The following is a 72,089-nucleotide window of genomic DNA, read 5'->3' as shown; positions in this document are numbered from 1 at the left end:
TGCCTTAAGAGGCTGCCTTGTACTTCTGCCGCGAGAGCCGCTGTATGTTCCTCCGTTCGGAGAGAACATTCAGTGTTTCCGTTGACCGTGATGACACCCCGAGGGCCTGGCATCTTGAGCTTGAGGTATTCATAGTGCGGCACCGCATTGAACTTTGCAAACGCGGTGCATCCGAGCAGAGCATGGTAGCCACTACGGAATGGAACTATGTCGAAGATTAACTCCTCGCTTCGGAAGTTATCCGGGGATCCGAAGACCACTTCCAGTGTAACTGAGCCTATACAATTGGCTTCTACACCTGGTATGACGCCTTTAAAGATTTTCTTGGTAGGTTTAATCCTTGAGGGGTCGATGCCCATTTTGCGCACTGTATCCTGATAAAGCAGGTTCAGGCTGCTGCCGCCGTCCATCAGGACTCTGGTGAGGTGAAATCCATCGACAACTGGGTCTAAAACCAATGCGACGAATCCGCCGTGACGGATGCTGGTGGGGTGGTCCCTTCGGTCAAAAGTGATCGGGCAGGAGGACCATGGATTGAACTTAGGGGCAACTGGCTCCATCGCGTATACATCCCTGAGTGCACGCTTCCGCTCCCTCTTGGGTATGTGCGTTGCGTATATCATGTTCACTGTCCACACCTGTGGGGGGAAACCCTTCTGTCCTTTATTGTTCGGCGGTCGGGTCTCTTCCTCGTCATCGCTATGCAGCCCCTTGTCGTTGCTCTCGGCAATTAACTTGCCTGCCTGCTTGAATACCCAGCAGTCCCTGTTGGTGTGGTTGGCTGGCTTTTCGGGGGTGCCGTGTATCTGGCACGAGCGGTCGAGTATTCGGTCCAAGTTGGATGGACCCGCAGTGGTTCTTTTGAATGGCTTTTTCCGCTGACCGGGTTTAGAGCCTCTGAATCCGGCATTGACTCCCGTATCCTCACTGTTATCGCCGTTAGTGCGGCGTTTGTTTTTGTTGCGACCTGCCATTACGGTCCTTGATATCCGGACTGCCAGAATTTTTGCTAAGGTTGTTGCTGCGTGCTAGCCAGCTGTCCTCACCCACGCAGAAGCGGGTCATGAGTGATGTGAGGGCTGCCATGGATTTCGGCTTTTCCTGTCCCAGGTGCCGGGTAAGCCACTCGTCGCGGATGTTATGCTTGAAGACCGCAAGGGCCTCGGCATCCGAACAGTCGATGATTTGATTTTTCTTGGTTAAGAACCATGTCCAGAATTGTCTGGCCGATTCATCTGGCTGCTGAATTATGTGGCTTAGGTCATCTGCATCTGGAGGTCGCACATACGTGCCTTGGAAGTTATCGAGGAATGCGGCTTCCAGGTGTTCCCAACTCCCAATTGACTCTGCTGGCATGTTGTTAAGCCAATGCCGAGCTGGTCCTTTAAGCTTGAGGGGGAGATATTTGATGGCGTGAAGATCGTCACCACGGGCCATGTGGATATGAAGGAGATAGTCCTTGATCCAAACCGCAGGTTCTGTTGTGCCATCATAAGATTCAATATTGATGGGTTTAAACCCTTCAGGGATTTGATGATCCATTACTTCGTCTGTGAAGCATAGTGGGTGCGCGGCGCCTCTGTACTGGGCGATATCCCGACGGAGCTCAAGAGAGTTTTGTCTATTTTGTTCGGCCCGGCCGGACTTAATGTGTCCGGCGCGACGGTTGTCGTCATGTGTTGTGGGCCGCCCACGCGATCCGTAGATCGATCTTGATTGTCTTGCGTTATCCTCCAACATGTCCCGCATGTCCAGAGTGTTCCCCTGTGGCCTTGCGCTTTTCGAGCGATGCCGGGGTACGGTTCTGGTGAAGGGCCTACAGGCCTCTCTATCGCGACCACGGGGTGGTCGGTCAGCCGTATTGTCTACTGGTGACGCAGGTTCATATGCCTCCTCCTCTAATCAGGGGAGCAGCTTGCGTTTAGGGTAACTTTTGGAGGGGCGTTCGAGCTCATGCTCTTCGGCCACGAGGACTTCAGTCCATCTGTCGGCTAGCAGGTCTTGATCAGCTCGGAGCTGCTGCTGCTTTTTCTTGAGGCTGTTTGCCGTGGCCATAAGCCTGCGTTTAAAATGCTCTTGTTCGACGGGATCCTCAGGCACGACGAATTCGTCGTCGTCGAGGCTTGCCTCGTCTCCGGAGGGAGGCATGTAGTCCTCTACCTCCTCTTCTGCCGCTCTCTCATGAGGGCTGGCGTATCCGTCCTCCTGTGCTGAATCTTGCTGGAGTGGGTTGTCTTCGACACTATCTGGAGTGTTATTATCTCCGGTGCCGGAATCTTCATTCTTGCTATGGCGGGATTTAGAGCGGCGCCACTGACGCCGGCGCTTGGGTTGTTTCTTAGAGGGGTCATCCTCCGCTATTCCTTCGCCATTCCCATCCTTTGGGATATCCACCATGTATATGTCATATGAAGAGGTGGCTTTCCAGTGCCCGGTGGGTGCTGGTTCTTGGTCGTCTCCGGCATCGTCATCCATACCGTCGATGTCCTCGGAGTCGTAATCTAGCATGTCGGTTAGATCGTCGACAGTGGCTACCAAGTGGGTGGTGGGTGGGCTCTGAATTTCTTCGTCGTCCGCATCCCAACCATCCTGACCGCAGTCCGGCCAGGCCTCTCCTGATAATGAGAGGTACTTTAGCAAACTCAAGATGTCGCCAAAAGGTGAGTGTTGAAAGATGTCCGCCGCGGTGAACTCCATGATCGGCGCCCAATCGGATTCGACTGGAGGGGGCGCAGGAGGTTCGGAGTCCGGCACCTCGGAGTCACGAGCTTTATGAGGGACAAGATCAGTGTTCGACTCTATCACCGTAGAGGTCGCAGGTCCCGAGGCGGTGTCTAGCCATCCGTCCTTGATCTACGCAACCGGCTCCGAATCGAAGATCGGAGTGGGCTTGAGTGCGGCCTCCAGGGTACTATCCGGCTGCAGAGCTAAATCATGCCCATCATGGCAGTGCGGCGCGCTCGGCTGTGGCTCAAATCCGTCGAGGATCAAGTCCCCGCGGATGTTAGCCGTGAAGTTGAGACTTCCAAATCTGACCTGACGGCCAGGGGCATGGCCTTCGATCTGCTCCAGTTGGCCAAGCGAATTGGCCCGTAGTGCGAAGCCGCCGAATACGAAGATCTGTCCGGGGAGAAAAATCTCACCCTGGACTGCATCGTTGTTGATGATCGAAGAAGCCACCGAGCCTATCGGCGACGACACAGAGGAACTCTCAATGAAAGCACCAATGTCGGTGTCAAAACCGGCGGATCTCGGGTAGGGGGTCCCGAACAGTGCGTCTAGGCGGATGGTAACAGGAGACGAGGGACACGATGTTTTTACCCAGGTTCAGGCCCTCTTGATGGAGGTAAAACCCTACGTCCTGCTTGATTAATATTGATGATGTGGGTTTCAAGAGTAGATCTACCACGAGATCAAGGAGGCTAAACCCTAGAAGCTAGCCTATGGTATGATTGTTGTTTGTCCTACGGACTAAAGCCATCCGATTTCTATAGACACCGGAGAGGGCTAGGGTTACACAGAGTCGGTTACAATGGTAGGAGATCTACATATCCGTATCGCCAAGCTTGCCTTCCACGCCAAGGAAAGTCCCATCCGGACACGGGACGAAGTCTTCAATCTTGTATCTTCATAGTCTTGGAGTCCGGCCGATGATGATAGTTCGGCTATCCGGACATCCCCTAGTCCGGGACTCCCTCAGGAGGCCTTGGGTGACGATTACCCTTACCGCCTGCTGAAGCGCCATAAGTATTTCGCCATTGATGAGCAAGCCTTCCCCTTTCCTAGCTCCTGATCCTCCCGTTGCTTTGGCTGATCCTTGCTCTGCAGGGCCCTTCCTGCCAAGCTCACGGAGATGGCTAAGGAGCCATCCCCCCAGGCTCCGCCCTCTCCACCGCCTTCGAGCGCCCCGAGTTCCAGCAGAGCCCTCACGGTGAGGCCGGCCGGAGAGGTGAGCCATCCTGTGGTGCATCACGGCCCTGCGCGCCTCGTGACCCTCCTTCATGAGCCTTCTTGGGGCATAGCCAGCCTGCCTTGGGCCTCGTGTCTGATCATGGATGGCGATTGGCTGAGGTCGGCCCTGCACTCTTCATTTGGGGAGGGGCTGGCTCCTGGCCGGGCTTCTGTTGAGGCGCGCCCGGCCATTACGAGGGCGCCAGCCCCCATCCCCCTGCCCAGAGGGGGAGCGCTGATTCGTGGTCCCCGACGCTTACTTGGGGTGGATGACGATGCAGAAGATGTGCTCGAGCGCGCCCGGAGGCGTTGCGTTCTTCGCCAAGGGTTTTTCCGGAGGGCGGCTGATGCGGTGAGCCGGCTTGGTGAAGAGCTTGATGATGAAGACGCGCGCCTTGAGGCTGAGGGCCTTCGCCTGGCAGAAGAGAGGCGTAAGCTGGAGGCGGCTGTTGCCCTTGCGCGCCACCAGCGTGACCTCAACAATGAGGAGGCTGAGGCATTGCTGGCGGCCTCTCGGGAGGCCCATTCCCGGGCCGTCGAGGAGGCCGAGAGGCTGATCGGCAGCGTGAGGCGGTGGATGAGCGGTCGCGGGAACTCCTTGCCCGGTGCTACTCCCTGGAGCAGCAGGTGGAGCTGCGTGAGACGGCCCTTGCGTCGATGAAGGTGGCTTCGGTCGACCAGGCAGAGCTCTTGAGGCGTGAGGAGGCACTGACGCTGGAAGCTACTGAGCGCGCACGTGATCTTGAATGTCTGGAGACGAGAGAGCGCCTGGTGACACAGGCGGAGGATGATGTTGCTGCGCGCGAGGCCCGAGTCCTGGAAGAGGTTGAACGCGGTGTGACAACGGCCCGCTTGAACCTTGAGCGCGAGTTTGAGGAGAGGCTGGGGTTGATCCGGGTCGAGGCTGAAGGCAGGACCGCGGCCCTGAGGGCCAAGCTGGAGGAAGCGGCGCGGCGGGCCGACGCTTCTCGGGCCGCCCTCGACGTAGCGCAGGAGGAACTGACTACCTCCCGCGCCGAGGTGCTTCTTCTCCGCCAGCGGGTGGACGAGGCTGAGGCCGTTGCGCGACAGAACGAGGATGAGATACGCCAGCGGCAGATTCTAGAGCACGAGCATGACCCCATGCTCGCCAGGCTCCGGGAGAGAGCCAACGTGGCCTTGGGTAACATCTGTGAGGCGGCTGTTGACCAGCCCCACGCAATCAACTATGCTGGCAATCTTCAGTTCTTCACCAACGTGGTGACGCAGCTGGAGGCGCGGTCGGTCGGTGCCAACAGGTTGGTGGAGGAGAGGATCCGCGCCCTGCTCGGACGCGCCTTCTCTCGTGTCTTCAGCCACCTTCAGAACATGTTCCCTAACTTCGACTTTGACGCCGCCACTCCAGTACCCCAGGCCATTCGGGGCGACCTGGCGCGCTGGGTGGAAGACAACGTGGATGCCCTTGTCAGGGCCTTCGCTTCTGATAACGACAACGCGTTCGTGGCTGCTGATGAAGGTGACGTGGTGAACGGCCCTGGCGCCGCTGCCGGCGATGTGGAGGACGATGGCGAGGCCAGCGACGCCAGCGATGATTCAGGAGGCGCCCCCGAGGATGCATTGGGGGATTTATCCGACTGACCACGTGTTTCCCCTGCTTCCTTACCCTGCGCAGATAGAGTTCGGGCCTTGCCCTGAGGGTTGTAAGAGCATTTTGGGAGGGGGAGCCCCTCATGTAAGAACTCGTATTCAGCGTATAAGTAGATGCAATATCACCCGTACGCCTGCGCCAAGCGGCTGATTTTGCGACGAGCTGGTTGGCTTGTTTACCTTTGACCCGCGTGGGCCTCGAGTCAGCCTGCGGAGGGCTATGGTGTCTCGAGCGTCTCCTGAACGAGCCCATAGAACCTGTAATGAAAACCTCCTGAGAGGGCGCGTCAACGGCAGTCTGGGCTGCACGCAAGCTAGGCCTAGCCCAGCTTGCGAGGGGCTCACGAGGGGAGGCAGCTGAGGCAAAGCGGTAACCGGAACGCGAGAGATTGCTCGAACGAGACTAAACACCCCTTCCCCGAACACACGCAAATCCTCAAGCTCAAATCCAACTTAAATTCAACGGAGGAAAACGACAACCAAGGGGGAAAGCAACGAAAGCAGAAAAAAGGCCGCGTCTGGCACCTAGTCTAGTCTTGGACGTCTTCTCACCAGCGCGGAGCTAAGTGCTGCCACTGGGCGTGGGAGGGAGCCCCAGGGCCTGAGGCTGGCACCCCTGTGACTCCGGGGCGTGTACAACCCCACTCATTATTACGTGAGAGTGTCACGGAGCGGCGAGCTTCACAGGCACTGGGCCTTCTTCACAGGTACCGGCCTTGCTTCATATCGCCAGACGAGGGCCCCGCCTTGCGCCGCGCTCTAGTGCCATCAACGACGACCGGAAACCAGGATGCCGCCGATGGGGTAGAGCGGTTGCCAGCGGTTCCCCCGACAACCACAGGTCCTCTGCCAGGGGCAGGCTCTGGGGCACCTCCCCAGCAGAGGGCCTACCTCCTGAGGACGCCTTGCTCCGAACGCCGCGGTGGTGATGTTGGATCTTGGCCCCTCTTCTTCAGCCCCCGACGCCCTCCTCCTGAGGGGTAGGAAGCTGCGGGAGTGGGGCAGCCGCCCGTTGTCGTGACCTGCACCTCCTGCGATCCATGGTTGGCGTATACCCGCTCCTGAGGAATTAGTGGTACCTGATACTCGTTGTTTCCAGCGTAGCCCACGAGGCCTTCTCGGGGATCCTGGAAGAGTTCACCTTCTGGTGTCTCGTCCCCCCAGCTTGGGCCGAGGAGCGAGCCTTGTTCGTCCTCATGTGTGCGCCCTTGGTCCATCATGTGGGGCACGTACTCTTCTGGGGTCGCCATCTCGAAGGCCGCGCGTGTAGCGCTCTGCGTGCCACGCAGTTCTGCTTGATGTGCCCGCCTGGGGATGATAGCGCGGCGGCCCACCGGGGCCGCGGGTTGTGGCGAGTCCTTCTTCAATGGCTAGGAGCGGAGGCAGCACCGCTGCTGGCCCGGGGCTGACGGCCTGGCCGGTGTTGGGGTGGCCTTGAAGTCCGCTTGGGGCCGCACGGGCGTGCACGGAGCCCCCGTGCGGGCCACCCTGGACCTGAGGTGGGAGTTGGGTGCAGAAGGGGGGAGCCCCCGAGGCGGCGAAGCCCAGGAGCTCTGCCACCCGCTCTAGCAGCACGTCATGACCGCCTTCCAGCAGCCTGCACTGCAGCAGCTCTCGGGCCACGGTGAGCGCGACCCTCGAGTTCGCCTGCTCCCATCGGGTGTACGGCGCCGTGGCCGCAGGCCCTCGCCGCCGACCGTGCCTACCGCGTCGTGAGAGCTGTCGTCGCCTGTTCGCGCCGCCCGTGGCCCGCAGCGCCCTGCGGACCGCGAGCTTCCTGGGGCGTGGGGTTGCCCGGGGCGAGCGGTTCCGCGTGGGCAGGCCAGGCCGCCCAAGGATCAGGGTTGCCTGCCTGGTCGCCGGACATGATGATGACGATGCGACAGGACGCGAAGCGGCAGAAGGTGGATTCCGGCACACCCCTACCTGGCGCGCCAAATGTCGGATTTCGGGTTCCGGCAGACCCTCTAGATTCGAACACTAGGGTGCGCGCGGAGATTTCGCCCTCTGCCTACCGGCACCTCACCGCCTCGCTGTGATCTAAGCAATCAAAGGAACAACACAAGAGACACAGAGTTTATACTGGTTCAGGCCACCATTGTGGTGTAATACCCTACTCCAGTGTGTGGTGTGGTGGATTGCCTCTTGGGCCGATGATGAACAATAAAAGGAAGAACTTCCTCGCGAGGGTCTGTTCTTGGCTGGTGCGATGAACTACTTGGGGAGTTCAATCGCTCTCTGGATGGATCTCTAGATGCCACTACCTTGTGGGTGGCTAGTCCTATTTATAGGCAAAGGCCCTGGGCCTCTTCCCAAATATTGAGCGGGAAGGGCGCCAACAATTGGCCATTTTGAAGGGGAACATCTAGTACACTTATCCTGACTAAAGTTGGTCCTCGCCTGCGAAAGGCTGTGGTAGTGACGTCGGCTTGGGCTCCACGATGACCTCCATCCTGCCGTTCTGCTGGTCTTGGTCTTGTTGCACCGAAATGGATGCCTTTGCTTGATGCTCTCGCCTCTGTTTGCTCCCTTTGCACCAAAGAGGAAACAAGGACTCTGCATAGGCCGGCGCCCGCCTGGCGCCCGCCTGGCTCCCTTGGTCATCATGGCTTGCGTCATGGGCACCTCGTGAGGTACCCCGCCTTGATCTCTCCGCGTCCTCGCGAGCCAGCCTGACGAGGCCGCTCCTGAGGAAGCCTCCTTTAGTCCGCCCCGCGAGGCTTGGCCCCTCGCGAGGTTGTTGAGCTCGTGCTGATGATGATGGGCCATGCTGGGCCACCCCTTGAGCCACACCGCAGGCCGCATGCAGGCTAGTCTGGGGACCCCTGTTCCCAGAACGCCGACAGTGTGTAACCCATCGATCTGTTGATGGTGGTGTTTATACTCCACAACACGGAGGGCAACTCCTCGACCCAACAACCGGGCGTCCTTTGCAAAGGAACCATAAGCCGGGGTTTGGTTCCTCTCAAGATTTCTTGATTGGCTCGTTCAGCTTGAAAATTGGACTGGAGGTGAACTACAAATGAGACGTCAAGATGAATATGCTCTTGTTGACAGAACTCTTTCGTAGCACCTTTGGACAGATTAGTACCATTATCAGGTATGATGCTGTGAGGATAACCAAAATGGAAGATTACTTTTTTCATGAACTGAACTGTTGTGGCTGCATCACACTTGCTGACTGTTTCTGCTTCAACCCACTTAGTGAATTTATTAATTGCCACCAGGAGGTGAGTCTTCTTATCCTTAGACCTTTTGAAAGGTCCAACCATGTCAAGGCCCCCGACCGCAACGGCCAAGTAATTGGAATCATCCTCAATTCTTGAGCCGTCACGTGAGTTCGTCGAGAAAACTTCTGACAACCATCACATTTGCTGACCAGATCCTGTGCATTCGCATGAGCCTTTAACCAATAAAACCCATGACGAAAAGCTTTGGCCACAAGGGATTTAGAGCTGGCATGATGGCCACAGTCTCCTTCATGGGTCTCCCTTAGAATTTCATGGCCATCTTCAGGAGAAACACATCGCTGAAACACGCCAGTGACACTACATCAATGTAACTCGCCATTGATAATAGACATGGACTTAGAACGCCCGGTTACTTGCCTGGCCAGATCTTCATCCTCGGGCAACTCTCCCCGGGTCATATAAGGCAAATAAGGAACTGTCCAATCAGGGGTGGCGTGAAGAGCCGCCACTAATTGTGCCTCCGGGTCAGGGATTCTAAGATCCTCTTCTGTTGGTAGCTTAACTGAAGGGTTATGTAAGATGTCAAGGAAAATATTGGGGGGCACCGGCTTACGCTGAGATCCTAGCTGGCTTAAAGCATCGGCTGCCTCGTTTTTTCGGCGATCAATGTGCTCCACCTGATAACCCTTGAAGTGACCAGCAATGGCATCAACCACCCGGCGATAAGCCGCCATGAGCGGGTCTTTAGAGACCCAAGTACCTAAAACTTGCTGGGCCACCAAATCTGAGTCGCCAAAGCACCTGACTCGACTTAAATTCATCTCCTTGGCCACTTGTAGGCCATGAAGCAAGGTCTCATACTTAGCTGCATTATTGGTGCAAGGGAACATTAGTTGTAACACATAACAAAACTTATCACCTCGTGGGGAAGTCAAGATAACTCCAGCCCCCGAGCCCTCAAGCTGCCGAGACCGATCAAAGTGGATTGTCCAATAAGTGTTGTCCGCCTTATCCTCAGGCATCTGCAACTCTATCCAGTCATTGATAAAATCCACAAGATCTTGAGACTTGATGGTTGTCCTTGGCGTATATTTCAACCCATGGGGTCCCAGCTTAATGTCCCACTTGGCCACTCAGCCTGTGGCTTCTCTGTTTTGAATAATATCACCCAAAGGAGTACAATTGACCACAGTAATGGTATGACCAAGAAAATACTGTTTCAATTTGCCACTGGCCATGAACACCCCATATACTAGTTTCTGCCAATGCGGATATCTTTGCTTTGACTCAATCAAAACCTCACTGACATAATAAACCGACCTTTGGACTGGATACTCCTTACCCGACTCTTTCCTTTCCACCACAACTGTGACGCTGACGGCTCTGCTATTTGCTGCCACATATAAGAGTAAAGGTTCCTTCTCATTGGGAGCTGCGAGAACCGGCAGCTCGGCGAGTTGCTTCTTAAGCGCTTCAAACGCCTCATTGGCAGCAACACTCCAAACAAAATGATTTGTTTTCTTCATCATCTGGTATAGAGGAATAGCCTTCTCTCCCATGCGTCTTATAAACTGGCTTAAAGCTGCAATATGACCCGCTAGTCGTTGAGCATCATTAACACACGCCAACTTAGCTAGCAAGGTGATAGCCTTAATTTTCTCCGGGTTAGCCTCGATGCCTCTCTTAGAGACCAAAAAACCCAAGAGCTTGCCTGCAGGCACACCAAAAACGCACTTGGCCGGGTTAAGCATCATCTTATAGACCCAGAGATTATTGATACGTCTCTGTCGTATCTACTTTTCCAAACACTTTTGCCCTTGTTTTGGACTCTAACTTGTATGATTTGAATGGAACTAACCCGGACTGATGTTGTTTTCAGCAGAATTGCCATGGTGTTGCTTTTGTGCAGAAGATAAAAGTTCTCGGAATGACCTGAAATGCCATGGAATGTCTTAGGATAATTAATAAAAAATCCTCGCCAAAGAAGACAACCAGGGGGCCCACACCTTGTCCACAAGGGTGGGGGGCGCCCCCCTAGGCACGCCCCCTAACTCGTGGGCCCCCTGGTGGCCCTCTGACGCCAACTCCAACTCCATATATTGGCTTTCGGGGAGAAAAAAATCAAAGAGAAGAAATCATCGCGTTTTACGATACGGAGCCGCCGCCAAGCCCTAATCTCTCTCGGGAGGGCTGATCTGGAGTCCGTTCGGGGCTCCGGAGAGGGGGATTCGTCATCACCAATTTCATGATGCTCACCGCCGAGCGTGAGTAATTCCATCGTAGGCTTGCTGGACGGTGATGGGTTGGATGAGATTTATCATGTAATCGAGTTAGTTTTGTTAGGGTTTGATCCCTAGTATCCACTATGTTCTGAGATTGATGTTGCTATGACTTTGCTATGCTTAATGCTTGTCACTAGGGCCCGAGTGCCATGATTTCAGATCTGAACCTATTATGTTTTCATGAATATATGTGAGTTCTTGATCCTATCTTGCAAGTCTATAGTCACCTACTATGTGTTATGATCCGGCAACCCCGAAGTGACAATAATCGGAACCACTCCCGGTGATGACCATAGTTTGAGGAGTTCATGTATTCACTATGTGCTAATGCTTTGTTCTGGTTCTCTATTAAAAGGAGGCCTTAATATCCCTTAGTTTCCAATAGGACCCCGCTGCCACGGGAGGGTAGGACAAAAGATGTCATGCAAGTTCTTTTCCATAAGCACGTATGACTATATTTGGAATATATGCCTACATTACATTGATGAACTGGAGCTAGTTCTGTGTCACCCTATGTTATGACTATTACATGATGAACCACATCTGGCATAAGTATCCATCATTGATCCGGTGCCTACGAGTTTTCCATATACTGGTTCTCGCTTATTTACTTTTCCGTTGTTACTGTTACAATCACTACAAAATACGAAAAACATTACTTTTGTTGTCTTTACTTTTGTTACCATTACCACCACTATCATATTACTTTGCTACTAAACACCTTGATGTGGATACTAAGTTTCCAGGTGTGGTTGAATTGACAACTCAGCTGCTAATACTTGAGAATATTCTTTGGCTCCCCTTGTGTCGAATCAACAAATTTGGGTTGAATACTCTACCCTCAAAAACTGTTGCGATCCCCTATACTTGTGGGTTATCAAGACCTTTTTCTAGCGCCGGTGCCGGGGAGCATAGCTCTATTCTTTGAGTCACTTGGGATTTATATCTGCTAGACACTATGAAGAACTTGAAAGACGCTAAGACCAAGATGTTACCCTCAACTACGAGGGGAGGTAAGGAACTGCCATCTAGCTCTGCACTAGATTCTCCTTCTGTTATAAGTAAGCTTGCGACACCTAAACCTGCTACTGCTATGAATTCTGATATGTCACATGTTATTGATGATACCACTTCTGCTATGCATGATACTTGTGATGAAACCACTTCTATGCTTGATACTACTGTGCCCCTTGGTGAATTTCTTGATGAGAAAATTTCTAGGTCTAGAGAAAGAGAAATTATTACACCTGAATACAATGATGAGAGTGATGATGAAAATATGCCTCCTATTCCTGAAGATTATCTTTTTAATGCAGAATCTTCTGCCGCTATTTTTGCTTGCCAAGATAGATATGAACTTAAGAGGTTGCTAGTTAAATGGAGTAAAGAATCTCTTAGAGATAGAATGAGACCCGACCCTGCTTTTGCTACTTCACCTATTTGTGTTCCCGTTAAGGATTATTATGATTTTTCTGTTGATCCAGATATAATTACTTTGGTTGAATCCGATCCTTTCTATGGCTATGAATCTGAAACTGTTGTGGCACATCTTACTAAGTTGAATGATACAGCTGCCCTGTTTACTAATAATGAGAGATCGCGCTATCTTTATTTACTCAAAATATTTCCATTCTCATTAAAAGGTGATGCTAAGATATGGTTTAATTCTCTTGATCCTGGTTGTGTGCAAAGTCCCCAGGATATGATTTATTACTTCTCTGCTAAATATTTCCCTGCTCATAAGAAACAAGCAGCCTTGAGGGAAATATATAACTTTGTGCAAATTGAAGAAGAGAGTCTCCCACAAGCTTGGGGGAGGCTTCTCAAGTTACTTAATGCTTTGCCTGATCATCCTCTTAAGAAACCTGAAATACTTGATATCTTTTATAATGGACTAACCGATGCTTCCAGAGATTACCTGGATAGTTGTGCTAGTTCTCTTTTCAGGGAAAGAACACCTGATGAAGCGGAAATTCTATTGAACAATATGTTGACAAATGAAAATAATTGGGCACCTCCCGAGCCACCTCCTGAGCCAATTTCTAAGCCAATTATTGAGGCTATTCCTAAACCAACTCCGAAAAAGAGAGGTGTTCTATTTCTCAGTCCTGAATATATGCAAGAGGCAAAGAAATCTACGAAAGAGAAAGGTATTAAAACTGAAGATGTTAAGAATTTACCTCCTATTGAAGACGGTCTTAATTTACCGCCCGTTGAAGAAGTATATGATCTCAATTACTTATTTACTGAAGAACCTCCCGATATCCCGACACAGGTAGTAAAGGTAAATTCTCTCTATAGATATGATAAAGCTGAAGTCCCTCCTACTAAAATTGCTAGTTAGTGCTTGGATGAGTTTGATAACCTTATGTTTAAGCAAGATGACTTTAATGCTTATTTTGGTAGACAATTAAAACAAGATGCCTATATGATTAAACTCTTGGTTGATTATATGGCTGATATTAGAGGTGAACTTAAACTTGTTAGCAAACATGCTTCTATGGTTACCACTCAAGTAGAACAAGTACTTAAAGCTCAAAAAGAAGTGCTTGATGAAATGAATAGTAAGAAAAATGATTATGATATTAGAGTGGCTACTAGAACCGGTAGAATGACTCAGGAACCTTTGTATCCTGAAGGCCACCCTAAGAGAATCGAGCAAGATTCTCAGAGAAATGATATTGATGTGCCTAGTTCTTCTAAAAGGAAGAAAAAGAAAACTGATAGGACTTTGCAAACTTCTAGTGAACCTATCGCTGAGCCACCTGAGAATCCAAATGATACTTCTATTTCTGATGCTAAAACACAATCAGGTGATGAACGTGAACCCAGTGATAATGTTAATGATAATGTTCATGTTGATGCTCAACCTAGTAATGATAATGATGTAGAAGCCGAACCTGCTGTTGATCTTGAGAACCCACAATCAAGGAATCAACGCTATGATAAAAGAGACTTCGTTGCTAGGAAACATGGTAAAGAAAGGGAACCATGGGTTCAAAAACCCATGCCTTTTCCCCCGAAACCATCCAAGAAAAAGGATGATGAGGATTTTGAGCGCTTTGCTGAAATGATTAGACCTATCTTTTTGCGTATGCGATTAACTGATGTGCTTAAAACAAATCCTTATTCTAAGTATATGAAGGATATTATTACTAATAAAAGAAAGATACCTGAAGCTGAAATTTCCACCATGCTTGCTAATTATACTTTTAAGGTTGGAATACCAAAGAAACTTGGAGATCCTGGAGTACCTACTATAACATGCTCCATTAAGAGAAATTATGTTTAAACCGCTTTGTGTGATCTTGGAGCCGGTGTTAGTGTTATGCCTCTCTCTTTATATCGTAGACTTGACTTGAATAAGTTGACACCTACTGAAATATCTTTGCAAATGGCTGATAAATCAACTGCTATGCTTGTCGGTATTTGTGAGGATGTGCCTGTTGTGGTTGCAAACGTTACTATTTTAACGGACTTTGTTATTCTTGATATTCCTGAGGATGATAGTATGTCTATTATTCTTGGAAGACCATTCCTTAATATTGTAGGGGCTGTTATTGATTGCAACAAAGGCAATGTCACTTTTCATATTAATGGCAATGAGCACACAGTACACTTTCTGAGGAAACAACCTCAGGTCCACAGTATCAACTTTATTGGAAAAATTCCATCGATTATATTTGGAGGTTTTGAATTTCCTCTCCCTACTGTCAAGAAAAAGTATGATATACTTATTGTTGGGGATTTTCATATCCCCATTCAGGTAACTTAGTGCTATTCGAAATTTCTCCGGTTCCGTGTTAATCGGAATGAGCTCGTTAACAAGACTTGATCAACCTTGTTAGTGGATTCATTTTGATGATCACGAGATGGATGAAACTAGAAGCACAACCTTCTGTACCCTCTTTATATTTTATGTTATTTAGTAGAAATAAAGTAAAATAGTACTTTTCTGTCTATCTCCCGACTTATCCGTGCAATATAAAAATTTCCTGAAAATAAAAGTCCTCAGAATTCCATGCCAATTTAATATGATTTTTTCGGGAATATTTAAGAATTTACTGTGCAAAAATCACCACGGGGGGAGCTGCCACCTGGCCATGAGGGTGGAGAGCGCGCCCTACCCCCTGGGTGCGCCCCCCTGCCTCGTGGGCCCACGGTGGCCCTCCTCCACTTATTCCCGCACCCATCTTCTTCCTCTATCTCACACAAACACGAAAAACCAACTCAAGCACGAGTTCCAGCTCTCGTTGCTGTGATTTTCGATCTCCTTGCTCAAAGCACCTCTCGCAAAACTGCTTGGGGAGATTGTTCCTTGGTATGTGACTCCTCCATTGGTCCAATTAGTTTTTGTTCTAGTGCTTTATTCATTGCAAATTTGTTCTGCATAGGTGACCATGTTCTTGAGCTTGCATGTCAAATTTATATGGTTCCAAGTAGTTCCAATCCTTTATATAGGCTCTAGGCACTTGCAGGAGTTGTTGCTATCAATTTTATTGAAGTTGGTTCACTTCTATTTGGAGTTACTAAAAATTTCAGAAATCTTTTAGAGGAAACAATATGTTTAGGAGGATGTTCCAAGGTGGCTCTTCAAGGAAACAAGGTCCCAGGCTTGCAATATGTGATGCTGACGAGGAACCACCAAGAGATGCTCCGGTTAGGCCCTGTGAATGGCCTTCAGAAAATTTTATGAACCAAGTGGGAATCAAAGAAGAATTTAGCGCATATTTGCGCAACGCTGGTCTTGAGGACTTTGAAGCTGACAAATGCCCCCAGTATCATGATCTCACAAGTTCATTTGTGAGGAGGTTTGAGTTTTCATGTTCGCTTAATTCTCCTTCATTCATGTTTGACCTTTATGACAAATCTTATACCATGGACTTAGAGGATTTCACTTCTGCTTGCAAGCTTCCATCATGGGGTAATGTCAGGGATCCCCCTAAATCTGATTATAGAGACTTTCTTGCTAAAATAACTGTGGGGGAATCTAGAGACATAACACAAGCCACTTTAGGGAGCATTCATTTTCCTGCTATACATTATTTTGTTCTCTTTATAGGTAGATGCATTAATGCTAAGGATGAAGTACGTCACTTGTGTGCTCCTGATATCAGCATTCTCAGAAGTGCTGCGTTAGGAGACCAATCTTATCATATGGGAGCCATCGTAGCTCATAGGTTGCATCAGAATAGACATAACGGGGATTTCTTTGGAGGAATTTATGCAACCCGCTTAGCTAATTTTCTTGAGATAGACATTCGTGAGGGTGAAATGGAGTTACCCCCTTCTTATTTAGATTGATTCTATGGTTTCTCACCGGTTTGTTGAGAGGACAAAGCCACCTCTCCAGTATCGACTAATCTTTAACAAACGTCATGTAGTCCATATTGCTCTTCCTGCTCCTGCCTTCTTTGATTTTCAGTCAAAAGGAAGATATGTTATTACCAGAGAGGAGGCAGATGAATACGAGAGGAGAGCAGAGGCAGCTAGACGCTACACTGCAGCTCAGGAGGCGATAGCCGCTGCATCACAGTATGATCCCAGCTTCACTTACGGGTATCCGCCAGGCCATCCCTGGCAATGGACCAACTTAGGCCAAAAGCCTAAGATTGGGGGAGTACGTATTTCCCACCGACAGTACATTCATGTTCACACACACTCATTGCTAGATGTCGGTGTTCATACTCTTTCACTGTAATATCCATGCTAGTTTATTTTCTTTTTCCTGCTTTCTTCTTGTGTATTTAATAAACCTTAAGAAAAACAAAAAAAATTAGTAGTAGTTTATTTCTTTGCTGTAGAAATTAAAACGGAAAACCCAAAAACATTTCCCATTCTTCTTTTGCTTGTTGGGAGCTTTCCCGTGTAAATAGTTTTCCTTTTCTTTTCTTTGGAGGTCAGTAGGAGAAGACCACGATTAAATTGTTGAAGTGGCTCTTATGTGCATGATTGATTATTTAACTTAGAGCCCATATTACTTGTCTTCTCCTGGTTATTGAATGCTTGCAGATTCCAGCTTAGTCCAATGCACATGCACTCTTATTATTATTCACATCGTTCGGTCGTGCAAGTGAAAGGCAATAATGATGATATATGATGGACTTATTGGGATGAGAAAAGCTGGTATGAACTCGACCTCTCTTGTTTTTGTAAATATGATGATTCATCGTTCCTGGGTTAGCTATTATGAAGTAAGCATATTTGCAATGACATTTAGAGATTATAGTTGCTTGTGCCATGCTTGATTAGCTATGAGTTATAATGGTTTACCTTGCGTGCCAACATGCTATTAGAATGATTATGATGTGGTATGATGGGATGGTATCCTCCTTTAAATGAATTGAGTGACTAGACTTGGGCACATGTTCACGCATGTAGTTGAATCAAATCAACATAGCCTTCATGATATTTATGTTCATGGTGGATTATATCCTACTCATGCTTGTATTCGATGTAAATTAATTTTGATGCATGTTTACGACTGTTGTCGCTCTCCCAGTTGGTCGCTTCCCAAGTCTTTTGCTAGCCTTCACCTGTACTAAGCGGGAATACTGCTTTTGCATCAAAATTCCTTAAACCCCAAAGTTGTTCCATACGAGTCCACTATACCTTCCTATATGCGGTATTTACCTGCCGTTCCAAGTAAATTTGTATGTGCCAAACTCCAAACCTTCAAATGAAATTCTGTTTTGTATGCTCAAGCAGCTCATGTTTCAACTAGGGCTGCCCTTATCTTCCATGTTAGGCGGTTATTCTCAAGAGGAGTGGACTCCGCTCCTCATTCATGAGAAAATGGCTGGTCACCGGGATGCCCAGTCCCATGCTTTATGCAAACTAAATCAAAATAATTGCAAACAAAACTCCCCTTGGGACCCGTTGGATGTTGGAGGCACTCGTTGTTTCGAGCAAGCCATGGATTGATGCTTGTGGAGGAAGGGGAGTATAAACTTTACCATTCTGTTTGGGAACCGCCTATAATTTGTTTAGCATGGAAGATATCGTCATCTCATAGTTGTTGCGTTGACAGCAAAAGTATGCCGCTCAAAATGTTATTCAATCTCTATTTTAAAACTGAGCTCTGGCACCTCTACAAATCCCTGCTTCCCTCTGCGAAGGGCCTATCTATTTACTTTTATGTTGAGTCATCACCCTTCTTATTAAAAAGCACCCGCTGGAGAGCACACCGTCATTTGCATTCATTATTATTAGTTTATTTCGGGTATGACTTGACTGGATCTCTTTTACCATGAATTACAATGTTTAGTCAGTCCTTGATCTTTGAAGGTGCTCTGCATTTATGTTTTGCGGTCTCAGAAAGGGCTAGCGAGATACCATTTTGTTATATCATGTTATGATTATTTGGAGGAAGTGTTGTCATCCGAGTTTTATTATTATAGCTCGCTAGCTGATTATGCTATTGATATGAGTAATTGTGAGACCTTTGTGTTATGTTAGTATGGTTAGTCCATAATATTTGCTGAAACTTGAGTGCTGGCTTTTCATGTTTACAACAACAAGAGAAAACAGAGTTTGTAAAAGTTTTTCTTTTTTCTCTTTTAGTTTGTCAACTGAATTGCTTGAGGACAAGCAAGGGTTTAAGCTTGGGGGAGTTGATACGTCTCCGTCGTATCTACTTTTCCAAACACTTTTCCCTTGTTTTGGACTCTAACTTGTATGATTTGAATGGAACTAACCCGGACTGACGCTGTTTTCAGCAGAATTGCCATGGTGTTGTTTTTGTGCAGAAAATAAAAGTTCTCGGAACGACCTGAAACTCCACGGAATGTCTTAGGATAATTAATAAAAAATCCTCGCCAAATAAGAAGACGAGGGGGCCCACACCCTATCCACGAGGGTGGGGGGCGCCCCCCTGGGCGTGGCCCCCTACCTCGTGGGCCCCCTGGTGGCCCTCCGATGCCAACTCCAACTCCATATATTGGCTTTCGAGGAGAAAAAAAATCAGAGAGAAGAAATCATCGCTTACGATACAGAGCCGCCGCCAAGCCCTAATCTCTCTCGGGAGGGCTGATGTGGAGTCCGTTCGGGGCTCCAGAGAGGGGGATTCATCGCCGTCGTCATCATCAACCATCCTCCATCACCAATTTCATGATGCTCACCACCGAGCATGAGTAATTCCATCGTAGGCTTGCTGGATGGTGAAGGGTTGGATGAGATTTATCATGTAATCGAGTTAGTTTTGTTAGGGTTTGATCCCTAGTATCCACTATGTTCCGAGATTGATGTTGCTATGACTTTGCTATGCTTAATGCTTGTCACTAGGGCCGGAGTGCCATGATTTCAGATCTAAACCTATTATGTTTTCATGAATATATGTGAGTTCTTGATCCTATCTTGCAAGTATATAGTCACCTACTATGTGTTATGATCCGGCAACCCCGAAGTGACAATAATCGGAACCACTCCCGGTGATGACCATAGTTTGAGGAGTTCATGTATTCACTATGTGCTAATGCTTTGTTCTGGTTCTCTATTAAAAGGAGGCCTTAATATCCCTTAGTTTCCAATAGGACCCCGCTGCCATGGGAGGGTAGGACAAAAGATGTCATGCAAGTTCTTTTCCATAAGCACGTATGACTATATTCGGAATACATGCCTACATTACATTGATGAACTGGAGCTAGTTCTGTGTCACCCTATGTTATGACTGTTACATGATGAACCACATCCGGCATAATTATCCATGATTGATCCGGTGCCTACGAGTTTTCCATATACTGGTTCTCGCTTATTTACTTTTCCGTTGTTACTGTTACAATCACTACAAAATACCAAAAACATTACTTTTGCTGTCTTCACTTTTGTTACCATTACCACCACTATCATATTACTTTGCTACTAAACACCTTGCTGCGGATACTAAGTTTTCAGGTGTGGTTGAATTGACAACTCAGCTGCTAATACTTTAGAATATTCTTTGGCTCCCCTTGTGTCGAATCGACAAATTTGGGTTGAATACTCTACCCTCGAAAACTGTTGTGATCCCCTATACTTATGGGTTATCAATTATCAAAGGTCTTTTTCAGATCCTCCAATAGAGTCTCCTTCTTTCTCGATTTCACAACAATATCATCAACATAGGTATGAAAGCAGTTCTGCACACAACGCTGATAAGTCGCCTCGGCACTCTGAGGCCCAAAAGGCATAGACACATAGGAGAAAGCTCCAAAAGGGGTGATGAAAGCTGTCTTCTCTTGATCTTTGACTGCCATCTTGATCTGATGGTATACAAAATAAGCATCCAGAAAACACAAATGCTCACAACCCGCCGTAGCATCTATGATCCGATCAATACGGGGGAGGGCAAAGGGATCAGCTAGGCAAGCCTTATTAAGGTATGTGTAATCCACACACATGCGCCAAGTGCCATTTTTCTTAAGTACCAGCACCGGATTAGCCAACCACTCAGGGTGGAAAACTTCAACGATGAACCCATCTGCTAAGAGGTGGGCCACTTCTTCTCCAATGGCCTTGCATCTCTCTTCATTAAAACAATGAATGAATTGCTTGACCGGTTTAAACTTGGGATCAATATTGAGAGTGTGCTCAGCAAGTTCCCTCGGTACACCTGGCATGTCTGAAGGTTTCCATGCAAAGATGTCCCGGTTCTCACGGATGAACTCGATGAGCGTGCTTTCCTATTTCGGATCCATATTGGCACTAATGGTGAACTGTTTGGATGAATCGCTGTCGGTGTCAAAACTAGCGGATCTCGGGTAGGGGGTCCCGAACTGTGCGTCTAAGGCTAATGGTAACAGGAGGCGGGGGACACGATGTTTACCCAGGTTCGGGCCCTCTCTATGGAGGTAACACCCAACTTCCTGCTTGATTGATCTTGATGATATGAGTATTACAAGAGTTGATCTACCACGAGATCGTAGAGGCTAACCCTAGAAGCTAGCCTATGATTATGATTGTTGTTGTCCTATGGACTATGCCCTCCAGTTTATATAGACACATAGGAGGCTAGGGTTACATAGAGTCGGTTACAGAGAAGGGAATCTACATATCCGAATCGCCAAGCTTGCCTTCCACGCAAAGGAGAGTCCCACCCGGACACGGTATGAAGTCTTCTATCTTGTATCTTCATACACTAGTAGAAAAAGGGGCAAATTTGAGACACATTAGTGCCGGTTTGATTTTGAGCCGGCACTAATGTGTCCATTAGTGCCGGTTCCAACGGCTAGCCGGCCGCTCTCATTAGTACCGGTTCGTGGGGAACCTTTAGCACCGGTTTGTGCCACGAACCAGTACTAAAGAGAGTGGTGGCAGGATGTTGTCAGTCTGGGGCCCGTCCAGCACCTTTAGTACCGGTTCGTGGCACGAACTGGTACTAAAGGTCGACGTACATAAACCCTTCGTCCACCCGAGCCACTCTGTTCTTCCCCTTTCCCCTCACTTCCTCTGTTCTTCCCCTCTCTTCCTCAAGCTCCTCACAAATTTTGCCCAAAATTTGTCAAGATTTAAAGGCCCCCATCCATTCAAATGATCACAAAGGTTAGCAACTTTGTCCTTTCAACTCTCATTGCTAGATTAGCTCTTGCAATGCTTTGTATAGTGATTAATTTGGGAGGAATTATATTTGCTAGTATTTGATTTATATGCAATTTGAGGTCAAAAATAACACTTAGTTTGCATATGTAGGTGTGGTTTACTTAGTGCCTTCTAAATCTCCGTCGTAACCACCGTCGATCGCCCGCACCGTCCCGTCGCCGGCACCACCTTGTGGTGAGGCTCTTGTTCATGAATGTTTTACATTACCAAATTGATGTTTGTGTGATTTGGATATATAGTTACTCGTATAATTGTCTTACCCGTACGTTGTTTGTTATACATAGTGCCATGGTTTTGATATCCGTCCCCGTCGGCCCTCGTCCTTGTTATGATTCGGATGTGGTATATTCTCTTTTAAAACTAGTTGTTGCATTTCGTGTTTATGACAAATTATGCCCATCAAGTTGACATAGATATTTTTATCTAGGAGGTATGTGAACCGGAAATTCCAACCGACCCTATTGTCGAGAGGTTAAATTTAGTTGAAAGAGAAAACGAGTATTTGAAAGAAAAATTGAAAAGAATTGAGGGGGAGAAGATGGAATTGGAGTTGCATGTTGCCGATGTCGTCGATGATCACAAGATCAAGATGGAGAAAATGAGGTTGAAGATTAGAAAGATTAGAAAATATGCCATTGATAGTGTGGCTTGGTATCATTATGCTGTTGGATCAATTGTTACCTTAGTTGCGATCTTGATCGCATTTGTTGTTGCATTTAAATTCTTTAGCTAGAGAGTTATTTGTATGTTGCATTTAATTAAGTGTTGTATATGAACTTTATGTATGAACTTGTATTAATTTGGTCTATTCGGTGTTGTGTATAATGAAGATATGAGCCGACAATGGATGTATGATGACCGATGCTCTCCCGGGTTCATTAATGGCGTGCATACTTTTCTGCTTGCCGCTGAGGCAAACAAGCGGGCGGATGGTTTTATGCCTTGTCCATGTGCTGGCTGTAAGAATGGTCACAATTACTCTACGTCAAGAACCATTCACGTCCACCTATTTGAGTCCGGTTTCATGCCCCACTATAATGTTTGGACCAAGCACGAAGAAAGAGGGGTTATGATGGAAGACAATGAAGAAGAAGAGGACGATGACCTCTATCCCGGCCATTGGTTCCCTGAATACGATGATACAACAATGGAGGAAGAAGCTGAGCCGGCAATGCAGGAACAAGCTGAAGAAGAGGCATCAGATGAGCCCGCTGATGATCTAGGTCGGGCCATTGCCGATGCAAAGAGAAACTGTGCAAGTGATTTGGAGAGGAAGAAGTTGCAGCGCATGTTAGAGGATCACAAGAAATTGTTGTACCCGAATTGCGAAGCTGACAAAAAAAGTTGGGCACCACACTGGAATTGCTGCAATGGAAGGAAGAGAATGGTGTATCTGACAAGGCATTTGGAAAATTGCTGGTAATGATAAGGAATATGATTCCAAAGGACAACAAATTGCCCGAGAGTATGTATGAAGCAAAGAAGGCTGTCTGCCCTCTAGGGTTAGAGGTGCAGAAGATACATGCATGCCCTAATGACTGCATCCTCTACCGCGGTGCGTACGAGGATTTGAACGCTTGCCCGGTATGTGGTGCATTGCGTTATAAGATCAGTCGCGATGACCCTGGTGATGTCGAGGGCGAGCGCCCCAGGAAGAAGATTCCTGCCAAGGTGATGTGGTATGCTCCTATAATACCATGGTTGAAATGTTTGTTCCAAAACAAAGAGCATGCGAAGGCGATGCAGTGGCACAGAGAAGACCGTAAGAAAGACGGAAAGTTGAGAGTACCCGCTGACGGTTCGCAGTGGAGAAAAATCGAGAGAAAGTACAGGGAGGAGTTTGCAGGTGACCCAAGGAACGTATGGTTTGGTCTAAGCGCAGATGGCATTAATCCTTTTGGGGAGCAGAGCAGCAACCATAGCACGTGGCCTGTGACTCTATGTTTGTATAACCTTCCTCCTTGGTTGTGCATGAAGCGGAAGTTCATTATGATGCCAGTGCTCATCCAAGGCCCTAAGCAACCCGGCAACGACATTGATGTGTACCTAAGGCCATTAGTTGAAGAACTATTACAATTGTGGAATGGAACAGGTGTACGTGCGTGGGATGAGCACGGACAGGAAGAATTTGACCTAAAGGCGTTGCTGTTCGTGACCATCAATGATTGGCCTGCTCTCAGTAACCTTTCAGGACAGACAAACAAGGGATACCGCGGATGCACGCACTGTTTGGATGATACTGACAGTATATATTTGGAGAGTTGTAGGAAGAATGTGTACCTGGGACATCGTCGATTTCTTTCGAGCAGGCATCCCGTAAGAAAGAAAGGCAAGCATTTCAAAGATGAGGCGGATCACCGGACGAAGCCTCGCCACCGTACTGGTGCTGATGTACATGATATGGTCAAGGATTTGAAGGTAATCTTTGGAAAGGGTCCTGGCGGACAACCTGTTCCGAAGGACGCTGACGGACGCGCGCCCATGTGGAAGAAGAAATCTATATTTTGGGACCTGCCCTATTGGAAAGACCTAGAGGTCCGCTCCGCAATCGACGTGATGCACGTGACGAAGAATCTTTGCGTGACCCTGCTTGGCTTCTTGGGCGTGTATGGGAAGACAAAAGATACACCAGAGGCACGGGAGGACCAGCAACGTATGCACGGAAAAGACGGCATACATCAGGGTCAGGCCAGCTACACTCTTACCAAAGAAGAGAAGGAAATCTTCTTTGAATGTCTGCTCAGCATGAAGGTACCATCTCGCTTCTCGTCGAATATAAAGGGAATAATAAATATGGCAGAGAAAAAGTTCCAGAACCTAAAGTCTCATGACTGCCACGTGATTATGACGCAACTGCTTCCGGTTGCATTGAGGGGGCTTCTACCGGAAAACATTCAATTAGCCACTGTGAAGCTATGTGCATTCCTCAATGCCATCTCTCAGAAGGTAATCGATCCAGAAATCATACCAAGGTTACAGAATGATTTGGTGCAATGTCTTGTCAGTTTTGAGTTGGTGTTCCCACCATCCTTCTTCAACATCATGACGCACGTCCTAGTTCACCTTTGCGAAGAGATTAATGTTTTGGGTCCTGTATTTCTACACAATATGTTCCCCTTTGAGAGGTTCATGGGAGTCTTAAAGAAATATGTTCATAACCGTGCTAGGCCACAAGGAAGCATCGCGAAGGGCCATGAAAATGAGGAGGTCATTGAGTTTTGTATTGACTTTATTCCTGACCTTAAGCCGATTGGTGTTCCTGAATCGCGGCATAAGGGCAGACTGGATGGAAAAGGCACGCTAGGAGGGGATCAAATAATATGTATGGACGGGCATTCTCTCACTGAAGCACACTACACAGTTCTACAGAATTCCGCCTTGGTGGCTCCGTATATGGAGGAACACAAGAATTTTCTACACTCCAAACACCCGGAGAAGTCTGACGACTGGATTACACGTGAACAAACGAGGACTTTCGCCGGTTGGTTGCAGAAACGTGCCATGCATGATGGCGATATTGAAGATGACCTATACTCGCTGTCCCAGTTACCATCTTCGAATATAATGACTTTCAAAGGGTACCAGATAAATGGGAATACATTTTACACGATCGCCCAAGATAAGAAGAGCACCAACCAAAACAGTGGTGTCCGCTTTGATGCAACAACGAACACGGGAAAGGAAACATATTATGGTTACATAGAGGACATATGGGAACTTAACTATGCAGGTGGTTTGAAGGTCCCTTTGTTTCGGTGCAAATGGGTCAATATGACACGAGGCGGGGTAACGGAAGACCCGCAGTACGGAGTGACAATAGTGGATCTCAACAATCTTGCGTATGGAGAAGAACCATTCGTCCTAGCCAATGATGTGGCGAAGGTTTTTTATGTGAAATACATGTCTACCAGGCCGAGAAAAAGATAAGATAAGGAAGCGAATGGATCATACGACGAGCCAAAGCGCCACATAGTTCTTTCAGGGTAAAGAAACATCGTGGGAGTGGATGACAAGACAGACATGTCAGAAGATTATGAAATTTTTGATGAAATTGCTCCATTTGCAGTGAATATTGACCCGAGCATCCAGTTAAATGATGAAGATTTTCCATGGCTACGGTGCAAAGGGACACACGCAAAGAAAAAGTTTCACACCCAAAGATCAGGGATGTGATCGGCTTCACTATCATCACTTTCTTCTGTGTTTCAATCTCTGTAATAGTTAGGGTAGTTATGTGTTTTGGCATTTGAAACGCGAAGAAATTTTATGTACAAACAAATTCTTTCATGCATTTACTATCTCTTTCGAAGTATCAGGGTTTTGGACGAAAACTCATCTGTTACAAAGGCATTTCATTTTTAAATAACCTAAGCATTACCAAATTGAATATAATGGTAAAACACAATAATATTAAACATAAGAAAAAAGAATCACTGAAAAATCTTTTTTCAAAGTTAAGTTATTCACAAACTAGTGATTCACACAAATTTCAAATAATTCAAAATTTAAACTATTCAAATTTGAAAACTACCGGCACCAACAGAAAGTTTGTAAATTTTTGTACCTAAAGCAAAAATATTCAGAAAGAAACTCTAAATACAGCAAAAAACAACTCAAAAATAAATAAAACAAAAATAAATAAAGCAAAAAAAGCCCGCATACTGGGCCAAAGCGGCCTGCATACGACTAGAAACACAACCTTTTGTTGGGCCAGGATGCAAGCCCGCAAAGGCCCAGTAGGCCCATAGGGCAGCACTGAACAGGTAGGCCCAGTAGGCCTGCTTAGGAGAGGAGCTCGAGAGAGCTACCGCACTGGGGCTTATAAACCAGTGCGGTAGCCCTTCGACTAGCGAGGTGGGACTAAACTTGCCGCACCGCACTGCGCCAACGCACACCTTTAGTACCGGGTCGTGGCATCAACCGGTACTAAAGGGGGGGGGGGTCTTTAGTACCGGTTGGAGCCACCACCTGGTACTAAAGGGGGGCGCTTCCCGCCGCTTGGCCTGGCCAAAACAGACCTTTAGTACCGGTTAGTGCCACCAACCGGTACTAAAGGTCCATCCTATATATACAACAGTTAAAAAATTCACTTTCCCTCTCTGTTTCTTCCCTCCGTCGCGCCGCCCTGCCCAGATCGACGCCGTCCCCGTCGACATCGCCACCCCCGCGCCTCGTCGCCGACCTCGTCTGTCCCCGCCCCTCATCGCTGCCCCCGTCGACATCGCCGCCCCGGCCGTCCCCGTCCCCGTCGTCCCCGTCGCCGCGCCCCGGCCGCCCCGTCTCCGCGTCCCGCCCCTCATCGCCGGCCCGTCCCGTCGTCGCCGCCCCGTCCCGTCGCCCCGTCGTTGCCGCCCCGTCCCGTCGCCCCGTCGTCGCCGCCTCGTCGTCGCCTCGCCGGTGAGCTCACCGGCCCCGGCCGCCATGTTCACACACACATGTACACACTACGCACACACACATTATAGAATTTTAGTTATAGAATTTTTTATTTTTTTTAGTTATAGAAATGTTAGAAATTATTCTGTTTTGTAGTTATAGAAATATTTTTAGAAATGTTAGTTACATAGAAATGTTATAAATTTTTCGTGTTTTTTAGTTATATATAGAAATATTAGAAATGTTATATTTTTTTGTTTTTTAGTTATAGAAATATTTATAAAAATGTTAGCAATTTTTCTGTTTTTTAGTTATAGAAATATTAGAAATGTTAGTTATATAATCAGAAATGTTAGAAATTTTAGAATTAGTTTTAGTTAGATGAATTAGATTAATGTCAAATTGTTAGAATATGCATATAGAATGTTAGATTAATGTTACTTTTTGCAGGCATATAGTATTTGTTCTCGATGATATGCCCGGCCCACATCCTCGCCGTCGACCCGTTCGTGACGATGTCATGCTTCAGAGGACCCATGTCCGGGACTGGGCTCCGCCGGGCTGGCACTGGGAGGTGCTACCTGGAGGGGCGTGCCGCTTGGTGAGGAACCCGGCTTCGGGTCCCATCGTCGACCCTGATCTCCTTTGGTGGCGTTCGCGTGGGCCACATTGGGTACAGAGGCAGTCGGCCCCGCCGGAGGTGGTGCGTCGCCGTGTCAGGGAGGAAGACGAGCACGTCCATCGCTACATGGCTGCTATGGACGACTTCAGGTTCTCCACTACTTGGCAGGTTCTTTGGGCAGATGACCGGAGATATGATCCTGTGATGGTTCCTTCTCTTTGGGTGTCCACCGCCCGCACCCCAGGAACCGCGAGTGGCACCTTAGATTCTTCTGTAGTACTCGATCTTTATTAGGTACCTAGCCAGTGATGTATTCGATATATAATATTCGAGACGATGTATTCGAGATTATATATATTATTCGAGACGATGATGTATATTCGAGATTATATATTAATCGAGACAATGCATATATATTATGTACTATATGATTTAGTTTTTCCTTATTAATTGCATCCATGCATTGTAATTTGAATACTAAATTGTTCTATATTTCTTCTGTATTAGTTAAGTAAAAGCTATGTCGGACAATACCGGCAGAGACAGAGAAGAGGAATTGTTCGACATCATACGCAGCCCTGACAGGCTAGATGATCTGAATGAAGCAGATGACGGCTCCCAATATCTGAACAATACCGGAGAGGGTGATGAAAAGATATTCGATCTCGACGACCAAGCTGATGAAGTCATGAACTATGATTCTGATTATGATGACACAAACAATGTTTATGATGACACAGAGAATTCCGATCTTCAAATAACAAAGACTACCGGTGAGGTATATTTATATAAGCAGGCATCTGGTGATCATCACATGTTTTTTTATTTTAAGATATATGAACGAATTGGTCTTCCTTCTTTCAGCCCTCCGGATCGAGCAAATCTGCTTCTACAGACAACAGGACAAAATGAGGCCCGAGCAGATTGTTGAAGGATGGTGTAAAGTACAACATCGAATCCGTCAAACCTAGTGGCGAACCCTTCACGCCTAAGAACATTGCAAACAAGTGGACTCATCAGTGCAGAGTTCTTGTGAAGGACAAACTCCCGATCTCCATTCAAGAATGGAAAGAGCCAAAGACTAAACGTCCAGGTGTTACTTGAGTCGACGACAGAGCCAAACAAGACCTTTGGGATTCTCTGATGGAACATTTCTCCCTACCAGATTATTTCACTAAAGCAGATGTGGATAAAGTGAAGGGCGCTGCTCTTAAGAAGATGGCAATTGCATTCAACACCCACAAGAAAACTGTATGGGTCAACTACCTCGCTGCAAATAGGAAGACTCCGGAATTCACGGGAACACTGGAGAAGCAAAGAGAACATTGGGACGATTTTGTGAAATTCAAGGATTCAGAAATATCTAAGGAACGGTTGATAAAAAACAAGGCCAATGCCGCAAAAAAGACGCAGTTCCATAGGCTAGGTCCAGGTGGCTATGCGGTGGGAATGCCTAAGTGGGATAAGTCTGAGCAATAGATGGAGGGTGCAGGGGTCACTCCGATTACTAGGAGCTGACCCCCCCAGGTGCAGAACTTGGTTCTATGCGCATGGGGGGCGTTGGACCCGAAGACATGCCTGGTTTTGAAGAAGGCAAGTCTAAAAGGAGCCAAACAAAAGATATTTGACGCAATAGAAGAAGCTTGAGCGGGGGTGTTCACACCCAACAGAGAGAACGACGAGCTTACGCACGCCTTGGGAAATCCTGAACACCCGGGAAGAACACGAGGCATGGGCGTTATTCCCTGGTATGAGGGCTTTTCGGACTGGAACGACGACTACAGGTCCCATGCAAGAAAGAAGATGGAGGAGGAGAAGAAGAGGAAGCTGGAGGAGGAGCAGAGGAAGCAGGACGCAGAATGCCTTCAAGGCCTAGAAGCAAGGCACACGGACTTGGCACTCAAATGCCAGGAGCAGCAGCAGCAAATTGACTCACTTAGCCAGGAAAGTGGGTCTCAGCAGCGGTAGCAGCAAGCGGATGATCGTCCATCATTGGATAGCATCGTCCCATCCGTGCCGAGAAGCAGCGTTGGTTCTGCCCCGGGCGACACACTGCTAGATACATACCACCCTGTGGTTGACATCATAGAGAACACTAACTATGAGCTACACTCAAAAATGAAGAACATATCCATGAAGTGGCGGACGGTGTTGCTTTCACAATTACACCTGAAGAAAACTTCCATTGCATCCTGATTCCAGAGGGCTATGCTCGTGTCATGGTTGATGAAGTGGTGGAGCCATATTCGATGCTAGTTCTTGACATTGCTGGAGGTGACAGCGAGCGCACACTGGGAGAGGCCGTAAATCATCCTATGGAGAAAGGATTGCATCATCTTTCCAAGTCCACCGACACCGCGTCGTCTGCTGACTCCTCCTCAAAGTCCGCCACCGAGTCAGCAGACTCCCGCTCCTCCAAGTCCACAAACGCGCGAGCTGACTCCTCCTCGAAGTCCGCCACCTCCTCCAAGTCCCTGAACGCTTGAGCAGACTCCTCCTCCTTCATGTCCCGCACAGCGACAGGCCACTCCTCCTGCTTCAAGTCCGGTACAGCGTCAGCCACGTCAGCCGTCTCTGTCGTCTCAGCAATTGCAGAAGAGACACGCCGCAGCTATGGTGCGTAGCGGTACGAGTCAAGGTAGTACAAGAAGTACATGCGGAGACAAGCGATATAAATATGGTCCAACCCTCGCTCCTCTTCCTCAGAGGCCTTACGACATGACCGAGGAGCAAAACACAGCCATAGTGCAGGTCCAAGTGGACGCCCATTTTGGACCGAAACCGGCACTGCCGCCAAAGGAGAAAGTGCCTGAGAAAATGATTGACCACTTCATTCGTATGTCTAGAGCACCAGCTCCCAAGCCTGCTGACTCAGACTGTGAGCGTCAAATTAGGAAGCTACATCGAGCACGGCTACAGAAGGAAGCAAGCTCGAGCTCGAGCCAACAAGCAGCTGGCAAAAAATGCGGGAAAACCGTTCCCCAGCTGGGAGAACAGGCGGCGCAAGTGATCCCCCCCGCTTGTTGTGCCAACAACACATGAGAGGAGTACGCGCGCCAAATATTATTGTGGGCAAACCGTTAGCGTTCCCCAGCAGGGCGATGTGGTAATAACGGAGGAGCATATAATGCAGGCTAAAATGCTCAAGATCTCTGTTGGACAACTCCTCGAATCGAGCCCGTGTCTCCTCTTAGAGAATCGGAAATAAAACGGAAATATGTCCGGGGCCAACCTTTGGTCCATCCAGACAAGGTCAAGGACCTCCCAACGAGAATGTATGAATTGCATCAATGGTACATGAACAGTACCAAGATTTCCAATCGAGAGTCCCTCATGGTGAATGTCAAGCATGAGCATTATTACCATGAGAAAGCTCTGGCCGTTGAGTATCCAGAACTATTTCAGTTATACAATCAAGACGCACTCGACAAGTCTATCGTCAGTTGCTATTGTCTGTAAGTGATTTCTTTCTGTAATTTAAGTCTCAAGCTAGTTATGTAATTATCCTCAAGCTAGTTAAGCTAATTTAAGTCTCAAGATAATTTTGATCAATCATTACATGTAATTATCCTCACTATATTCTTTTATGTGGTATTATATGCAGGATGAAGATGTATGAAATGAAAAAATCTGGACGCTATGGCATTGGGTTCATTGACCCAAATACCATTAATGAGGACATATGGAAGCTTCCATTTTATCAAGCAGGTGTAGAGGAAAGCATGCTAGAGTTCTTGAAGCGCCTCAATACCAATGAAGATATACTACTTCCTTACAACTTCCCGTGAGTCACACTGTCTTGTACTACAAATTCTGTTTTTGCTTACTAGCTAGCTAGATGTTAATAATTAAGTGTATACGGTTTACGGTAGTTGATCAATTTTATGCACATGCCCGCTTAATTAAGACATGGAAATGTGTGCGCATGCAGTTGGCACTGGGTCTTGTTAGACATTAAAGTTGAGGAAGGAAAAGTTGAATTACTGGACTCACTAACTAAAGAAGATAAAGACTTCACCATCATGAAGGGGATAGTCAACATGTAATTTCAATCATTATTAACTATATCTTGGCCTATTATTAGTTCGTTATTTCCTGATATGAACTATTTAATAACCCCTTTATTAATTTTCTTTGCCGGGGGGCAGGGCATGGGCAAAGTTCATCAAGGTGACTCCAGGCAACTTGGCAAAAAAGTTGTTTTGGCATCGACCAAAGGTAAGTAATTAAGTAGTACTAGCTAGCTACCATCTCTTTAATTCTTGTGTCAATATCATTAATTAATTATCATGCTTGATGAATCATTATCTGATTCAATTCCATTCTCATAAAGGCCCTGAAGCAGGCGCCGGGGAATAATATGTGTGCATTCTATGTTTGCGAGAACATTCGCATGTTGGCGTCCGAAAGGAGCATATCTGATAGACAGGACTGGGTACGTTTGTCAAAACACTATACCATTATCGATATCTAGTCACACAACTAACACACACGCATATTGATCTCCTTCTTAACAGTTCAGAGAGGTGCGGCATAAGCTCCTACCATCGGACCGCATACTAGCACTTCAAGAGGAAATAGCTGGATTTTTGCTTGACCAGGTCATAGATCCCAAAGGAGAATACTATTACCCGCTACCGCCCCCATGAACCACTTGTCATCGTGCTCCGGAGGCACCAAGGCAATATATGTAGGAGAAATTGTATATGTATATACATGTGTATGTGTGAATAATTAATTGTGTTGGTTGTGAGACATTCGATGATATATATATATATATATATATATATATATATATATATATATATATGGTTCTACGTACGAGAAAATCTATTTATATATATGCATAACGTGTAAAATTTGTAGTATCGTGAAATACCAGCAAACAAAAAAAAATGAATGGAAAATAAAGCCAAAACACCCCCAAACATTTAGTACCGGTTGGTGCTACCAACCGGTACTAATGTCCTACGCGCACACGGGTCTGGCTCGTGCCACGTGGTGTCACTTTAGCGCCGGTTCGTGACGAACCGGTACTAACCGGGGGGGGGGACTTTAGTCCCCACACTTTGGTGCCGGTTGGCAAACCGGCACTAAAGGCCGTGATGAACCGGCACTAAAGGCCGGTTCTGCACTAGTGATAGTCCAACAGTCTGGCTAAAGTATATAGTCCGGCTGTCTGAGGACCCCTTAATCCAGGACTCCCTCAGTAGCCCCTGAACCAGGCTTCAATGACAATGAGTCCGGCGCGCAGATTGTCTTCGGCATTGCAAGGCGGGTTCCTTCTGTGAATACTCCAAAATAGATCTAGAACACAAGAATCGTGTCTGGCTCTGCAAAACAAATTCCACATACCACCGTAGAGAGAAACAATATTCCACAAGTCTAATCTGCTGACAATTTCTTCATAGCGTGACACCATGACACGACCCGGTCATAATTCGAACCGTTTTCCCAACCTGCCACTACACGTTTTGTGAGACGGTTTTATTGGCACGTCTTGTCAAAGCAGAGATTGTGTCCCCTTATCACAAGATTCTCATCAATATGGGTGTGGGTAACCCCACCGTGCCATAAGCACGACGCTTGGGGAATAAGCAAGTTTTAGGGAAAGTGGGGAGGCACATAATTTCTGTTGCCTTTATAAAGGGATAAGTATTCCCCTTCTTCACCCACGCCTTATCCTTCCTCTGCTCATCCATTCTCGAGCTCCAACGCCCAAGCTTTCGCCTTCTCTGCAAAAATATTTCGAACATGTCCGGAGCGGGAGGCAAGTGGATGGCTTCCTCCGCAAAGAAGGAAGACATCAAGAAGCTCCGAGAGGCCGGGTACTTGGCCGAAGACAGAGCGCATCGGCTTCCCGCCAAGGAGCAGATCATTCCTACCCCAGAGCCCCAGGAAAGGGTAGTGTTCCTTGCCCACTTTGTCCGCGGGCTGGGATTCCCCCTCCACCTGTTTGTCTGCGGACTGGTATTTTACTATGGGATAGATTTCCATGATTTAGCCCCCAACTCCACCCTCAACATCTCGGCATTTATTATCGTGTGTGAGGCCTTTCTCCGTATCCCACCTCACTTCGGCCTATGGCTAAAGACCTTCAATGTGAAGCCGAAGGTAGTGAGCGGCCAACAAGTGGAGTCGGAGGCGCCATGGTGGGCAAGATGACCAATGTCATTTCGCCCGAAGGCTCCTTTGTGGAGACCGTGAAGGGGTGGAAATCGGGGTGGTTCTATATCACCGAGCCGCGCGACACCAAATAGGCGGCGACCCCCGAATTCCGATCCAGCGTCCCCATGCGGCTTACCTCCTGGCAAGAGAAGGGCTTGGCCTGGGGCTCAGCGGAAGAGCTAACTGGGCTACAATCATGTATCCAGAACATGATAAGCAAGGACATCAAGCTTGTCAATGTGATCCAGGTTATGCTCTTCCGCCTGATTCTTCCATGCCAGGACCGGGCTTGTAATTTGTGGGAGTTCAATCCGGCTGAGCACCAAACGCTACTGGAGCTCTTCGATACAACACATGAAGACGTCTGGAAGGTGCTCTTTAAGGCCGGCGAGGTACCACCGTCCACGACCGAAAATCGCGGGCTCAGCATAAAACGCCGGACTAATCCGGTAAGTTTTTATGTTTGCAAGACATATCTTTTACTAGCATATCTGCGGGAGGAACCTAAGCCTCCATGCCAATCTTTTAGGCTTGGGTAGCAATAGCGGAGCGGATTAACTATTTGGCTCCACTACCAGAAGACCCAGAGACACCTCTCCTGATGAGGATGTTGTTTCCGGCACCCTATGAGGTGCTGGAGAAGAAAGCCAAGAAGGCAGCCACGGGGACCAGAGGGGGTCTCCGGCGCAAGGGTGGTTCTGATGCGACGTCCGAAGACACCGATACGCCCTCCTCCGCCGAGGACGACAAGGAGGAGGAGCAAATCCATCCCCCCTAAAGGGGGAGGAAGAAGAGGCAGGCCTCCACGCACGGGGCGACCAAGGCGTCCAAGAAGGAAAAAACCTCCCTCCTGGACTACTCTGTCGTAGCCACCAACAACAGCAAGGAGTGGGAGCCCAGGGTCAAGCCCCTGGCCACATCGTAAGTTTCCGGACATGGTAGTATTTCCGGACTTTTCGCTTTTATCGCTTTTTAATGTGCCAGACATGCACCTGCAGTCCGGCCAAGTCCAACGTCGAGATATCCTCCTCATCAGAGGGATTGCTGGACCCATCAACGATGAACAGCGGGTCCCTTCCGACAGCCTCCTCCCCAAAGGCTGCGGATAACACCGAGGTGTTGTCTCGAAGGATACCAGGCCAAGGGGATACCATTCCGGTGGCGCTGGAGGGTGGAACCCCGGTTGCCGAACACATGGGGGAAAGGACCCCCATGGAAACCGATGATGGGGACCACATCCAGTTTGGTCCCCAGCCGAATACGGCTCTGGAGACCCAAGTGGCTCCGGAATCAGGCATGCAGCCTCTCCCGAATGAGGGGGCTGAGCCGCCTCCACCGGTGACCTTTGTCCATCCAGAGGCACCAGACAGATTGCTGGAAGCGCTTCAAAGCGCTTCCATTGTTGAAGAACATCGTACTCTTATGAGTGCAATGATCGAGAAGATCCAGTCTGCCAAGAGCGGACTGACCGAAGCCTGCACTAGCCTTCTAACAGGCTTTGAGGTAAGTAATAAAATTGTGAAAGAATATCACAGTGTAGACAGTAGCCCCTGATGCTCTATTCGGTGTTCGGAAAGAAAAACCAAACAGAGGATCAAATAATTTTCGCAGGAGTCTAACATGAGATGTCTATGTGAATAAGCAGGCGTCACTGCTAGCTGCTACTGCTCATACTGCGGAGGTCTCTAGACTAAAGTAGGACATAGAGCGGTCTGAGGAAGAACTCGGCCTCGTGAAGAGGCAGCTGGAAGAAAGCCAAGGTATGAAAATACCCAGCATGTACATTTATGAAGGATAAATGGTTCATTCTTATTGAAGCATCATGAACTTTGTTAGGGGCCACGACCGAGGTAGTGGCCCTTAAAAAGGCGTTAACCGAGGCCAAAGACAAAGCAGCCGAGGAACGCACCGCGCGCGAGAAGTAGGAGGCCCGTGTTCACAAGGTTCAGCAAGAGCTCCAGGATACCATCAAGAAGTACGAATCCTTGGAGCGGGACTCTAAGACTCAAGAGTCCGAGCTTGCCAAGGCCCTCCAGAGCGCTCAAGACGCCAGAACAGAAGCTTAGAGGGCCCTCCAGGAGGTCCAGGCAGCCAAGAAGATTGTGGCAGGTAAGGCTTTTCCTATGCAAAGCAAGAATGTAAAGGAGACATTCTTTTTACTTACCCGATTTTGGAGTTCTCCAGGAGCGTTTGTGGATCTGCTGCGCAGCATATCAGATGCCGTAGAGTTCTATCGAGCCAAAGAAGGGAGCTCTATGGAGAAGCTGTTCTGGTCCCAATACATTGGGTCAGAACATACAATGCCCTTTAACGACCAGCTGAAACAGCTGGTCGAGCTACACAAGGCGGCCGAACTGGCCATGAAGGACCTAATAGTCCGGCTATGGCCTGCCGAGCCCATGCCCAGTAGCTACTTCGGACTTGTGAAGCGGCTTGTTAGTGCCTGCCCGCAGCTTGAAGCCGTAAAGTGGTCGGTTTGCATTGAAGGTGCGCGGATGGCTTTTGCCCGTGCGAAGACGCATTGGGCGAAGATGGACGCCACAAAGCTGATGACCGAGGGGCAGCCTGAGGGAAAGGAGCACCGCCGACCCGAACTGTACTATAACAGTGTCCTGGAGGGATCCCGCCTTGTGGCGGAGCAATGTTTGAAGGACGTAATCTTTGAATGAATGTATTCGTCCTATCCTATTCTGTTATATAGAACAAGTTCGTTATGCAATATTGTGCTTGATTATTTAAAATTTAACCTCCTGTGCGGCCATTTTGTGAAATCTGAGAGTTGGCCAGTCATCGGCTTCTGCTCTCACGTAACTAGTACGGGGGTGTTCAGGATAAATCTACACACTCTTTATCCAAATCTTTGGTCCTTTAAGGAGGTGTTTAGCGCAGTGAACAAGGCAATCGGACTATACAGCTTTATCACCCTCACTTAGCCATAGGAGTTCGACAATTTTAAATTTTGGCGCAGCCCCTAGTATTTGGAAGGCCGAACTTGGGGTGCTATAAAACGCCTGATCGGACAAAACTGATTCATCGCATAAAGCGGAAAAAATCTTTAAGGATTTGGAACCTCTCGAACAGCGACCAGCGCTCGCCGCATCATGACAATCAGTTTTTAGATTTCTCTATTGAGGTGCTCGTCCGGAAGAACCGGGACACAATCGCAGTAGTTCTCCCTGTGCCGCCTTAGCCGATATAGCGGAATGTAAGGTAGCAAAACATGGGAGCCGGGCAAACCCAACATTTGACCAACGACATGATTCGGAGCTGATGCATATAATGCTATAAGTTCAGGGTGCTGAACTGTACTATAAAGTGTTCGGACTTTCTTGCCATGTTATGGGGTACACTGAAGCCCCTGGCGAATGAAAGTGTACCAGAATGTACGAATGCAATAAATACAAAGACAAGGAAAAAATTAAGTACAGAGCGGACGCTGCAAATTATTTTCCATTGTAATTTGATTAATACGTCAAGGCGTATGTGTACAAGTAGTGCAATAAGCAAATAAGGCTATTTGACATGCCATTACCAAGAGCGGGCTGCGTGCGGGTATGTGAAATAGGAACAACGATCGTTAGCAGAGACCACCTGGAAATTCCCTTATACGTCGAAGCCCCTTGTCTTTCTTGGTGTGTCCTGCCGCGATGGGTCCGATGATCGGACTATCAGAAAAGCCTCAAGAAGAGAGAACCTGAAAGGAGGAGAAAAGGTGAAGGTATGCGGATCTAGGGGCGGCTGAGCCGCGTTGTGGACCACTGTCTGAATGTGCCTCCGTCTGTGCCCACGGTATTTTAAGTGCATAATTATGTACGCGCGACACGAATTGCACCGCTTGAATGGGACTAGAACGGAGGCCGGATTGCTAGGTGAGCTCTAGACGAGCCTGGTGGTCTTTTTGCAGAGTAGTTTGGACTCGCTTGACGGTGTCCCGGGCTTTATAGCCGAATTGAGGGTCTTCCTAGGAAGTCTGCTCTGTACTTCTGCTACGAGGGTTGCGGTGTACTCCTCCGTATGGACGGAACGTTCCGTATTCCCATTGATTGTTATAATGCCACAGGGTCCATGCATCTTGAGCTTGAGGTAAGCATAATGCGGCACCGCATTGAATCGAGTGAATGCAGTTCGTCCAAGCAGTGCATGATAACCACTGCGGAAGGGGACGATGTCGAAGATTAACTCTTCGTTTCGGAAATTATCCGAGGATCCGAAGACCACTTCTAGTGTGATTGAGCCTGTACAGCAGGTCTCTACACATGGTATGACACCTTTAAAGGTGGTTTTGGTGGGCTTGATCCTCGAGGGATCGATACCCATTTTGCGCACTGTATACTGATAGAGCAGGTTCAGGCTACTGCCACCGTCCATGAGGACTCGTGTAAGGTGGAATCCGTCGACGATAGGGTCGAGCACTAGTGCGGCTGAGCCGCCATGACGGATGCTAGTCAGATGGTCCCTTCGATCAAAGGTGATCGAACAAGTGGACCATGTGTTGTATTTTGGGGTGGCTGGCTCCATCGCATAGATGTCCCGTAGAGCGCGCTTCTGCTCCCTTTTGGGGATATGGGTAGCGTATATCATGTTCACCGTTATGACTTGGGGGGGAGGAATTTCTTCTGTCCCCCTATGTTCGGTGGCCGGGGCTCCTCGTCGTCATCGCTATGCGGCCCCTTTTCCTTGTTTTCGGTATTTAACTTGCCGTCTATTTAAAGACCCATCATTCTCTATTGGCATGATTGGCTGGTTTATCAGGGGTGCCATGGATTTGGCATGGACGATCGAGTATGTGGTCCAAGCTGGACAGACCTGGATTGTTTCTCTTAAAGGGCTTCTTCTGCTGACCGGACTTGGAGCCACTGAATCCGGCGTTGACCGCCGTGTCTTCGGCATTGTTGCCATTACTTTGACGCTTGTGTCTATTGCGTTGAGGCTTGCCGTTGCTATCTCTGGCTACAGAAGTGCCAGGTTTGCTTGAGGTGGTATGGCTACAAGCTAGCCAGCTGTCCTCGCCCGCGCAAAAGCGGCTCATGAGCATTGTAAGGGCTAGCATGGATTTCGGATTCTCTTGTCCAAGGTGTCGGGCAAGCCATTCGTCACGGATGTTATGCTTAGTGGGAGATACTTGATGGCATGGATATCGTCACCACGGGCCATATGAATGTGGAGAAGGAAGTCTTCGATCCACACCGCGGATCTGTTACCCCATCATATGATTCAATGTTTACGGGTTTAAACCCTTCTGGGAATTCATGTTCCATTACTTTATTAGTGAAGCATAGGGGGTGTGCGGCGCCTCTATGTCGGGCTACGTCGCAACGCAGTTCAGATTGAGCTGGTCTGCGGTATTCGGCCAGGATGGGTTTATTATACCTTGCATGGTAACCGTCGTGTATCGGGACGCACTCCCATGATCCATAGATCGATCTGGTCTGGCCTGCAATGTTCTCCAAATCGTACCACAGGTCGTGCGTGTATCCCCGAGCTGTTGTGTTTCTATTTGTTTGGCGAGGTAATGCGGGCTGGGCCTTCATTTTGTCCCGGCCACGCGGTGGTCGGGCAGCTGGTAGTGCTGGTTCCAAGGCTTCGGGTAATTTCTGTTTAGGCGTTCGAGTCCATATTCCTCGGCTTTCAGGACCTCAGTCCATCTATCAGTCAGTAGATCTTGATCAGCTGGAAGCTGCTGCTTCTTCGTCTTCATGCTCTTCGAAGTGGCTATAAGCCGACGCTTGAAGCGCTCCTGCTCGGCGGGATCCTTAGGCACGGTAAATTTGTCGTCGCCGAGGCTCACCTCGCCCTCGAAGGGAGGCATGTAATTATCGTCCTCCGAATCTTTATTCATGGCTTGTTCATCAGGGCTGGTTTGCCCGTCCTCCCGTCCGGCCTGCTTGAAGCTTGGTTGGGCAGGGTCGTCTTCTTCTTTGGCATCGCCCAGAGTGCTATTGTCTCCTGTGTCGGTATTGCTGTTTTTACCATGGCGTGGTTTAGAGCGGCGCCGCTGACATCGGCGCTTCGGCTGCTTCTCAGGAGGCTTATCCTCAACTTGGTCCTTTTTGTCATCGCCATTGGCTTCTTTGGGTGTATCCACCATGTAAATGTCATATGACGAGGTGGCTATCCATTGCCCTGTGGGCGGTGGTTCCTGTTCTTCTCTTGCATCGTCGTCCATACCGTCGATGTCTTCGGAGTTGAAATTAAGCATGTCGGTTAAGTCATCGACAGTGGCTATCAAGTGGGTGGTGGGTGGGTAACGAAGTTCGTCGTCCGCTTCCTACTCAAGCCGGACATAGTTCGATCAAGAATTTCCTTCCAAGGAGAGGGATTTCAAAGATTTTAACACGTTGCCCATGGGCGATTGTTGGAAGATGTCCGCGGAGGTGAACTCCAAGATCGGCGCCCAGTTGGATTCAGTGGGCGCGGATACACGCAGTTCAGAACCTATGGCCGGAGGTGAGTACGAGGGTCCGATGACACATGCCTCGTTAGAGGTAAGATCTGTGTTCGACTCAAGCGCCATTGAGTATGCGTCTTCCATGGTGGGGTTTAGCACCTTGTCCTTGGACGATGTGTTCTGCTCTGGATCTAGGGCCAGGGCAATCACAGGCGCTGTCTCCTGAGTACGGCATGATGTCAGATCTAAGTCATGATCATCGTGGCTGCCGGGTGCGACTGTCATGGGCTCGGATCCGTCGAAGATTAAGTCTCCGCGGATGTCGGCTATTTAGTTTAAGCTTCCAAACCTGACCTGATGGCCAGGGGCGTAGATGTCGATCTGATCTAGATGGCCAAGCGAATTGGCCCGCGGAGCGAAGCCGCCGAATACGAAGATCTATCCGAGGAGAAAGGTCTCACCCTGGACCGAGTTGTTGATGATCGAAGGAGCCATCAAGCCTTATGATGACGGCACAGTGGAACTCTCAATGAAATCACCAATGTCGGTGTTAAAACCGGCGGATCTCGGGTAGGGGGTCGCGAACTGTGCGTCTAAGGCTAATGGTAACAGGAGGTGGGGGACATGATGTTTACCCAGGTTTGGGCCCTCTCGATGGAGGTAATACCCTACTTCCTGCTTGATTGATCTTGATGATATGAGTATTACAAGAGTTGATCTACCACGAGATCATAGAGGCTAACCCTTGAAGCTAGCCTATGATTATGATTGTAGTTGTCCTACGGACTAGGCCCTCCGATTTATATAGACACCGGAGGAGGCTAGGGTTACACAGAGTCGGTTACAGAGAAGGGAATCTACATATCCGAATCGCCAAGCTTGCCTTCCACGCAAAGGAGAGTCCCACCCAGACATGGGACGAAGTCTTCTATCTTGTATCTTCATAGTCCAACAGTCCGGCTAAAGTATATAGTCCGGCTATCCGAGGACTCCCTCAATCGCCAGGGACAAAATCAACCTGTTTGGTGTCATTTGCCGACTTAAACTTCAGCAATGGGTCATGCTCTGTTGTTGGCTTCTTCAAAGGGGTCATATCCGCTGGGTCAACATTGTCTTTATAAAACTTCAGCTCCTCCATTGCACAGACTGACTCAACATAAGCGACATCGCCTTCTTCACATTCCAGTGCTATTTTCATGTCACCATGTACTGTGATGGTACCTTTGTGACCGGACATCTTAAGCTGGATATACACATAATAAGGTTATACCATAAATTTGGCGTAAGCCGCCGTCCAAACAGAGCATGATAGAGGCTTTCGATCTTGACCACCTCAAAGGTTAATGTCTCTACCCTATAATTGTGTTCATTGCCAAAAGCTACTTCCAAAGCAATCTTACCAACTGGATAGGCCGACTGATGTCTACTAGGCAACCTTCTTCTTGTAGATGTTGTTGGGCCTCCAAGTGCAGAGGTTTGGAGGATAGCAGCAAATTTCCCTCAAGTGGATGACCAAAGGTTTATCAATCCATGGGAGGCATAGGTTGAAGATGGTCTCTCTCAAGCAACCCTGCAACCAAATAACAAAGAGTCTCTTGTGTCCCCAACACACCCAATACAATGGTAAATTGTATAGGTGCACTAGTTCGGTGAAGAGATGGTGATACAAGTGCAATATGGATGGTAGATATAGGTATTTGTAATCTGAAAATATAAAATGAGCAATGTAGCAAGCGATAAAAGTGAGCGTAAACGGTATTGCAATGCTAGGAAACAAGGCCTAGGGTTCATACTTTCACTAGTGCAAGTTCTCTCAACAATAATAACATAATTGGATCATATAAGTATCCCTCAACATGCAACAAAGAGTCACTCCAAAGTCACTAATAGCGGAGAACAAACGAAGAGATTATTGTAGGGTACGAAACCACCTCAAAGTTATTCTTTTCGATCGAACTATTCAAGAGTCCGTAGTAAAATAACATGAAGCTATTCTTTCCGTTCGATCTATCCTAGAGTTCGTACTAGAATAACGCCTTAAGACACAAATCAACCAAAACCCTAATGTCACCTAGATACTCCAATGTCACATCGACTATCCGTGGGTATGATTTTACGATATGCATCACACAATCTCAGATTCATCTATTCAACCAACACAAAGTACTTCAAAGAGTGCCCCAAAGTTTCTACCGGAGAGTCAAGACGAAAACATGTGCCAAGCCCTATGCATAAGTTCACAAGGTCACTGAACCCGCAAGTTGATCACCAAAACATACATCAAGTAGATCACGTGAATATCCCATCATCACCATAGATAAGCACATGCAAGACATGCATCAAGTGTTCTCAAGTCCTTAAAGACTCAGTCCGATAAGATAACTTCAAACGGAAAACTCAATCCATTACAAGAGAATAGAGGGGGAGAAACATCATAAGATCCAACTATAATAGCAAAGCTCGCGGTACATCAAGATCGTGGCAAATCAAGAACACGAGAGAGAGAGAGAGAGAGATCAAACACATATCCCCTGGTACATACCCTCAGCCCGAGGGTGAACTAGTTCCTCCTCATCATGGAGAGCGCCGGGATGATGAAGATGGCCACCGGTGAGGGATCCCCCCTCCGGCAGGGCGTCGGAACTGGGTCCTGATTGGTTTTTGGTGGCTACACAGGCTTGCGATGGCGGAACTCCAGATCTATTGTGTTCCTGGATATTTTTAGAGTATATGGGTATATATAGGAGGAAGAAGTAGGTCAGTGGAGCTGTGAGGGGCCCACGAGGGTGGGGGCGTGCCTAGGGGGGCAGGCACGCCTCCCTGCCTCGTGGCCTCCTCGCTTTTTTCTTGACGCCCACTTCAAGTCCTCTGGATCACGTTTGTTCCAAAAATCACTCTCCCGAAGGTTTCATTCCATTTGGACTCCGTTTGATATTCCTTTTCTGTGAAACACTAAAATAGGCAAAAAACAACAATTTGGACCGGGCCTCCGGTTAATAGGTTAGTCCCAAAAATAATATAAAAGTATATAATAAATCCCATTAAACATCCAAAACAGATAATATAATAGCATGAATACTTCATAAATTATAGATACGTCGGAGACGTATCAGCATCCCCAAGCTTAATTCCTGCTCGTCCTCGAGTAGGTAAATGATAAAAGAAATAATTTATGAAGTGTGAATGCTAGCAGGTGCACAAGTTTGATCAATGATAACTTCAATCACCTTTTCTAGCATCATTATATGTCATAACAGAAGCTCATCTCATAAAACTTTCACGATCAAGTAACAAGCTATTCACATGTTAAAGAATAGACCATAAACTTTCTTGGAAACTAACAAACTATGTTCTCAGTCATCAAACAATTGCAATTCATCTTATTTTCTGGAAGGATCTATGTAAGAGCTTTGATTTAGAAAATCCCACATACTCAACTATCATATAGTCTTCCATGATTGCTACCACTCAAAGCATATTTTTAGAACAAATATCATCCATCGAACATAGAGAAAGATAGGGGCTTAATGTTTCGCCTCCCAACTTACTTATCATATAGATAATTGTCAACAATAATAATTCATGATCAAATATATTTGAATGGCCATATATGCTTAGATCTTTCCCATCACATGATGCTTGCCAACTAAAGAGTAGGTTGGAATGAGAAGGAATACTACCGGCCCTTGCATAAAAGTAAAAGATAGGCCCTAGGCAGAGGGAAGTAGGAATTTGCAGAGGTGCCAAAGCTCAAAGCTTTAAAATAGAGATGAAAATAATTTTGAGAGGTATGCTTTCATTGTCAAGATAACGACCAAGAGTTCCCAATATCTTCCTTACTAAATACATTATAGGCGGTTCCCAAACAGAATGGTAAAGTTTTTACTCCCCCTCCACCAACAATCACACTCCATGGCTTGTCCAATACAATGGGTGCCGTCCAACTATCAACAATCCTGGGGGAGTTTTGTTTAAATTATTTGCGAATTTGTTTTTGATCTTTGATCATAGGACTGGGCATCCCAGTTACCAGCCATTTTCTCGTGAATGATGAGCGGAGTCCACTCATCGTGAGAATAACCCACCTAGCATGGAAGATACTGACAGCCCCTAGTCGCCACATGAGCGATTCGGGCATACAAATCAGATTATTATTTGAAGGTTTAGAGTTTGGCACATGCAAATTTACTTGGAACGACAGATAAATACCGCATATAGGTAGATATGGTGGACACTCATGGAAAAAACTTGGTTCAAGGAATTTGGACGCACAAGCAGTATTCCCACTTAGTACAGATATTTTGGCTAGCAAAGGATTCTAAATAGCAAGCACCACATGTTAGAGGATCCATAACAATATAACTTCTATACAAATATACCCAAGCATAACTCATTATGTTGTCTTCCTTGTCCAACTTCAACTAATTTGCTCAGGTTTGAAAATAATTAATGGGGCTCACAATCATAGAAGATGTCCAAGATAGTATATTTATATGTGAAATCTCTCTTCCTTCAATATTATTTCATGAATTGTTTAAGTGACCAATACAATGTTTGCTAACCTTCAATAAATTTACCACCTCTACTTCTTATATGTGAAGTCATTACTCCCCATGGGATAAGCATATGAAAAATATATAATTTCAGATTTATGCTATTCAAATCATTCATCCATTTACTCATAGGATATAAGTGAAGCACATGAGTAAATGACAAGCTAATCTAAAAAGATATAAGTGAAGATCAATGAGTAGTTGACTAATTATGTAGCTATGTGAAGACTCTCTCTCATTTAAGAATTTTAGATATAATGTATTTTATTCAAACAACAAGCAAATAAAATAAAATAAAATGACGCTCCAAGCAAAACACATATCATGTGGTGAATAAAAATATAGCTCCAAGTAAATTTACCGATGAACGGAGAAGAAAGAGGGGATGCTATCCAGGGCATCCCCAAGCTTAGGCTCTTGGTTGTCCTTGCATATTACCTTGGGGTGCCTGGGTCATCCCCAAGCTCAGGCTCTTTCCACTCCTTATTCCATACTCCATCGAATCTTTACCCAAAACTTGAAAACTTCACAACACAAAACTCAACAGAAAACTCGTAAGCTCCGTTAGTATAAGAAAATAAATCACCACTTAGTTACTGTTGTGAACTCATTCTAAATTCATATTGGTGTAATATCTACTGTATTCCAACTTCTCTATGGTTCATACCCTCTGATACTACTCATAGATTCATCAAAATAAGCAAACAACACATAGAAAACAGAATCTATAAAAAATAGAACAGTCTGAAGTAATCTGTATCATTAAAATACTTCTGTAAATCCAAAAATTCCGAAATAAATTGGTGGACCTGAGGATTTTGTCTATTAATCATCTTTAAAAAAATCAACCTAAAGTCTCTCTCCAGTAAAAAATTACAGCTAATCTTGTGAGCACAAAGTTTCTGTTTTTTACAGCAAGATCGCAAAGACTTCACCCAAGTCTTCCCAAAGGTTCTACTTGGCACAAACACTAATTAAAACATAAAAACACATCTAAACAGAGGCTAGATGAATTATTTATTACTAAACAAGAACAAAAAGCAAGGAACAAAAATAAAATTGGGTTGCCTCCCAACGAGCGCTATCGTTTAACGCCCCTAGCTAGGCATGATGATTTCAATGATGCTCACATAAAAGATAAGAATTGAAACATAAAGAGAGCATCATGAAGAATATGATTAGCACATTTAAGTCTATCCCACTTCCTATGCATAGGGATTTTGTGAGCAAACAACTTATCGGAACAATAATCAACTAGCATAGGAAGGCAAAAAAAAGTATAACTTCAAAATTTTTAACACATAGAGAGGAAACTTGATATTATTGCAATATGTAATAGCATATGTTCCTCTCTCATAATAATTTTCAGTAGCATCATGAATGAATTCAACCATATAACCAGCACCAAAAGCATTCTTTTCATGATCTACTTGCATATAAATTTTACTACTCTCCACATAAGCAAATTTATTCTCATCAATAGTAGTGGGAGAAAACTCAACAAAAATAAATATCATGTGAAGCATAGTCCAATTGAAAATTAAAATGATGATGACAAGTTTCATGGTTAACTTTATTATTTATAGCACACGTGTCATCACAATAATCATCATAAATAGGAGGCATGCTTTCATCATAATAAATTTGCTCATCAAAACTTGGGGGACTAAACATATCATCTTCATCAAACTTAGGATCCCCAAGCTTGTGGCTTTGCATATAATTAGCATCATAGGTATTCAAAGAATTCATACTAACAACATTGCAATCATGCTCATCATTCAAAGATTTAGTGCCAAACATTTTAATGCATTCTTTCTCTAGCAATTGAGCACAATTATCGGAATCCTTATTTTCACAGAAGACATTTAAAAGATGAAGCATATGAGGCACCCTCAATTCCATTTTTTTGTAGTTTTCTTTTATAGATTAAACTAGTGATAAAATAAGGAACTAAAAGATTCGATTGCAAGATCTAAAGATATACCTTGAAGCACTAACCTCCCCGGCAACAGCGCCAGAAAAGAGCTTGATGTCTACTACACAACCTTCTTCTTGCAAACGTTGTTGGGCCTCCAAGTGCAGAGGTTTGTAGGACAGCAGCAAATTTCCCTCAAGTGGATGACCTAAGGTTTATCAATCTGTGGGGGGCGTAGGTCGTAGATGGTCTCTCTCAAGCAACCCTACAACCAAATAACAAAGAGTCTCTTGTGTCCCCAACACACCCAATACAATGGTAAATTGTATAGGTGCACTAGTTCAGGGAAGAGATGGTGATACAAGTGCAATATGGATGGTAGATATAGGTATTTGTAATCTGAAAATATAAAAACAGCAAGGTAGCAAGTGATAAAAGTGAGCGTAAGCTGTATTGCAGTGCTAGGAAGCAAGGCCTAGGGTTCATACTTTCACTGGTGCAAGTTCTCTCAACAATAATAACATAATTGGATTATATAACTATCCCTCAACATGCAACAAAGAGTCACTCCAAAGTCACTAATAGCAGAGAACAAACGAAGAGATTATTGTAGGGTACGAAACCCCCTCAAAGTTATTCTTTTCGATCGATCTATTCAAGAGTCCGTAGTAAAATAACATGAAGCTATTCTTTCTGTTCGATCTATCCTAGAGTTCGTACTAGAATAACCCTTAAGACACAAATCAACCAAAACCCTAATGTCACCTAGATACTCCAATGTCACATTAAGTATCCGCGGGTATGATTATATGATATGCATCACACAATCTCAGATTCATCTATTCAACCAACACAAAGTACTTCAAAGAGTGCCCCAAAGTTTCTACCGGAGAGTCAAGACAAAAATGTGTGCCAACCCCTATGCATAAGTTCACAAGGTCACTGAACCCACAACTTGATCACCAAAACATACATCAAGTAGATCACGTGAATATCCCATTGTCACCACAGATAAGCACATGCAAGACATACATCAAGTGTTCTCAAATCCTTAAAGACTCAATCCGATAAGATAACTTCAAAGGGAAAACTCAATCCATTACAAGAGAATAGAGGGGGAGAAACATCATAAGATCCAACTATAATAGCAAACCTCGCGGTACATCAAGATCGTGTCAAATCAAGAACACGAGAGAGAGAGAGAGAGAGATCAAACACATAGCCACTGGTACATACCCTCAGCCCCGAGGGTGAACTACTCCCCCTCGTCATGGAGAGCGCCGGGATGATAAAGATGGCCACCGGTGAGGGATCCCCCCTCCGGCAGGGTGCCGGAACAGGGTCCCGATTGGTTTTTTGTGGCTAGAGAGGCTTGCGGCGGCAGAACTCCCAATCTATTGTGTTCCTGGATGTTTTTGGATTATATGGGTATATATAGGAGGAAGAAGTAGGTCGGTGGAGCTGTGAGGGGCCCACGAGGGTGGGGGCACGCCCAGGGGGTAGGTGCGCCTCCCTGCCTCGTGGGCTCCTTGCTTGTTTCTTGACGTCCACTCCAAGTCCTCTGGATCTTAATTGTTCCAAAAGTCACTCTCCCAAAGGTTTCATTCCGTTTGGACTCCGTTTGAATTCCTTTTCTGCGAAACTCCGAAATAGGCTAAGAACGACAATTTGGACCAGGCCTCCGGTTAATAGGTTAGTCCCAAAAATAATATAAAAGTGTATAATAAAGCCCATTAAACATCCAAAACAGATAATATAATAGCATGAACACTTCATAAATTATAGATACGTTGGAGACGTATCACCGACTTACCGGGCACCACTCCATGAAAAATGGTAGAGGACGACTTAAGATCCTTGCCAGTCAGGTTCATCCGGCGAAAAGTTTCATAATAAAGGATGTTGATACTGCTGCCTCCATCCATGAGCACCTTAGTGAACTTGTAACCTCCAACCTGAGGTGCCACCACCAAAGCTAGCTGACCTGGATTATCAATCTTGGGCGGGTGATCCTGAGGCTCCATACGACTAGTTACTTGATACGTCTCCAACGTATCTATAATTTATGAAGCATTCATGCTATATTAGTATCTGTTTTGAATGATTATGGGCTTTATTATACACTTTTATATTACTTTTGGGACTAACCTATTAACCGGAGGCCCAGCCCATATTGCTGTTTTATTGCCTGTTTCAGTATTTCGAAGAAAAGGAATATCAAACGGAGTCCAAACGGAATGAAACCTTCGGCATCGTGATTTTTTTGGATGATTATCATCCTCGAGGCTTGGAGATCAAGTCAGAAGATCCTCGAGGAGCCCAGGAGATAGGGGGTGCGCCCCCCTACAGGGCGCGGCCCCCTATCTTGTGGACCCCTCGAGCACCCCCCCGACCGTCTTCTTTCGCCTATATATTGCCCCGTACCCTAAAAACATAAAATATCAAGATAGATCGGGAGTTCCGCCGCCGCAAGCCTCTGTAGCCACCAAAAACCTCTCGGGAGCCCGTTCCGTCACCCTACCGGAGGGGGAACACATCACTGGTGGCCATCTTCATCATCCCGGCGCTATCCATGACGAGGAGGGACTAGTTCACCCTCGAGGCTGAGGGTATGTACCAGTAGCTATGTGTTGGCACGATCTTGATGTATCCCGAGCTTTGCTATTGTAGTTGGATCTTATGATGTTTCTCCCCCTCTACTCTCTTGTGATGAATTGAGTTTCCCCTTTGAAGTTATATTATCGGATTGTGTCTTTTATGAGAAAACTTGATGTATGTCTTGCCGTGCTTATCTGTGGTGACAATGGGATATCATGTGCCACTTGATGTATGTTTTGGTGACCAACTTGCGGGTTCCGCCCATGAACCTATGCATAGGGGTTGGCACACGTTCTTGACTCTCCGGTAGAAACTTTGGGGCACTCTTTGAAGTACTTTGTGTTGGTTGAATAGATGAATCTGAGATTGTGTGATGCATATCGTATAATCATGCCCACGGATACTTGAGGTGACAATGGAGTATCTAGGTGACATTAGGGTTTTGGTTGATTTGTGTCTTATTGTGTTATTCTAGTACGAACTCTTGAGTAGATTGATCTGAAAGAATAACTTTGAGGTCGTTTCGTACCCTACCATAATCTCTTCGTTTGTTCTCCGCTATTAGTGTCTTTGGAGTGACTCTTTGTTGCATGTTGAAGGCTTGTTATATGATCTGTCTATGTTATTATTGTTGAGAGAACTTGCACTAGTGAAAGTATGAACCCTAGGCCTTGTTTCCTAGCATTGCAATACCGTTTACGCTCACTTTTATCACTCTTTACCTTGCTGTTTTTATTATTTCAGATTACAAAAACCTTTATCTACTATCCGTATTGCACTTGTATCACCATCTCTTCGCCGAACTAGTGCACCTATACAAATTACCATTGTATTGGGTGTGTTGGGGACACAAGAGACTCTTTGTTATTTGGTTGCAGGGTTGCTTGAGAGAGACCATTTTCATCCTACGCCTCCTACGGATTGATAAACCTTAGGTCATCCACTTGAGGAAAATTTGCTACTGTCCTACAAACCTGTGCACTTGGAGGCCCAACAACATCTACAAGAAGAAGGTTGTGTAGTAGACATCAAGCTCTTTTCTGGCGCCGTTGCCGAGGAGGTGAGTGCTTGAAGGTATATCTTTAGATCTTGCAATCGAATCTTTTTGTTGCATGTTTTATCACTAGTTTAGTTTATTAAAGAAAACTACAAAAAAATGGAGTTAAGTTTGTCTCGTACTCTTCGTCTTTTTAATATCTTTCGTGAGTATGATGGAAAGGAAAATTGTGCTCAAGTGCTAGAGGAAGAATTCATTAGAATGATTGATACTAAATTTTGAATGATGAGCATGATTGCAATGTTGTTAGTATGAACTCCTTGGATATCCATAGTACTAATGATGATTGCTCTAGTCATGATGGGAATATATCTTATGAGCATGTCAACTTTTGTGGAGTGCATGTTTGCATGAACACACCTTATAGAGAAGATACATATTTCAAGAATCATAAGTATTTAGAAACTATGAGGTTGCAAGAAAGGCTAGATAAGAGTGCGGAGAATTTAAGATATCTTTCCCGTTGTAAATTTTTCAATAAATAAGATCATTTACATCTCCAATGCAAATTGTTTCATGATCGGATCGTGTCCAAAAATTGTGATGATTTGATCTCCCTTTCTCATTAGAATGAACTTAGATTGCTTTTGGGTTGTGAAGAGTTGAAAGTTTAACTAAGCCTATTCCAGAATTTAATCTTAGGCATTTCCTTGATATTGATCTAGAAAAGATTTATATGTTTTGTGCGGTGAATTGCATTGAAAATCCTTATATTGCCAATTACATAAAGAAAAGAAAGCAAATAGAAGATGATGAGAATACTAATGAAAGGGAAGAGACTTCCCAATATCCTCCTATTATTTCTCATGATGAATCAGGTAACGAGGAGGAGCTTTCTATTCAACCAATCTCATCAATAAGGAGCTCAAAGAGGCAGGTTGAACCTACACATAATGTGAAGAAGAAAAAGAAAAGAAGGAGCAACAAAGGTATCCCTCCCAAATGATGTCGCTCCTACTACTCATTGTGATGATGATAATTGCTTTACTATTGGTGCTATCCATATTTTTGACGATGAGAGTGATTAAGCTTATGATATGAAAGGGCCCAAGCTTGGGGAAGCTATGTTTGATGAGTATGAAATATTTGAGAATATATTTGCTGAAATTAATGTTTGTCCCAAACTTGGGGATGCTACGTTTAGTGAAGATGATATTTTTAGCATCCCAAGTTTTGTTATGCAAAGTTGTTACGATGATAGCATGCCTCCTACCTATGATGATTATATTGATGAAAGTGGGTTCAGAAGAGTGTCAACTTTAGGAAGTAGTGATCCCACTATTTTGGAGAATGTTGAATCTTATAATATTTATGAAAGTGGATTTGGAAGAGTGTCAACTTTATTTAGTGATTCCACTATCTCGGGAGAGGTTTCAATCGATTATGATGAGAACAAAGTTGCTACTTATGATGATTATTGTGATGAAACTTATGCTATAAAAAGTAGTAATGAATATATTGACAACTCTTGTCATGATTATGATACCCTTTTTCTGAAAATTACTCTTTTAATGTGGAAACAATTTTTAGTGTTCAAGTCTCTTATGATACTCCCACTATTCCGAATGAGAAGAATTTTGCCTATGTGGAGAGTAGTATATTTTCTATGGTTGTATATCATGAAAAGAATGCTTTAGGTGCTGGTTATATTGTTGAATTCATTCATGATGCTACTGAAAATTATTATGAGGGAGGAACAAATGCTTGTAGGAATTGCAATAATGTCAAGTTTCCTCTCTATGTGCTTAAAATTTTGAAGTTATGCTTGTTTTTCCTTCCTATGCTAGTTGATTATTGTTCCCATAAGTTGTTTGCTCACAAAATCCCTATGCATAGGATGTAGCGACCAGACCTCAGACGGTCCGATCTCTGTGCATCAGTGTCATCCCTGGAATCAGTAAGGCTGACACGCACAATACTTGGAGGATTTATAACAGAGTAGCAATCACACACTAATTACATCGAATATCTCCAAAGAGAGCTTATAACAATAAAAATGGCTTAAGGCCATCTAATAACGATAACAGCGGAAGTCTTGGAAGATAAGCGAGTCCATCAACTCCAACGACATCACTGAGTATAAGACCACGATCCTAAGGCAATCTTACTCGTCGTCTGAAAAGTCTGCAACATTAACGTTGCAGCCCGAAAACGGGTCAGCACATGGAATATGATGGTAAAATAACACATAGAGAGTAATGAAGAATAAAGCTATTCTACATGCATATATGGCTGGTGGAAAGCTCTATGGTTACAGTTTTTGCATAAAGCCAGTTTTTCCCTACTGCAAAGGAATAAATTTATTTAACTATCATGGTAGTTGTTAAACATTGAGAATGGTTGACTGCATTCTCAATCCCAATTAAATATCATCATTAAAACCCAACAATATTAATTAAAGTAACATGATGAGATTCACAGGATAATCCAAGTACTAGATACTCAAAATGTCCATAACCGAGGACATGGCTAATCATGATTAGTTTGTACACTCTGCAGAGGTTTGTGCACTTTTCCCTACAAGACTTGATCTCCTCCGTTTGATTTTCGCACTGCATGGTGTTTGAGAAATGGATGACCAAGACATAGTCTTTCAGAAGCGCTAGCACCTTACGATTGGGTAGACTGTACCACCTACATCCCCTACATCTGCTAGTCTACCACTGTAAGAGTTCGCACGACTTAATCAACTATGCTAGAGCCCATAATAGCATGTGGCTGCACACGGAAGTTTCTAGCATGAATAATCTTATGATCCCTTTGAGCCTGGGTGGCGGTCCAAAAAAAACAGGCAATCCTGGTCTACCCAGGTGCCTAGACAAGCAATCCTGGAATAACCAGGTACCTCAATCCACCCAGATGTGTATTAATGTTGCCACCTTAAATAAACCATTAATTAACAATCTCACATCTGTCATGGATATTCACTCACCCAATCCACGTCTACTAGCATAGCATGGCATAATAAGCAAACATAGAAGTAACTCCCAAGGGTTTGATAATAAAACAGGTAATAGGTACTACCTCATCTACTTCCCCAAACCCACATATTAATTAGATCCTACTCATGCAATGTTTGAGGATTGATCTAATGCATAAAAACTGGGTATGAAAAGAAGTATGATCAAAGTGTTACTTGCCTTGCTGATGATCCGTGAAACCTAGGGATTCGAAGTAACAAGCGGCGCAATCCGGGTACTCTATCGCAAGCAAACAAACAACAAGCATACAATAAGTACTCATCTAATGCACAGGAAAAACACAAATAAAAGCTCTAACCAGAAAGTTCAACTTAAGAACTCCGGTTTGCAAAAAGAATCAAATCAAACAAAGAAGAAAAACTCAAACTGCGAAAGAAATAAGCTTCATTTACTAATCCAGACCTAAGTCAAATTTTACAGAAGCAAAAACTTGTTTAAGTAGATTAAACATGAAGAGGGTTTCGAGACGAAACTCTAGGCGTTTGAATCGCCTGATTCTGATAAACGAGCGAAAAGATAAACTAAAACGAAAATCGGATCAGAAATCGCGATCAAAGAAATCGCGGAATAAATCCGAGAAAAGAAAATGACGAACAGATTAACGAACGAACGTTCGTTATCTGAATCTAAACGATGAACACGTTCATTAAAATGAACGAACGAGCGAACGCTCACTAACTAAATAAACCGAAAGAAAACCGATCTAAAAAAAATCTAGGGTTTCTGAAAAAAAAGCCGAAGTGGTTTTCTTAAAAAAACCGGTCCGGCGACGGCGGCTCGGGCAGTACCTCGGCGAGGCACTCCGGCGGGGTGGTGAGGGGCGGCGGCGACTCGACGGCGGGGCTCGGCGACGGGCGGCGACTCCGGCACGGTGGCAAGCGGCAGCGTCAGGCGGCGGGGTTCGGCGGCTGCGGCGGCGGGGTTCAGTGGCGGCGGCTTGGCTCCAAGGGGGCGGGCGGCGGCGGCTTAAATAGGGGGGGGGAGGGGGCGGCTCGCTTGGGCGAGGGGGCGCCCGGGGAGGAGTCCGGCTCGGACTCTCCCCGGTGTCCGTGCCGCGCACGGGGGCGTGCGCGAGGGGAGGCGGCGGCGCTGGGTTGGGCCGTCCTGGCTCGGCTGGGCTTCGGCCCAGTCGGGCGCGGGGAGTTTTTTTTTTAATTTTTGTCGACAGAAAATAAATTCTAGAAAAATAACCAAAAATCTAAAAATACCAAAATAAATTTTCATCGCCCAAATAAAATATTTAGAAGAAGATGAACATTCATTTGTCCCTAAAATGCATTTTTGAAAATCGTGCAATTTTTCCTAAATTCAAATAAAATAGCAAAAACACCAAAATAAAACTTATTTGATTTTTTTATTAAATCCTCATTATTTCTTTGTTTTGGGAAAGTCATTTTATTCCCTCTCTCATATATTTTTAATTGAAATAATTGAAGATAAAATAAATAAAATCAGATGATCCTATTTTCAAAATTTGAGAAAAACTCAAATATGAAAATAATGAGATCCCCAACTCTCTCCGTGGGTCCTTGAGTTGCGTGGGATTTCTAGGATCGAGAGAAAAATGCAATAAATATGATATGCAAGATGATCTATTTGTATAACATTCCAAATTGAAAATTTGGGATGTTACATAGGAAGTGGGTTAGGCTTAAATGTGCTAGTCGTATGCTTCATGATGCTCCCTTTATGTTTCAATTCTTATCTTTTATGTGAGCATCATTGTCATCATCATGCCTAGCTAGAAAGGCATTAAAGAAAAGCGCTTGTTGGGAGACAACCCAATATTTACCCTTACTGTTTTTGTGTGTCCACATGATTATGCTACTGTATTAATCATGTTTTATAGCTTTTGTTTCAATAAAGTGCCAAGTAGAACCTTTGGGAAGACTTGAGTGAAGTTTATGTGATCTTGCTGTAAAAAACAGAAACTTTAGTGCTCACGAGATTAGCTGCCCTTTTTTACTGGAGAGTACTTTTAGGTTTATTCTTTTTGCAGATGATTAATAGACAAATTTCTCAGGTCCAGCCATTTATTTCATAATTTTTGGGGTTCCAGAAGTATACGTTTGATACAGATTACTACAGACTGTTCTGTTTTTGACAGATTCTGTTTTCTATGTGTGGTTTGCTTATTTTGATCAATCTATGGGTAGTATTAAGTGGTATGAACCATAGAGAAGTTAGAATACAGTAGATATTACACCAATATGAATAAATAATGAGTTCATTACAGTACCTAAGTGGTGGTTTTATTTTCTTATACTAACGGAGCTTACGAGTTTTTTTTTTAGTTTTGTGTGGTTGAAGTTTTCAAGTTTTGAGTAAAGATTCAATGGACTAGGGAATAAGGAGTGGAAAGAGCCTAAGATTGGGGATGCCCAAGGCACCCCAAGTTAATATTCAAGGATAACCAAGAGCCTAATCTTGGGGATGCCCCGGAAGGCATCCCCTCTTTCGTCTTCGTTCATCGGTAACTTTACTTGGAGCTATATTTTTATTCGCCACATGATATGTGTTTTTCTTGGAGCGTCATTTTATTTTGTTAGTATTTTCTTGCTGTTAGTTAGAATAATGTTTTGCATCTTTATTTTCAATAAAAATGTCAAGGATAGCCTTTGCCATGCTTATTTTGCTAGTATACATGTTGCTGTTTGAAAACAGAAAGTTTACCGCTGTTGCAAAAATTCCCTAGAAAAGTCAAAGAATGGTATAATGTTGAATCTTTTTGCATATTGAGATATGATAAATTTATTAAAGTGGGAATTTTCTCTTATAATTTTTGGAGTTAGGGAAGTATTGATACTCTTGCATTCTTTACAGACTGTACTGTTTTGGCAGATTGCTGTTATGTTTGCATTGTTTGCATATGTTCGCTTGTTTAATGATTCTATTTGAGGATAGGAGTATTAAATATGCAGAGGCATTTAGTATGCAATGTTGAATAATAATTGAAGTGATTTGTTACAGTATAAAATGATAAGGTTTTGCATTGGTTTATAGTAACCTATCTCACGAGTTCTTGTTGAGTTTGTTGTGGATGAAGCTTTTGATAAAAAGAGAAACCATGATATGAGAGGAATTAAGGAGACACAAAAGCTCAAGCTTGGGGATGCCCAAGACACCCCAAGATAATATTTCAAGAATTCTCAAGCATCTAAGCTTGGGGATGCCCCGGTAGGCATCTCACCTTTCTTCTTCAACAACTATCGGTTAGTATCGGTTGAGCCTAAGTTTTTGCTTCTTCACATGAGTTGTGCTATCCTTGAAATGTCATTTTATTTTGTTTTGCTTGCTGTTTGAATAAGATACCAAGATCTGAAATTATTTAATGAGAGAGAGCCTTCATATAGCTACATAATTACTTTGCTACTCATTGATCTTCACTTATATCTTTTTGGAGTAGTTTTTCATTTACTCGTGTGCTTCACTTATATCCTATGAGTAAATTGTTGAATGAGTTGAATGTCATAAATCTGAAATTATATATGTTTATTTGATTATCCCACGGCATTGCAAGGATAGCACAACTCATGTGAAGAAGCAAAAACTTAGGCTCAACCGGTACTAACCGATAGTTGTTGAAGAGGAAAGGTGGGATGCCTACCGGGGCATCCCCAAGCTTAGATGCTTGAGACTTCTTGAAATATTATCTTGGGGTGCCTTGGGAATCCCCAAGATTGACCTTTTATGTTTCCTTAATTCCTCTCATATCATGGTTTCTCTTTTTATCAAAAGCATCATTCACAACAAACTCAACAAGAACTCGTGAGATAGGTTAGTATAAACCAATGCAAAACCATATCATCCTCTACTGTAAAAAATCACTAAAATTATTATTCAACATTGCATACTAAATGCCTCTGCATATTTAATACTCCTATCCTCAAATAGAATCATTAAACAAGCAAACATACGCAAACAATGCAAACGTAACAGCAATCTATCAAAACAGTACAGTCTGTAAAGAATGCAAGAGTATCAATACTTCACTGACTCCAACAATTATGCACTAAAATTCCCACTGTAATAAATTTATCAGAGCTTAATATGCAAAAAGATTCAATGTTATACCATTCTTTGAATTTTCTAGGGAATTTTTGCAACAGCGGTAAGCTTTCTATTTTCAAACAGCAACATGTATACTAGCAAAATAAGCATGGCAAAGGCTATCCTTGACTTTTTTATTGAAACTAAAGGTACAAAAAATTATTCTAACTAACAGCAAGCAAACACTAACAAAAGAAAATGACGCTCCAAGCAAAACACATATCATGTGGTGAATAAAAATATAGCTCCAAGTAAAGTTACCGATGAACGAAGACGAGCTTAGGCTCTTGGTTGTCCTTGGATATTACCTTGGGGTGCCTTGGGAATCCCCAAGCTTAGGCTCTTGCTACTCCTTATTCCATAGTCCATCGAATCTTTACCCAAAACTTGAAAACTTCAACCACACAAAACTCAACACAAAACTCGTAAGCTCCGTTAGTATAAGAAAGTAAAACCACCACTTAGGTACTGTAAAGAACTCATTCTAAATTAATATTGGTGTAAAAACTACTGTATTCCACCTTATCTATGGTTTATACCACTTAATACTAGCCATAGATACATCAAAATAAGCAAACAACACAATGAAAACAGAATCTGTCAAAAACAGAACAATCTGTAGTAATCTGTATCAAACGTATACCTCTGGAACCCCAAAAAATATGAAATAAATTCCTGGACCTGAGTAATTTGTCTATTAATCATCTTCAAAAATAATCAACCTAAAAGTACTCTCAAGTAAAAAAATGTCAGCCATTCTCGTGAGCGCAAAAGTTTCTGTTTTTTTACATCAAGATCATATAAACTTCACCCAAGTCTTCCCAAAGGTTCTACTTGGCACTTTATTGAAACAAGAGCTATAAAACATGATTACTAAAGTAGCATAATCATGTGTACACACAAAAACAGTAAGGATAAATATTGGTTTGTCTCCCAACAAGCGCTTTTCTTTAATGCCTTTTTAGCTAGGCATGATGATGACAATGATGCTCACATAAAAAGATAAGAATTGAAACATAACGGGAGCATCATGTAGAATGTGACTAGAACATTTAAGCATAACCCAATTACTATGCATAGGGATTTTGTGAGCAAACAACTTATGGGAACAATAATCAACTAGCATAGGAAGGTAAAACAAGCATAGCTTCAAAATTTTCAACACATATAGAGGAAACTTGACATTATTGCAACTCCTACAAGCATATATTCCTCCCTCATAATAATTTTCAGTAGCATCATGAATGAATTCAACAATATAACCAGCACCTAAAGCATTCTTTTCATGATCTACAAGCATAGAAACTTTACTACTCTCCACATAAGCAAAATTCTTCTCATTCGGAATAGTAGGAGTATCATAAGAGACTTGAACACTAAAAATTGTTTCCACAATAAAAGAGTAATGTTAAGAGAAAGGGTAGTTATAATCATGACAATATTTGTAAATATAATCATCACTACTTTTTATAGCATAAGTTTTGTCACAATAATCATCATAAGTAGCAACTTCGTTCTCATCATAATCGATTGAAACCTCTCCCAAGATAGTGGAATCACTAAATAAAGTTGACACTCTTCCAAATCCACTTTCATACTCATCACAATAAGATTCAACATCCTCCAAAATAGTGGGATCATTACTTCCTAAAGTTGACACTCTTCCAAACCCACTTTCATCAATATAATCATCATAGGTAGGAGGCATGCTATCATCATAACAACTTTGCATATCAAAACTTGGGACGCTAAAAATAACATCTTCATTAAACATAGCATCCCCAAGCTTGGGACAAACATCAATTTCATCAAATATATTCTCAAATATTTCATAGTCATCAAACATAGCTTCCCCAAGCTTGGGACCTTTCATATCATAAGCATAATCACTCTCATCATTAAAAATATGGATGGCATCAATAGTATAGCAAATATCATCATCACAATGAGTACTAAGAGCAACATAATTTGGGAGGGATACCTTTTTACCTTTGCTACCCCTTATCTTCCTTTTCTTCTTCTCATTATGTGTGGGTTCAACCTTCTTTATTAAGCTCCTTATTGATGAGATTGGTTGAATAGAAAGCTCCTTCTCGTTACCTGATTCATCATGAGAAATAATAGGACGATATTGGGAGGTCTCTTCCCTTTAATTAGTATTCTCATCATATTCTATTTGCTTTCTTTTCTTTATGTAATTGGCAATATAAGGATTTTCAATGCAATTCTCCGGAAAAAACATATAAATCTTTTCTAGATCAATAACAAGGAAATGCCTAAGATTAAATTCTGGAATAGGCTTGGTTAAACATTTCAACTCTTCACAACCCAAAAGCAATCTAAGTTCATTGTAATGAGAAGGGGATATCAAATTATCACAATTTTTGGACACGATCCGATCATGAAACAATTTGCATTGGAGATGTAAATGATCTTGTTTATTGCAAAATTCACAACGGGAAAGATATCTTAAATTCTCCGCACTCTTATCTAGCCTTTCTTGCAACCTCTTAGTTTCTAAATGCTTATGCCTTTTGCAATATGTATCTTCTCCATTTGGTGTGTTCATGCAAACATGCACTCCACAAAAGTTGACATGCTCATAAGATATATTTTCATCATGACTAGAGCAATCATCATTAGTACTATGGATATTCAAGGAGTTTATACTAACAACATTGCAATCATGCTCATCATTCAAAGATTTAGTACCAAGCATTTTAAAGCATTCTTCTTCTAGCACTTGAGCACAATTTTCCTTTCCATCAAACTCACGAAAGATATTAAAAAGACAAAGCGTATGAGATAAACTTAACTCCATTCTTTGGTAGTTTTCTTTTATAAACTAAACTAGTGATAAAACAAGAAACAAAAAGATTCGATTGCAAGATATAAAGATATACCTTCAAGCACTCACCTCCCCGACAACGGCGCAAGAAAACAGCTTGATGTCTACTACACAACCTTCTTCTTGTAGACGTTGTTGGGCCTGCAAGTGCACAGGTTTGTAGGACAGTAGCAAATTTCCCTCAAGTGGTTGAACTAAGGTTTATCAATCCGTAGGAGGCGTAGGATGAAGATGGTCTCTCTCAAGCAACCCTGCAACCAAATAACAAAGAGTCTCTTGTGTCCCCAACACACCCAATACAATGGTAAATTGTATAGGTGCACTAGTTCGGCGAAGACACGATGATACAAGTGCAAAATAGATAGTAGATAAAGGTTTTTGTAATCTGAAATAATAAAAACAGCAAGGTAATTAATGTTAAAAGAGAGCATAAACGGTATTGCAATGATAGGAAACAAGGCCTAGGGTTCATACTTTCACTAGTGCAAGTTCTCTCAACAATAATAACATAGATAGATCATATGACAAGCCCTCAACATGCAACAAAGAGCCACTCCAAAGCCACTAATAGCGGAGAATAAACGAAGATATTATGGTAGGGTACGGAACCACCTCAAAGTTATTCTTTTGGATCAATCTATTAAAGAGTTCGTACTAGAATAACACCTTAAGACACAAATCAACCAAAACCCTAATGTAACCTAGATACTCCATTGTCACCTCAAGTCTCTGTGGGCATGATTATACGATATGCATCACACAATCTTAGATTCATCCAACCAACACAAAATACTTCAAAGAGTGCCCCAAAGTTTCTACCGGAGAGTCAAGAACGTGTGCCAACCCCTATGCATAGGTTCATGGGCGGAACCCGCAAGTTGGTCACCAAAACATACATAAAGAGGCACATGATATCCCATTGTCACCACAGATAAGCACGGCAAGACATACATCAAGTGTTCTCATAAAAGACTCAATCCGATAAGATAACTTCAAAGGGGAAACTCAATTCATCACAAGAGAGGAGAGGGGGAGAAACATCATAAGATCCAAGTATAATAGCAAAGCTCGGGATACATCAAGATCGTGCCATAGAGGGAACACGAGAGAGAACACGAGAGAGAGAGAGATCAAACACATAGCTACTGGTACATACCCTCAGCCCCGAGGGTGAACTACTCCCTCCTCGTCATGGAGAGGTCTGGGATGATGAAGATGGCCATCGGTGAAGGATCCCCCCTCTGGCAGGGTGCCGGGAAGGGCTCCCGAGAGGTTTTTGGTGGCTACAGAGGCTTGCGGCGGTGGAACTCCCGATCTATCTTCTCCGTGGATGAATTTAGGGTAGGTGGGACTATATAGGCGAAAGAAGTCGGTCAGGGGGTGCTCGAGGGGCCCACGAGACGGGGGGGGCGTGCCCTACAGGGGGTGCCCTTCTATCTCGTGGCGTCCTCGAGTATCTTCTGACTTGAACTCCACGTCTCCTGGATGATATTCTTCCAAAAAATCACGTTGCCGAAGGTTTCATTCCGTTTGGACTCCGTTTGATATTCCTTTTCTTCGAAATACTGAAACAGGCAATAAAACAGCAATATGGGCTGGGCCTCCGGTTAGTAGGTTAGTCCCAAAAATGATATAAAAGTGTATAATAAAGCCCATAATTATTCAAAACAGATAATATAATAGCATGGAACAATCAAAAATTATAGATACATTGGAGACGTATCAAGCATCCCCAAGCTTAATTCCTGCTCGTCCTTGAGTACGTAAATGTTAAAAACAATTTTTTTGATGTGGAATGCTACCTAGCATGATTCTCAAAGTAATTTCTCTTTATTGTGGCATGAATGTTCAGATGCAAATGATTCAAAATAAAAGTTCATATTGATAAAAGAAATAGTAACACTTCAAGCATACTAATCGAAGTAATCATGTCTTCTCAAAATTACATGGCCAAAGAAAGTTATCCCTACAAAATCATATAGTCTGGCTATTGCTCTATCTTCATCACACAAAGTATTTAATCATGCACAACCCCGATGACGAGCCAAGCAATTGTTTCATACTTTAATAATCTCAAACTCTTTCAACTTTCACGCAATACATGAGCGTGAGCCATGGGCATAGCACTATATGTGGAATAGAATGGTGGTTGTGAGGAAGACAAAAAGGAGAAGATAGTCTCACATCAACTAGGCGTATCAACGGACTATGGAGATGCCCATTAATAGATATCAATGTGAATGAGTAGGGATTGCCATGCAACGATTGCACTAGAGCTATAAATATATGAAAGCTCAACAAAAGAAAACTAGGTGGGTGTGCATCCAACTTGCTTGCTCACCAAGACCTAGGGCATTTTGAGGAAGTCCATCATTGGAATATCCAAGCCAAGTTCTATAATCAAAAATTCCCACTAGTATATGAAAGTGACAACCTATGAGACTCTCTATCATGAAGATCATGGTGCTATTTTTGAAGCACAAGTGTGGAAAAAGAGATAGTAGCAATTGTCCCTTCTATCTTTTTCTCTCATTTACTTTTTTTCTTTTTTTTCTCTCTTTTGTTCTCTTTTTTTCTTTGGCCTTCCATTTTTTGGCCTTTCTCTTTTTTTCTTCTTCTTTTTTTTCTTTTTGTAAAGTCCGAAGTCTCATCCCGACTTGTGGGGGAATCATAGTCTTCATCGTCCTTTACTCACTAGGACAATGCTCTAATAATGAAGATCATCACACTTTTATGGATTTACAACTCAAAGCTAGAACAAGATATGACTCTGTATGAATGCCTCCGGCGGTGTACCGGGATATGCAATGAATCAAGAGTGACATGTATGAAAATTATGTAGGTGGCCTTGCCACAAATACAATGTCAACTACATGATCATGCAAAAAGCAATATGACAAAAGTAATGTGTGTCATATGAACAGAACGGTGGAAAGTTGCATGGCAATATATCTCGGAATGGCTATGGAAATGCCATAATAGGTAGGTATGGTGGCTGTTTTGAGGAAGGTATATGGTGGGTGTATGGTACCGGCGAGAGTTGTGCGGCACAAGAGAGGCTAGCAATGGTGGAAGGGTGAGGTGCGTATAATCCACGGACTCAACATTAGTCAAAAGAACTCATATACTTATTGCAAAAATTTAGAAGTCATCAAAAACCAAAGCACTACGCGCATGCTCCTAGGGGGATAGATTGGTAGGAAAAGACCATCGCTCGTCCCCGACCGCCACTCATAAGGAAGAAAATCAATAAGTAAAATTGTGCTCCAACTTCATCACAAAGCGGTTCACCATACGTGCATGCTACGGGAATCACAAACTTCAACACAAGCATTCTTTAAATTCATAATCACCCCAACTAGCATGACTTTAATATCACTACCTCCATATCTCAAAACAATTATTAAGCATCAAATCGATCATAGCATCCAATTCACTTCCTATGAAAGTTTTCGTTCAAATTACCATGCTGTTTAAGACTCTCAAAGTAATATAAGTGAAGCATGAGAGTCTAGCAATTTCTTCAAAGTATAACCACCGCCGTGCTCTAAAAGATATAAGTGAAGCACTAGAGCAAACTCCATTTTTTGGTAGTTTTCTTTTATAAACTAAACTAGTGATAAACAAGAAACAAAAAGATTCGATTGCAAGATCTAAAGATATACCTTCAAGCACTCACCTCCCCGGCAACGGCGCAAGAAAAGAGCTTGATGTCTACTACACAACCTTCTTCTTGTAGACGTTGTTGGGCCTGCAAGTGCACATGTTTGTAGGACAGTAGCAAATTTCCCTCAAGTGGATGGACTAAGGTTTATCAATCTGTAGGAGGCGTAGGATGAAGATGGTCTCTGTCAAGCAACCCTGCAACCAAATAACAAAGAGTCTCTTGTGTCCCCAACACACCCAATACAATGGTAAATTGTATAGGTGCACTAGTTCGGCGAGGAGACGGTGATACAAGTGCAAAATAGATAGTAGATAAAGGTTTTTGTAATCTGAAATTATAAAAACAGCAAGGTAATTAATGTTAAAAGAGAGCGTAAACGGTATTGCAATGATAGGAAACAAGGCCTAGGGTTCATACTTTCACTAGTGCAAGTTCTCTCAACAATAATAACATAGATAGATCATATGACAAGCCCTCAACATGCAACAAAGAGCCACTCCAAAGCCACTAATAGCGGAGAATAAACGAAGAGATTATGGTAGGGTACGGAACCACCTCAAAGTTATTCTTTTGGATCAATCTATTAAAGAGTTCATACTAGAATAACACCTTAAGACACAAATCAACCAAAACCCTAATGTCACCTAGATACTCCATTGTCACCTCAAGTTTCTGTGGGCATGATTATACGATATGCATCTCACAATCTCAGATTCATCCAACCAACACAAAGTACTTCAAAGAGTGCCCCAAAGTTTCTACCAGAGAGTCAAGAACGTGTGCCAACCCCTATGCATAGGTTCATGGGCGGAACCCGCAAGTTGGTCACCAAAACATACATCAAGAGGCATATGATATCCCATTGTCACCACAGATAAGCACGGCAACACATACATCAAGTGTTCTCATAAAAGACTCAATCCGATAAGATAACTTCAACGGGGAAACTCAATTCATCATAAGAGAGGAGAGGGGGAGAAACATCATAAGATCCAACTATAATAGAAAAGCTCGGGATACATCAAGGTCGTGCCATAGAGGGAACACGAGAGAGAACACGATAGAGAGAGAGAGAGAGAGAGAGAGAGAGAGATCAAACACATAGCTACTGGTACATACCCTCAGCCCCGAGGGTGAACTACTCCCTCCTCGTCATGGAGAGCTCCGGGATGATGAAGATGGCCACCGGTGAAGGATCCCCCCTCTGGCAGGGTGCCGGGAAGGGCTCCCAAGAGGTTTTTGGTGGCTACAGAGGCTTGCGGCGGTGGAACTCCCAATCTATCTTCTCCGTGGATGTTTTTTGGGTACGTGGGACTATATAGGTGAAAGAAGTCGGTCGGGGGGTGCTCGAGGGGCCCACGCGACAGGGGGCATGCCCTATAGGGGGGAGCCCTCCTATCTCGTGGAGTCCTCGAGTATCTTCTGACTTGAACTCCACGTCTCCAGGATGATATTCTTCCAAAAAATCACGTTGCCGAAGGTTTCATTCCGTTTGGACTCCTTTTGATATTCCTTTTCTTTGAAATACAGAAACGGCCAATAAAACAACAATATGGGCTGGGCCTCCGGTTAGTAGGTTAGTCCCAAAAATGATATAAAAGTGTTTAATAAAGCCCATAATCATTCAAAACAGATAATATAATAGCATGGAATAGTAAAAAGTTATAGATACGTTGGAGACGTATCAAGAGCCGCCAGCCATGAGGCTGCAGCAATCATGTTGTCCAATGGGTTAGAGAAGTGACTCGGAGGTGTTGAGACTCGCTGAGGTGGTTTAAGTCACGGGGCGGGTCTGCTGCGTGTGGCTGAGCCCCTGCTCCGGTCTTAGGCGCATCAGGGGGCCAGGTCACGCCGAGCGGGTTACTTGGTCCAGCCCCAGGCATATTGAAAAGATTCCTTGTGTTAAACTCCAGAGGCAGATGACTTCGGTACCTCCTGCGAAGAACGATGTTTGACGCATTCTGATGCAAGCTCAAGCGGAAAGTTTCTGCTTGAATCCGCTGAGGGAGTCCTGGATTAGGGGGTATCCGGACAGCCGGACTATATACTTTGGCCGGACTGTTGGACTATGAAGATACAAGATTGAAGACTTCGTCCCGTGTCCGGATGGGACTCTCCTTTGCATGGAAGGCAAGCTTGGTGATTCGTATGTTAGATCTCCTTCTCTGTAACCGACTCTGTGTAACCCTAGCCCTCTCCCATGTCTATATAAACCGGAGGGTTTAGTACGTAGGACAAGAACAATCATAATCATAGGCTAGCTCCTAGGGTTTAGCCTCTACGATGTCGTGGTAGATCAACTCTTGTAATACTCATATCATCAAGATCAATCAAGCAGGAAGTAGGGTATTACCTCCATCGAGAGGGCTCAAACCTGGGTAAACATCGTGTCCCCAGCCTCGTGTTACCATTAGCCTTAGACGCACAGTTCGGGACCCCCTACCCGAGATCTGCCGGTTTTGACACCGACATTGGTGCTTTCATTGAGAGTTCCTCTGTGTCGTTGCTGCAAGGTTTGATGGATCCTTCAATCGTCAATGATAATACGGTCCAGGGTGAGACTTTTCTCCCCGGACAAATCTTCGTGTTCGGTGGCTTCGCACTGCGGGCCAACTCGCTTGTCCATCTGGAGCAGATCGACAACTACGCCCTGGCCATCAGGTCATGTTCGGAAATCTTAACTACACGGCCGACATCCACGGAGACTTGATCTTCGACGGATTCGGGCCTGCGTCAGGAGCACCGAACGGCCATGATGAGCATGACTTAGATCTGCCGTCGGACCGTGTTCAGGATATCGCACCTGCTGCAGCTCTGGAATTTAATCTGGAGCAGATCGCGCAATCTGAGGACGGGTGGATGGATCCTGCCGCGGAGGCCACACACTCATCAGCTTTGAAGCCGAACACAGACTCCGCCTCCAAGGAAATCTGTGTCACCGGACCCCCGGACTCGTCTCCGGCTTCAGGGTCCGAACTGCGTGTATCTGTGCCCATCGAATCTGATTGGGCACCGATCATGGAATTCACCGCCACGGACATCTTTCAACACTCACCCCTCGGAGACATGCTAAATTCATTAAGGTCTCTCTCTTTGTCTGGAGACTCTTGGCCGAACTATATCTGGCTCGAGTGGGAAGCGGATGACGAAGAAATTCGTTACCCACCCACCACCCACTTAATAGCCACTGTCAATAATTTAACCGACGTGCTCGACTTCGACTCCGAAGAAATCAACAGTATGGACGACGATGCAGGAGAAGAACAGGAACCACCGCCCACAGGGCGCTGGACAGCCACCTCTTCATATGATATATATATGGTGGACACCCCCAAAGAAAACAATGGCGATGAGGCAACAGAGGATAACCCCTTAGGGAAGCAATCAAAGCATGGGCGTCATCGACACCGCTCTAAGCCCCTCCACAATAATACCGGCACAGGAGACAACATCAATCTGGATGGTGCCGAAGACGAATACAACCCCGACCAGCCTAACTTCGAGCAGGCCGAACAAGAGGATGGTCAAGCTAGCCCAGATGAACAGGCGACAGACGGAGACTTGGAGGATGACAACTATATGCCTCTCTTCGAAGACGAGGTGAGCCTCGGCGATGATGAATTTGCCATGCCTGAGGATCCCGTCGAGCAGGAGCGTTTCAAGCGCCGGCTTATAGCCACTACAAGAGGCCTAAAGAAAAAGCAGCAGCAGCTAAAAGCTGATCAAGATCTGCTCACAGACAGATGGACTGAAGTCCTGGCAGCCGAGGAATACGGACTCGAGCGCCCAACCAAAGGCTACCCAAAGCAAAAGTTTCTGCCTCAACTTGAGGAGGAGGCCCTAGAGCCTACACTACCAACACAGGACGAGGCTGACCGGCCACCTCGTGGCCGAGACAAATCGGCGTATCAAACTGAATACTAGCCCGCACCCCGACGTCCATACACTATGACCCAGGGCAATACGTAGGACCTGCAAGACATACTGGAAAACAAAGTAGGACAGACAAGATCAATTTACGGATCGTGGGGACGTGCCACAACATGTGATGATGACCGTCATGCCGGATATACTAACAACAAGTCCGGCCGGGCCGAACACAACAAACCTGACTTATTCGAACTGCGTTGTGACATAGCCCGACATAGAGGCGCCGCACACCCCTCTGCTTCACTAATGAAGTAATGGATCATGAATTCCTAGAAGGGTTTAAACCCATAAACATCAAATCGTATGATGGCACAACAGACCCCGCGGTATGGATTGAAGATTTCCTTCTCCACATTCACATGGCCCGTGGAGATGATCTACATGCCATCAAATATCTTCCCCTTAAGCTCAAAGGACCGGCCCGACATTGGCTGAATAGCCTGCCGGCAAACTCCATTGGCAGCTGGGAAAACCTGGGGGATGCATTCCTCAACAACTTCCAGGGCACTTACATGCGACCACCGGATGCTGATGACTTAAGTCACATAACCCAACAGCCCGGAGAGTCAGCCAGGAAATTCTGGACTCGGTTCCTAACTAAAAAGAACCAAATCATCGACTGTCCGGATGCTGAAGCCCTAGCAGCCTTTAAGCATAACATCCGCAACGAGTGGCTCGCCCGACACCTCGGCCAAGAAAAGCCAAAGACCATGGCAGCCCTTACATAACTCTTGACCCGCTTTAGCACGAGCGAGGACAACTGGCTGGCTCGCAGCAACACCAAGCCAAGAAACTCCGCGACAGCAACGGCAAGCCACGGCGCAATAGGCTTAAGCGTCAGAACAATGGTGACAACACCGAAGACACGACAGTCAATGCCGGATTCAGCGGCTCCAAGTCCGGTCAGCGGAAAAATCCATTCCAAAGAAACAATCCGGGATCGTCCGGTCTAGACCGCATACTCGACCGCTCGTGTCAAATTCACGGCACCCCTGATAAACCAGCCAACCACACCAACAGAGACTGTTGGGTGTTCGAACAGGCCGACAAGTTGAATGCCGAAAACAAGGACAAGGGGCTGCATAGCGAGGACGATGAGGAGCCCTGGCGGCCGAACACAGGGGGACAGAAGAAATCCCCCCCCCCCAAGTAAAAATGGTAGATATGATCTATGCCACCCACATTCCCAAGCGGGAACGAAAGCATGCACTACGGGACGTCTATGCGATGGAGCCAGTCGCCCCAAAGTTCAACCCATGGTCATCCTGCCCGATCACTTTTGATCGCAGAGATCATCCTACCATTATCTGTCATGGCAGTTCAGCCGCATTGGTCCTCGACCCAATCATTGACGGATTCCACCTCACGCAAGTCCTCATGGACGGTGGCAGCAGCCTGAACCTGCTTTATCAAGACACAGTGTGTAAAATGGGCGTCTATCCCTCAAGGATCAAACCCACCAAAATCACCTTTAAAGGTGTAATCCTAGGTGTAGAGGCCTGTTGTACGGTCTCAATAACACTGGAAGTGGTCTTCGGTTCTCCGGATAATTTCCGGAGCGAGGAGTTAATCTTTGATAGCATCCCTTTCCGTAGTGGCTATCATGTACTACTTGGACGAACTGCATTTGCTCGATTCAATGCGGTACCACACTATGCATACCTCAAGCTCAAGATGCCAGGACCTCGCGGGGTTATAACAGTCAATGGAAACACAGACCGCTCTCTCCGGACGGAGGAGCACACTGCAGCCCTCGCAGTAGAGGTACAAAGCAGCCTTCTTTAGCAGACCGTCAACTCAGCGATAAAAACCCCGGACACCGTTAAGCGAGTCCGGAGTACTCTGCAACAGGCTCGTTCGACGCGACTAGAGCTCTACTAGCAATTCGTCCTCCATCCTAGTCCCATCCAGGCGGCATTCGTGCCGCGCGTACACAACTACGCACTCAAAGTACCATGGGCATAAGCGGAGCCATGACGATGATGCAGTCCACAGTGCGGCTCAACCGTCACGAGACCCACATACCTTTATCATCTTCTTTCTTTTTCAGGACCCTACTTTCGGGCAGACCCTTCAGAGATTCTGATCACTGGACTCACCATGGGAAGGAAAACCAAGGAGGCAAGAGGCTTTGCGTAGAAGGGAATACCCAGGTGGTCTATGTTAACGATCGTTATACCTGTTTTACATACCCACACGCAGCCCGCCCTCGGATATGACATGTCAAATAGTCCTATTTTTTGCTTATCGCATTACTTGTACACATACGCTTTGACGTATTATTTAAATAACAATGGGCAACAATATACAACGTCAGCTTATTATTACTTTCTTCATATTTTCCCTTGATTGTTTATTTAATATTGCACCCGTACACTTTGGTACATTCAGTTCGCCAGGGGCTTTACTGTGCCCCATAACACCGCAAGAAAAATCCGAACACTTTCGACAGTGCGGCACCCCGAGCTTATAGCATTATATGCATCAACTCCGAATCATGTCTTGGGTCAATAGTTGGGTTTGCCCGGCTCCCTTGTTTAGGTACCTTACGTTCCGTTCTATCGGCTAAGGTAGCGCAAGGAGAACTACTGTGATTGTGTCCTGGTTCTTCCGGACGAGCACCTCAGTAGAGAAAGCCGAAAACTGACTGTCATGATACGCGTGAGCTAGACGCTGTTCGAGAGGTCTTAAATCCTTAAATATTTTTTCCGCTTCAGGCGAGGAATCGTCCTTGTCCGATTTAGGCGTGTATAGTGCCCCAAGTTCGGCCTTCCGAATACTAGGGGCTTCACCGAAGTTTAAAATTGTAGACTTCTATGGCTAAGTGAGAGTGATAAAGCTGAATAGTCCAATTGCCTTGTTCGCTGCGCTAAACACCTCCTTAAAGGACTAACAATTTGGATAAAGAGTGTTTGGGTTTTCCACGAACACCACAGTACTAGTTACATGGGGGCAGAAGCCGACGACTGGCCAACTTTCAGAATTTTATAAACGGTCGGTGATATGTCTCCAACGTATCTATAATTTTTGATTGTTCCATTCTACTATATTACCTGTTTTGGATGTTTATGGGCTTTATTTTACACATTTATATCATTTTTGGGACTTACTAACCGAAGGCCCAGCCCGTATTGCTGTTTTTTTGCCTATTTCAGTATTTCGAGGAAAAGGAATATCAAACGAAGTCCAAACGGAATGAAACCTTCGGGAGCATGATTTTTGGAACGAACGTGATCCAGAGGACTTGGAGTGCAAGTCAAGAAGCAACCGTAGCTTCCACGAGAGGGTAGGGCGCCCCCCTATAGGGCGTGCCCCCTGTCACGTGGGCCCCTCGGGCATCCATGGATGTACTTCTTCCTCCTATATAAGCCTACGTACCCTGAAAACATCCAAGGAGCAACCGAAACACAATTTCCACCACCGTAACCTTCTGTATCCACGAGATCCCGTCTTGGAGCCATCGTCGGTGTTCTGGCGGAGGGGCAATCCACCACGGAGGGATTCTACATCAACACCATAGCCCTTCCGATGAGTTGTGAGTAGTTTACCACAGACCTTCGGGTCCATAGTTATTAGCTAGTTGGCTTCTTCTCTCTTTTTTGTATCTCAATACAATGTTCACCCCCTCTCTTGTGGAGATCTATTCGATGTAATCTCTCTTTGCAGTGTGTTTGTCGAGATCCGATGAATTGTGGGTTTATGATCAGATTTATCTATGGATAATAATTGAATCTTCTGTGAATTCTTTTATGTGATTGAGTTATCTTTGCAAGTCTCTTCGAATTATCGGTTTGGTTTGGCCTACTAGATTGATCTTTCTTGCCATGGGAGAAGTGCTTAGCTTTGGGTTCAATCTTGCGGTGTTCTTACCCAGTGATAGAAAGGGTTGCAAGACACTTGTTGTATTGTTGCCATCAAGGATAAAAAGATGGGGTTTATATCATATTGCTTGAGTTTATCCCTCTACATCATGTCATCTTACTTAATGCGTTACTCTGCTCTTATGAACTTCATACTCTAGATGCATGCTGGATAGTGATCGATGTGTGGAGTAATAGTAGTAGATGTAGGCGGGAGTCAGTCTACTTGTTGCGGACGTGATGCCTATATACATGATCATGCCTAGATAACGTCATAATTATTCTCTTTTCTATCAATTGCTCGACAGTAATTTGTTCACCCACTGTCGTGGATTTGTCACGGCAGATGCCCTTAGTGTCAGGACTTAGTCGCGAGGCCAACGCATCTATGTGGTAGCTTGAGAGGGGTTGAGAGGAATCGAGAGACGCAACACAGACAGGGATTTAG

Source organism: Triticum aestivum, chromosome 1B, assembly GCF_018294505.1.
Source record: "Triticum aestivum cultivar Chinese Spring chromosome 1B, IWGSC CS RefSeq v2.1, whole genome shotgun sequence".
In the NCBI taxonomy this organism is placed as follows: domain Eukaryota; kingdom Viridiplantae; phylum Streptophyta; class Magnoliopsida; order Poales; family Poaceae; genus Triticum; species Triticum aestivum.
The sequence above is the reverse complement of the archived record's forward strand: the minus strand, read 5'-3'. Positions refer to the sequence as shown.